The 72,089-nt window shown below is 46.1% G+C and overlaps 1 protein-coding gene and 1 non-coding gene across 5 annotated transcripts; both read left to right on the top strand.

Moving 5' to 3' along the window:
* The first annotated feature begins 361 nt into the window (after positions 1–361).
* LOC144155958 (uncharacterized) lies at positions 362–53,500 on the top strand. Of its 4 annotated transcripts, none has more exons than XM_077687687.1 (10): positions 362–517; positions 15,324–16,936; positions 19,120–19,368; positions 21,769–21,952; positions 28,134–28,391; positions 30,491–30,646; positions 43,598–43,744; positions 44,905–45,029; positions 47,542–48,879; positions 52,571–53,500. In XM_077687687.1, the coding sequence occupies exons 2-10, from the start codon at positions 15,347–15,349 to the stop codon at positions 52,814–52,816; spliced, it is 4,293 nt and encodes a 1,430-aa protein (XP_077543813.1). In that variant the 5' UTR covers positions 362–517; positions 15,324–15,346; the 3' UTR covers positions 52,817–53,500. The 4 variants fall into 4 exon arrangements, with proteins under 4 accessions (XP_077543813.1, XP_077543814.1, XP_077543812.1 ...); XM_077687688.1 differs by having other exon boundaries at positions 376–571; XM_077687686.1 differs by lacking the exon at positions 362–517 and adding an exon at positions 11,897–12,080.
* On the top strand, positions 3,574–3,789 carry LOC144156398 (small nucleolar RNA U3). The gene has a single exon (XR_013319774.1). It is a non-coding gene; the product is annotated as a small nucleolar RNA U3 (small nucleolar RNA).
* Positions 53,501–72,089: the final 18,589 nt, after the last annotated feature.

Raw genomic sequence — 72,089 nt, forward strand, 5'->3', positions numbered from 1 at the left:
ACTTTCGTTCACTTGGCCATGATAAGAGCGACTAGGAAGTGCCGGTTTTTTTTTTTGTTTTTTTTGTGTGTGTGTGTGTGTGATAAGTGACCCAAGCTGCGACGAAAACGAAAACGGTTTGAAAGCAACCCCAGTAATGACGCTCTCCCATACCAACTCGTGTCTCTTCTTCCTCCGTATTTGAGCCAGAAAGATAAACACTGTGGAGGCCGGACTCATCGCCCTTCTGTGTCAGCGTCCGGGACGGATGGAGACAAAGCCACCACAGTTTATAAATTCGGCAACATCAGGCCACAGACGACATCCTTTAGTAGCGGTGTCTCCCGCCCGGCGTCCCGGCCACGAGACTCGTTCAGCTTATCTGGAGCCGTTTATCTCGTGCACCGCTTCCCGCCGCTTGCCGAAGAGCTTTCGAGTCGACTGCGTGTGCATGGCCTGTGCAGTGTTGATTGATATGTGTGGTGACTCGAGCCATCGGCATGGGGTACTGCACACCGCGTCGTAACGACAGTGCATGGTAGGAGCCCATTGTACGTTACGCAAAACTCGCGAAAAACTGCGACGGGCACTGGTAAGGTCGCTCTACGAAATGTCTTTTTAATCTGACGACACAGCACGGCACGCTTTTTGGGCACTAAAAGTTTGTCGCAAAGTGCTGTTACAGGTCTTCGTCAGTGGAGCCTCCGTTGCCTGAAAATCACCATGCCTCAAAAATTGTTTCCGTTATGAGAAGAAGAAAAAAAAATCATTTGGCTCGAGCATTAGCATGTACTCTATTATTAGTAGTCTGGTACCTGCGGAAAGGCTCTACTTGCATGCAAGTCCCATGACTTCAAATTCCGATCAATCAAAAAGTTTTGTCTTGTCCTTTCGTATGCAAAACAATGAGAGTTTTCTGTTTGAGGAAGTGCTCCAAGAGTATTGTACCTATGCATAGTACCTTACATGGGCACTGTAGAACTTACGATTACTTCGGTTACTTATACAGTGCCAACATTTCCGGGTGCGCGAACTTCACTTCGTGGAACACGCCTTTTCAAGTGTCTTTTGTGCGAACGTTTTCTTTGAAAAACTGTTTTGATTCAAATTTTTATGTTTTACTCCCCGAATCTACGCCTGAACTCTGAGGCACGCCGTAGTGGAGGGCTAAGAATTACCAAAATCTCGACTCACAGGGGTTTTCATTTTTCGGATCATTCAGAAAAAACAGCATCCGCGGCCTGTATCAATCCCCACGTCCTCGGTTAAAAAAAAATCAATGCATTGCTGCTGTTACAGTTGCCTTGACACTGGGTGGGACAATCACAAAGTTGTCGGACCCGTCGCGGTGGCTCAGTGGCTAGGGCGTTGCGCTGCTGAGCACGAGGTCGCGGGCTCGATTCCCGGCCGCGGCGGCCGCTTTTCTGATGGAGGCGAAAAGCAAAAACGCCCGTGTGTGCGAGATTTCGGCGCACGTTAAAGATCCCCAGGTGGTCAAAATTAATCCGGAGCCCTCCACTACGGCGCGCCTCATCGCCTGCGTTGCGTCGGCGCGTTAAACCATACAATCATTCAATCATTCACAAAGTTGTCGGCCAAGCAGCGCCGCAATTTGCTGAACAAAACTATAACCGTGGGGAAATGTTCGCCGTGGAGGTGTCAGAGAGCCAAGGAAAGCGATCGCGAGCCCACCCTGAACCTGTCAATTGAGGCTTCCGATCGGTGACGCGTGTTCGGACTTCAGCACCCGCGAGTACGTACATAAACAAGAGGGAGGCCGTTGAGGCACCATAGTAATAAAAACTGCGGAAAGCCCTTTAATGGAAACACACATTTTGGTGCGGTATAAATTCTTGCTTAAAAAATATTTGCTGCCAGGTGGTGACCGATGCTTGAACGTTTGCCGATGGTTTCCGTTTCGGGGCCCAAGCTCTCTTGCAATCGGCAACTCTACAGAATGACACCGGTATATACCGACAAGGTTTCGGCGTCATGCGCTATCCCCGAGGTCTAGCGGGAGAAAAGGAAACATATTTTTACGTGTTAATAAACAACCCAGTGTAAGGCAAAAACCGGCGTAGACACCAAAGCACTCACCATCGACATCTCAGTTTCCTTTGTCACCAAGAGCTCTTATCGTTCTGATAATCTTTCCGCCTATGCGTGGCGCTTATGCATCGTGACAAGGGCGCGCATAGAGAACTATTGCAAAGAATGAAGTTACCCGAGAAAGGAAAACGAAAAAATGACGACCGATCATTGCGATTGATACAATGAGGTCTGCGCTACCAATGCGATTGATGTTGCGTGGCACATTTGTGTTGACGAACTGAATCCGTTTTCCCCGCGCGCCCCTCCCTCCACTCTCCTCACTGTTCAAAATATTAGAAGGTGAAAAAAAAAAGGTGATGGGTTACTGACAGCTGCCTCCTAATATCATTACCATTGTAAAATACCAGTTTCATACCCCCATCATTGACGAGAGTGCTTAGGCCTCGGAACCCCGGCGCTTCGGCGTCTTCAAAAAAATTCACAACGGTGACAGTGTCTGTAAAAAAGGGGGAGAGGGTTTCTTTTCCGCTTCTCAAGCAAAATATCGGTTCGTGACACTTCAAGTGTTTTTGTTTTTGTATTCGACACTGTCCGCTCCAAAGAGAGAAAGAAATGGCTGATGAATAGTTGATACAAAAGACGCAAGAAGAAGCTTCCGGGATAGACAAACTTTTGAAGTTGCAACGATTCGATCCATATCGCGACGAAAAGGGAGTGCTCCGAGTGGAAGGAAGAGTTCATTTCAGCAATCTCCGAGAGAGGTCAGAGCACCCGCTCTTACTTCCTGCTACTGGGCCTTTCACCAGGCTATTAATTTGTGTAGAGCGCCGGAGGCCCTTACATGCTGGAGTTCGTGACGCCCTCTGCGAATTGGAAAAAAAAAAATGATATAGCAAGAAGTGGCATACACGAATGCACAGTTTGTCGGCGCTTATCTCCTAATCCCTACTTCGAACTTCGTTCCACTGCCGGTAGGTAGAATACACCCCGCTCCATCCTCTGCGGGGCCACTTCTCTATAAAAAAATATGGAGTCCTTCGTACGTCACACATCCTGGTATTCACCTGCGCAGTTTTACGAGTGGTTCCTTTAGAAACTATCGCATATGTTACGGGTGGCACGTAAGTAGAACACGTGTCAACCAGCCACGCAGAACACTGATGCCAGGGAAGCTGTTACGCGGGCCAGTCGGCTTGCTAAGGTAATTCGCGCCATAAGACGAAGAAACAAAAGCGAAAAAAGAGACGCAAACACGGTGTAGCAGTAAAGTGGCCTGTCGAGAGAGAGAGAGAGAGAGAGAGAGAGAGAGAGAGAGAGAGAGAGAGAGAGAGAGAGAGAGAGAGAGAGAGAGAGAGAGAGAGAGAGAGAGAGAGAGAGAGAGATGGGGCGAGGGAGGGAGGGAGGGAGGGAGGGAGAGAGATGGAGAGAGGGACAGACAGACGGTCAGACAGACAGAGCGAGGGAGACAGGGAGGCAGAGAGGGAGAGACAGACAGACAGACAGACAGAGAGGGAGAGAGGGAGAGTACAGCTTTTATTTTTTAAGATCATGCTTCATAGGATCATTTCTATAGGCATGCTCGCCGAGATCGTCCCGCGATCTTGGAACGTCTTCGACCACGATGAGGAGTCGAGGGTCTCCGCCTGAGCGCGAAGCCGGCGACGGTGCTTTGGGCTCCGGCCCGGGTTCCAGCCATTGATGACCGTTCCCCCGCGCTTGAACAGCGCGGTGGGATGGCGGAGACCCAGTCTGAGAAAGTCCAGCATAGACTACAGTTTAGTATCCGAGACAGCATACGGAAGGCTCCGGGAAATGAGGATAGATGAAAATGGAACAGACAGCTTAGGAAGCGACCACAAGCGGTTTAGCTTGCACTTTGGAGGCGCAACCCGGACAAATGCAGAAATAGGTACAATAGGAGGAAATAATTTGAATAATGAGCAGTTAAATATCATCGCTGATAGATTGGAAGATGAAATAAATAAATACCCAGGCAAAAATTGGGATTACGACGAAATGATTGCGTTCATAAAGGGTAAGATGAAGGAAGCAAAGGAACGAAACCGATGGAAAGGGAAGAGAAAGCCGAGAAGCTGGTGGAATAAGGAAATAAAAGAGGCTATTGACCAGCGAAGAAAGGCGTCGAGAGAACATAGAGAAGCAAAAAGAACTGGTATGGAATCGGAGGTAGTGAAGGAGAAGTGGGATGTCTACCGTGGGAAAAAACTAGAAGTGCAGAAAATGGTGCAAGCAAAGATCAAGCAGAAAAGCGAACAATGGATGGCAGAAATACGGAAGAAGGACAAAAGCGCATCCAAGAAGTTTTGGAACCATGTAAAATCACTAAGCTCAAAAAACGATAACCATCAAAAATTCCTGATTGATGAGGAGGGGGAACATTTAGAAGGAGAGTACGCGTTGGCGCATATTCATCGAGTGATTAGTGAGAAGCTTAGGACAATAGTGGTAGGGAAACCTGCACCGATAACATCAGCACCACAAAAGACTGCGGAAAGGGAAATAAGTTTGAGCAACCTTGATTGGAAAAAAGCAGAGCAAAAGGTTTCCCCCCAGACATCAGTGGGCCCGGACGGAATACCAATGCAACTGATAAACCTACTTGTACCTAAAAGTAAGGAATCGTTTATGAGGGCAATAGATAAGGTGATAGAAACCAAACAAATACCAGAGGACTGGTTAGAAAGTAGGATGAATTTAATATATAAAGGCAGAGGAGACAAAGCCAGTATTGATTCATACAGACCACTCACAGTAACGTCAGTGGTGTATAGATTCGTAATGCAGGCGATAAAATCAGAAATTCAAGCATGGATGGAAGAAAATGAAATACTTGGGGAACTGCAGAATGGATTTAGACAAGACAGGCGACTGGATCTGTTCGTGATAACGCAATGCATTGAAATTGCGAAAGCACAGAATAGACCACTATGGATTACGTTCTTGGACATTAAAGGGGCATATGACAACGTAAACAGAGAACGGCTGTGGAGAATGCTGAAACTCCAGGGATTAGATGACGAGTTAGTACAGTTCCTTATAGCAATCTATAAAGACAATAGAGTGCACCTTACTTGGGAAGGACAGAAATGCGCCCAGGAGGTCAACATCCATCGGGGACTTTCATGAAACAGGGATGCCCTTTGAGCCCAATACTGTTCATGCTTTACATGGCAGGGTTAGAAAAGAAACTGGAAGAAAGTCAACTAGGGTTTAGCCTAACCCATATGCTGCAAGGCGAAGTGGTACAACAGCATATTGCGGGAATGTTATACGCAGACGACATTGTTCTTTTAGCTGATAACCAAACCGATATGCAGCGGCTAATAAATATTTGCGGCCAGGAAGCCTTGACCTCGGATTAAATTTCAGTGCAGAAAAATCAGGAATAATGGTTTTCAATGACGCTACCACCGACGTAGTGTCTATCCAGCAAGGCGAATTACCTAGAGTGAAGGAATATAAATATTTGGGAGTGTGGATAAACGAAGGGGATAACTGCTTAAGTACTCACGAGGAGCAACTTAAGGTTAAGCGAAAGCGAAACGCAGCTATAATGAAGCATAGAGCTCTGTGGGGGTATAACAAATATGAAGTAAGTAGTAAGAGGAATGTGGAAAGGAGTAATGGTTCCGGGTCTCACGTTTGCGAATGCTGTACTCTGCTTAAAATCAGACGTTCTATCAGGCCTTGAAGTAAACCAGAGAACGGTAGGACGTTTGGCCTTAGGCGCGCATAGAAAAACAACTAACGAAGCAGTTCAGGGAGATATGGGCTGGGCGTCGTTTGAAGTTAGAGAAGCTCAGAGTAAAATATGCTTTGAGATGAGGTTGAGGGCAATGGATCAACGAAAGTGAGCAGCTAAGGTTTTTAGGTACCTATACTTGAAAAGCGTGGACATGCAGTGGTTAAGAAAGACTAGAAGGCTAACGATGAAATACGGAAAGAACAGTTGGGAATCCAAAACAGCCAAGGTAACCAAAAAAGAGGCAAGGCAGATTGAAACGAATAAATGGAGGGAAAAAATGGAAGCTAAAACGTCGTGAGAGATGTACAGGGCTGAGAAAATGTACATCAGAAAGGAAAATTTCTACGATAATTCCCAGGGCAGTGCTTTGCTTTTTGAGGCTAGAGCAGGTTGCCTGCGAACTAAGAGTTTTGTGGGGAAGTATTCACAAAATGATGGGGTATGCGGGGTCTGCGGAAAAGAAACAGAAACTATGCGGCACATCGTGTTAGAATGTGAGGGTATCCATCCAAATCTACATGAAGGGAATATTGGGCTTTCAGAAGCCCTAGGATTTAAGGGTATCACAGAGGAAGTTAACTTCAAGGCTGTCGAGGGGACGAAAAAAAGATTAGAATGCTGGTGGACGAAAAGCAGAGGGGAATATTGCCTAGGACAGTCACCACCTGTAACAGAAAAAAAAAAGTATTTTGTGCCTAATAAGCTTTTTGTGCCTGCCCTAAGCAGCGCTAGTATTGAACCAAAAGTGTAAAACATATTATTAGTCCTTTTTGGTAAGATGACATGTCATCACCCCGATACAAAGGGGAAACCAATAGAAATCATCATCATCATCATTGGAGATAAGGCGGGCTCTAGATCCGTTAGGGGAAGCGGGTTAAAGGATAGGGTAAGGCGAAGTGAGCTCTAGAATTTAGTAGCTGGGCTTCAGTGTACTCACATCCTCACCAACTACCACCTGAGCGGAAAAATATTCCACGTCCCACATGGTCCCGTGGTATCCAGAGATCAAGCTACCCTCTGAAGATTGCTCTCTAACTTCTATTCTAATGGCCGACACCGAACCTACGCAGCATCCCAACCACCTGCAATTTTCCCTTGCCCGCGGCACCCGGCTAGCACCATCGTGTACGGGAGGGCCAACAAAACCGGGACCCCCCCGCCAAATCCAACCGGCTGGTGCCCGAACAACCACTAACACCGCCAGAGCTCGTTCATTAAAGATTTATTCCTCCATCAAGAATTTAAAAAAGCGGTGACTCACACATATTTCTGTGCCTTCTATCAAAATGTTTAGTTGTCTTGAACAAAACGGTACTGTCCACCAAACATCAGTCCTCAACGGGGCCAAAAAGAAAAAAAAAGAAACCGTGTGGTCACGATGTCTTTTTCTTATGTATGGTGATGGCGGCAGGTTTAAAAATCAAATTCGTTTAAATACGTGGCTTAACGAAAAAGGTGGATTTAATTAAACATACGTTATCAAAGAACACTCAGCCAGGTCTTTTTTTTAATTTTGGGTGATTCCCGCTTTGACGTCAGAGAACGAGCTTGCGATTACGGCCTATTGGTCATTAATCCTCCTGATTCCTCAGAGTGACGCATATATACACGCAGTCGACCTGAAAATGTCGAATTGAAGGGCATTGACAAATAGTTCGGTCTATATGCGAAATGCGCAATTTATAAAAGAAATTGAAGTAATTTGAAACTCTGTTGTCTCTATTATCCGGATCATAGCCATCGGCACTGCAAAATCAGCTAAACGAGCATTTTCCAGAGAAGATAGCGGTCGATGTCGTACTCATGAATGGTGATTGCTTGATTGATTGATCGTAGGGTTTAACGCGCCGACGCAACGCAGGCGATGAGGCGCGCCGTAGTGGAGGGCTCCGGATTAATTCTGACCACCTGGGGATCTTTAACGTGCGCCGAAATCTCGTACACACGGGCGTTCTTGCTTTTCGCCTCCATCGGAAAAGTGGCCACCGCGACCGGGAATCGAACCCGCGACCTCGTGCTCAGCAGCACAACGCCTTAGCCACTGAGTCACCACGGCTTCACATCAACCTGAAACCAAAGGAAATGACAACAAAAATTGATAAAGGCTGTCTTGATACCAGTTCTGAACACATTACTTTTTGCCTCTTGTTCTGACTGGGCTGTCATTACATGAATAATTATCTAAGCTAATCGATTAACCGACTTGTTCGTTCCTCATGAACGTAATGCAACTTTGCCTGTGGCATGCAGTAATTCGTTGTTAAATTTCTGAATAGCATAGAGTCGGGAGTGGTCTTTGATTTGGCTGGACGATCATTCAGACAGTGCAGCACTCACCTCTCCGATTTTCGAGTGCGGCGCGGCCTCTGCACTTTTCGCTTTGCCGGCGGTGTAGAGAGCGCAGAATGAGCACACGGCTGTCCCTGCTCTCCCTGAAGCAGACGAAGCAGCAGCAGTGCCATTCCACTCTGTGATGGGGGATGACCAGCGGACCATCTGTTTGGGGGTTATTTGTCGGCCACAAGCACGTGCACTCAAACAGCGCCGGGAAAGGGTTCCCACGCCGACGCCGACGCTTTGCGTTTTCCGCCTTGCGGTATTCGGGCTCCCAACGGACATCGCGCCTCCGCCGTGTTCACGCCGATTACCGCCTACTTTTTTCGTAAATAGGCTTCACTAGGCAGCACGCAATGTGGGAAAGCCAGCTTATAAAATCCAAGCATACACCGATCTGGCTTCACTTCTAAACACAAACGCATTGCTGGGAAGACATTCTTCCGGGGGTGAGTAAGTGAACCAGAGAACGGTAGCCCGTTTGGCCTTAGGCGCGAATGGAAAAACTAACGAAGCACTGCAGGGAGAGGGCTGGGCGTCGTTTGAAGTTCGAGAAGCGCAGAGTAAAATATCTTCTGAGAGGAGGCTAAGAACTATATATCAACGTGGGTGGGCAGCTAAGGTGTTCAGGTACCTATACTTGGAAAGCGTGGACACGCAGTGGTTAAGTAAGGCTAGAAGGCTAACGATGAAATACGGAAAGAACAGTGGAGAACCCAAAGCTGCCAAGGTAACCAAAAAAGAGGCAAGTCAGATAGAAACGGATAAATGGGGAGAAAAAATGGAAGCTGAAACGTCGTTAGAGATGTACAGGGCTGAGAAAATGTACATCAGAAAGGAAAATTTCTACGATAATTCCCAGGGCAGTGCTTTGCTTTTTGAGGCTAGAGCAGGTTGCTTGCGAACTAAGAGCTTTGTCGGGAAGTATTCACAAAATGATGGTGGGGTATGCGTGGTCTGCGTAAAAGAAACAGAAACTATGCGGCACATAGTGTTAGAATGTGAGGGGATCCATCCAAATTTACATGAAGGAAATATTCGGCTTCCAGAAGCGCTAGGATTTAAGGGTATCACAGAGGAAGTTAACTACAATGCTGTCGAGGGGACGAAAAGAAGATTATAATGCTGGTGGACGAAAAGCAGAGAGGGGAATATTGCCTAAGACAGTTACCACCTGTAACAGAAAAAAAAGTATTTTGTGCCTAATAAGCTTTTTGTGCTTGCCCTAAGCAGCGCTAGTATTAAACCAAGAGTAACGTAGGTACATTAGTCCTTTTTGGTAAGATGACATGTCATCACCCCGATACAAAGGGGAAACCAAAAGCAATCATCATCATCATCATCATCATCCTATACGCCATATCAAGATATGAAGCACCGGAGGCGAACAGGTCGCCGATGAGAGAGAGTGAGGCGCAGTGAGGAGGATGGTAGCGGCTTTTCTGGGTCTGGGGGGAGTTGATGTAAAAAAGTACAAGACTTGTGTCAGTAGAGTAGCTCGCGGCGGCTGACTACGCCGTTTGATTTACCGGCGGTGAAGACGAGGACAGGACGAGTTGGTTTGTCTGCCCTCCTTCTTTGTAAGGAGGTGCCAAAGAAGACGAAAAAATTTAGAGCCCTTCCCCTCCTACTGTGAAGAAGGGAGACCAGCGAAGCCAAATAGTGAGAAAGTTATCGTTTTCCGTGGGGGGGAACGGTCTGCCCCCCCCATGCATGTATATATATATATATATATATATATATATATATACATACATATATATATATATATATATATATATATATATATATATATATATATATATATATATATATATATATATATATATATATATATATATATATATATATATATATATATATATATATATATATATATATATATATATAGCGAATCAGAAAATGGGAAATGAGGGGCTCCGTGAAATAAGACAGAAAATAAGGGTTGGCAGTCAAGAAAACCTCGGAAAGCAAAGGGGAGGTTGTGGTGGGTCATAGAAAGAGATAAAGAATTTTTTGAGTCGAAAAGAAAGTGGTGAAAAAATGCCCGCCGGGTGGGATATATATATATATATATATATATATATATATATATATATATATATATATATATATATATATATATATATATATATGTATATAAATATAGTTAAAACTGGTTGCAACGAAGTTGACAAAAGTTCGCAATTTTTCGTTAAATACAGGTTTCGAATTAAGGCTCGCGGGAATGAATCAGAAACGATGGATTTATGTATTTATTTCACAGCGAATAACTGCCTGAGTGGCGCCTCTTCGTTTCGCGCGCCCTAAGGCACTACACGACGCTCCAAAGAAGCAAGGTCACTTACACCCGTATTAACAAACGCAACTCAAGTATCAAGTATCACTTTTGATTTTTGACACTTTTCGGCGCCTTAACGTGTTACAAGAACCAAACGTATGCTGAAAGGGTGCCTGTTTGCGAACTTGTTGCTTTTTACCGCACTCAAGGTTGTTCGGGGGGATACAATATACCAGGCAGCAACATTTTTCTTTCTCGCCAGCGGTGACGGCATTTAAAATTGTGAGCTTTTCTTGAAAAGACACAACTTTTCGTTTTCTTGCAGCAGCACTAATCATCGACGAACCGATGCCACAGATAGAAGTGGAGACACACAACACGCCGACAGGACGACCTGGCACCTGAAAATTTGAGGCTGGAACCGAAACCGCACTCGCACGTGGAAGCCCATATGGTAGTTTACGGTGCGCGCGGGAAAAAAGAAGTGAAGGGTGGTTATTCGTATGGTGTCACGCCACACAAGAAAAACCAAAAGTGACGTTAGCCATGGTTGGTTGGTTGGTTGGTTCCTTAAGACGTTAACAACGAGCAACGAGATGGTGATAGCCAGGCCTAGGCCTTCGTTCATCATCATCATCATATCATGACGGGTTTATTCGTGCATGGTTTCGTGTTTAGGCGATTCCAGACGTTTTCATTGCTGCTGACTCCTTACGGTAGGGCTAATATTCGCTGAATTAGTTCATTTCTCCAGTTTATTTTTGAGTAAAAGTGCAAACAAACAATGACTTATAAGCTCGCCGACTTTGTTACATCAAGGTTAACCGCTTTCATTACATAGAGGTCGCAAATACATGTGCTTCAACGGGGGTAGCATTGGGGAATCGAAAAACTTCGTTAAATCCAGAAATTCGTTACCCAGGAGTTCGTCACATCCAGGTTTATCTGTGGTGCAGAACAGAAACATATGGGACGAGGGATTCCGTAAGAACACACATCAGAGATGCAGTCCTTATTGCCACTGCCATTCGGCTACTTGAAGGTGCTTTATAGCGCTGAATGAGGTGATTGTCATTTTAGTATGATACAGGAATAAAGAAATCGAAGCAGAAAAAAAATCCGCCGTGATCGATTTTTTTCTCGCCGCACGTTCAATCAGCGCACGTTGAACTGGTTTCACGTTTGAACTTCACCGCAATTTTGCAATCCAAATGCGGTGTAGCTCCCAACTACAAAAAGCGAGCGAACACACCCTACTGAGCGAACAGCGAGTGAACGCGTAGTCGTGCTTGCTTTGCTTCTTTCCTCTATGCCTGCGTCTACAAACATTTTTGGATGGGGCCAGCCAGACCCAGATAGAGATAGATAGATACTTGACGGTCGTTCCCTTTGAAGCGGGCGCGTGCCTCAGAATAGGGTCACCATGAATGGGGCAGTGGCGCCATCCTTCGTACTTTCGCCGAAGCGTACCATCAACAGGAAGCGCGCTAAGTGGACAGACGGACAAACAACAAAACAGGGAGAACTGACAACCGAACTGAGCTCGTAATATGCAGCCGTGCTTGCATAGAACGTCTGAAACATGGAGATTGTTTTCCTGTATTGTTAGGTATCCTCCAAATACCGTGCCTCTATTTAAATATGTGTGAGCAGCAATACAGTTGGGTAAGTCATTTTATGCACGTATGACCATCGCCTCCTGGTATGACTCATGTGGAACAGAGTGCTTATTCCATCCAGGCCACAATATATATGGCCAGCTTTATTCCGTGGACCAGACATACCGAAAAAAAAATGTTATTGCACACAAAGTACGTCGTGGTTACTGAACGCGGCCGAGTAGGGACCACAGGTCAACAACACAAAAACTTCTCACAAATACCAAAGCATAGGCCAGTGAAACGAAAACTTGTCACACATAACAAAGACAAAAAAAAAAATGCGCCCATTCACTCCGTACCGAGGATTAATCAACAAAGCTGTAACGTGCGGTGCCGGTGTTTACCTTGTGTTACACAGTTCATCAAAGCCTATGCCCGGTCTGCAGCAAAAGCCGCAAGCAGGAACGATCCCGTTTCTGCTTGCGGCGTCGGTGATCGTAAGCTGCCTGCTACTGTGGAGTACGTATGACGCGTGGTGCGGCACTGCCACGTTTACGCTGCCCAGCCCGCACTGCCACAGCTCCCCTACCGCCGTTATCGCTTATCTTCAGCTGCGCTTCACGCAGTAGCTCGCTGCGCGCTCGGGCACTCGGCTGCGAGAGGGACTCTTTATCGCCCTCACCCCCGTACTTCTAACTCCTCTCCAACCTGGTCTTATCGTGCATGCGCAGGGGGTTGTGCCGGATGAATTTTCTGCGTACACAGGACCGCCAGATTGCCCTACAGCCGAGCCATATAAAGTTGTGCTTTAAAAAGTATTGAACAATTCATTGTGCATAGAAACAAGGACAGAGCAGACAAGGAACACCACATCACTGGTAACGTCCAACTAGTTTTTATTTGGAAGAAAAGTGCATATAAACAGTCACGCCAATATCACCCTTCCGCATTCAGTGCCGGCACATGGAGGCCACGCGAAGAAACTCAAGACTCCTTATCTGGCAGATTCAGCGACGGCACGCTCGCGCAAGATGAACCTGATTTTATAATCAAATCGGCTTCAATTATTTCTTACATTCTGCTTACTATGTCTCTCTCGGAAAACATGACTAAAACAATATCGCAAAGTTACAGTCATGGCAATGAATAGACAAATGATCATCGCGGTGGTTGCCAACACTTAGTTTGTAAGACATTGGCCGGTTGGGCTGATGCATTGCTTCCCACACGACAGTGGAACTTTGTACACCACCCCGACTGCGTGTGCTACAAAAGGAGCCCTGCGTTTTAGTGATGTCTACAGGCAGAAACTGGACCACTACAGTATCCCAGACATTTTTTTTTCTTTTTTTTTCAGGCATGGTGTTTATTACACCACAGTACAATTTACGTAATGATATTTACAAGAGCTATTTACAACTGTATGCCCAAATAGATGGTTTGAATATAAGATGATAGGACAAAAACTAAGCTGCATAATGGGCAGTTAGTAAACGTGGCTAGTACACAGGGTGTACAACCATGAACATCTATAAGCAAGGGATACCAGTCTGGGCGGAAGTAATTTTGGTCATACACATCTTTGAGATTAAATATCATTTGACAGAAGTGTGCCAAACGCTGCCACACAAGAGCGCTACCTACTATGGCATTCACTTTGCAGGCTTTGAGCCACAGCCAACTGGTAATTGCTCGTAAGTCTACGTGGATACCAATGAACGGAACAGCCATTCTCGTCGCATAACCAACGTCAATGCAGCACACCCTCCATTATGGAATCACTCGAACACACCTTGTACAAGGAAAACACAAACTACGTCACGGGCAGCCCAGCAGATATGGAGGAGCCGCGGCCAGCTGTAGCGTGCACGGCCTGTGCATACGACATCGCCTTAGCAACAAGGACCCGCAGGCTCTGGCATGGCAACGCCATGTCAGTGAATACAACCTCTACTCACAAAAGAAACAAACCAATAAAAAGCATATTGAGGTGTACATTTCACATGAAACCCCACAAAGCCACAGCAAGCATGGAGGTGATACAACAAGATTACACAAGGTATCAACGAGGTTCACTTCATTGATTGATTACACAAGGCATCAACAAAGAAGGTTCGAGTAACAGGGTGAGTTGAGTCACGAAAAAAAAAACCACAGTACTCTTTGCCGCAGGAAGAGATGGGTTAAGCCCAGTCTGTCCGTACAGACAGGTCTAGATAGGTTATCGTATCTCATTGGTATACATGACTGCACGACCTTGCTAGAACCCATTGGAACCACTGTGTGTGACTCTGAGTGCAATGAGGAATTTGCATCATGTACACTGATTTCATGCCATATATTGACAGTTTGTGCAGCACAAAAGCCTGATAATGATGACAAGAATACTCACTGTGCTACTGGGCAGGAATCCAGTAAGACATCAAGACATTTGGGGGTACATATTAAAGGTCGGCATAGTCAGTTGGTGTCAGTGCCCACGAACTGAAGCAAAAGCCAAAGCCTTCAAAACGTTGACCTTTGCTCCAGAGTTGGCTTTATGAACAGTGTTTATGTGGACCAGGCAGCAAATTTTTCTGTGAAGCAGACCAGATAATCTGGGGGACCACACAGTTTTTTTTTTTCTGTTTTGCTAAATGCTTATTAGGGGAGGCATCTGTAGATGCCAATCACTTGCAAATTTTGAGACTCTATGTAGGTGTTTTCTGGATTCCTTGTGGATGTGTTAGCAGCACCATCCACACCAAAGAAGGCTCGCTGGGCCAGTTCGGTGTTACTTATTGGGCTGTGATCGGAGCATTATTTTGTGGTCTGATCCACAGAATAGTAGTCACTCTAAATAAAACATAATGGGATGCTGCTGTGGCATACACTCAACTCTGATCTGGGAAAGGTGTTTAAGGCAACAACTATGGAGGTTCGTACTGACTAGCTGCAGATACGTTTTGCCACTTGTTTTGATGTTCCATTACGTCCTATTTTTTTACTCTATTTTCTGTTATTAAGTGGCCTACCCACTATCAAGAGAAAAGTCTGGGCACAGTTTTAGACTTCAAATTATTTTTCCACTGCTCAGTGGTCGAAAGTGTTCACAAATTATGTGCGTGATGCATCGCAGATTGCAGCATCACCTTCAGCAGCATAACAGATGCATTCCAGCCAACAGATGCTTAAAGCCAATGCTTTAGCTGGAACTGCATCCCACCTACTTTTGTCCCTTATAGTACTTGCTTTGTTTCTTTTTTGTGTGTTTGGTGCGACCTATATGCATATTGCTGTTTCGGGTTCTTTTTCTTTCTTTTCGCAGGTTGCCTCGGTGATGACAAGCGCATGATGTCCAACACAACCGTCCTCAACTTCACGGCATTTTGGACCCATGTCTCGTTGCAAGATACCAAAAGTCACGTGAAGCATTACGTAGAGTACTTTCAGGCTGCGGAACCTGGCGCCCATGTGGACGTTTCAAGTCCCATGGAACTATGGAATGGCTCGTATGGTGACTGCATATATCAGGCTGTGGTGACCGTGCGCCTTCATAGGAAGATTTCACCCTTAAAGCTGGAGGCACCGTACTTTAGTCTAGTTCGGCGGTGGTGTTCGGATGGAAAGAAGGAACAAAGCCCTCGTCTTCTGCAGTGGCTTGCCCCTGATCGCAAGGATGGCTTCCTTCGGGGTTCGGTCACTTTAGAAAGGAATGTCCAGTTGGCCTCGGTGGAATTTGGTGCCTTTTCCGGCCTCACTACGTTTGCACGATGCTTTGCCGTGAACTCTGGCATCAAAGGTGTCGGATACATGCTCTCGTGTGTCTTCAAGCATGACGTGCGGGAACTTTCAGTTTTTCTGATGCTGCAGCACTCCTACCACTGCGGCAAGGCTGACGACACCTACAAACTGGAGATTTCCTATCAGAACATAGTGCGAGTGGTTATCGATGACAATGAAGGGGATGTGACCTCAACTGGTATCTATCTGCACTTGTCAACTTTCCCACTTTTGTATAAGAAAGCAGAAGTGCGGGAGTCTGATGGCCAGGGTGAGACGGTAAACAAAAGTTCAAATAACTTCCCTCGATTTCAAAGCCCAGAGTTTTTTCTGTACGAGAGAGCACTCGAACTTGGCTGCTTCTGCACTGGTGTGACTGAGAGCTCCAAGCTTGGAGGAAACTTTGTTGTTTTGTTGAATTTCCGCAACAAGTTCAAGGCACGCCAGATTTTAGGCCGCCTCAGTCGAAGGTGTGATGTGGGAACAGCCTTTGTTTATACCTCTATGACTGTGCGGGACGTCAGTTCGAAACTGGAGGCCATGCGAGTGTGGTTTGAGTCGAAACTGATACCACAGGTGGCTTACGAGTGCTGTTACGCCCTGTGTGCCCTTATCCTGCAGAGCAGCGATCTTGCAGCACAGCTAGTCCTCCTGTCGGAGGAAGGTTCACTGGAAAGCTTCGCCACGGCCGTGCTTGACCTGGCCCTCCAAGATGAAGCCACGCTCGAACGAGCCCTGTTTGCCGTCAGCACTGACCTCGAGGGTCGTAGCATCCTCAGTGTGCCACAAGCCATTGAAGCAGCCTTCCACAAATTGTCTCGAAATTTTGTTCCCCATAAATTGCCTCCCGGATCGTGCCTTGTCCGACGTGTTTTCTTGCTTCCGTCTCGGCTGCTCCTCCTGCCCCCTTGTGTCCACACTGAAAATAGGGTGCTGCGAACTTTTAACCCAGACCTTGCACTTAGGTTAACAATTCGCGATGACAACCTTCAGCCACTCTCGCACTCGCTGGCATTCCACACGAACCAGGATGACGTAATGGACACTGTTGTGGGCAAGCGCCTTCGCGAAGGCATCTGGATTGGCAAGCGCCAGTTCAAGCTCTTGGCCGCATCGAGCAGCCAACTTCGGGATCATGGTGCCTGGCTGTATGCTTTGGTAAGCTGGAACAGAGAGGAAAGCTTGAGCTGAGTGGGTAGTGGGTGGTACAAGTGCCCGGTGGCTTTTAACACACAACAAATTGACATGTGTGTTTCCATAAGAACACTGAAGAATCGGTTCACCATGTTCGAAAATTTGTCAAACAGTCCCCTTAATTCAGGTGGGCTTCTGCACCCCCAGCAATCAGGGAGAGAAGGCACTAAAGCAACTGGCGTCTCCTCTTTGCAGTCAGAAGAGGCGCAGCCTATGGGCCAGCATCTTTGTCATTGCTCGTGTTTGTCTGGTTTTTGCCCGATCAAAAGCACATTGCAGGTCCCAGCTAGGTGCTAACCTTGCTAACGGTTTGATAAGACCCTTTTCTGAGTCACCAACTTATCTTGTGATGCTGGTATGCTTCAGCTGAGGGTTTTGCGTCTTTTTTTTACGGCCTCTAAAATTCGGGGAAGTTTATGAAACTTAGAAGTAAATGGGTGTAAAGATATGCACACGAACCTTTCACTACAGCCAGATAAATTTTAAGCGGGTTTCATTATGGTGACGGGGTGCACGCAGAACCTTACTGGCAGATGGTTGAATGCTCTCCCCTGTGCATAATTTCAACACATGAGTACTACCTGCATTCATTAGCATTTAAAACCCCATATGTCCTTCTTTGTCATGGTCAGCATTATAAAGCTGCCCATTTTTAACAACTCCTTTTTTGGCTCTTTTGGATACACGTAGAGGGCTGGTGCATTGTTTAAGAAATAGGAAGGTAGTTTTTGCTGTGGAATTTTATCAAGAGTAACTTCTCACTCGACCGAATTCTTGTCAACTTATCCAAGCATGACTTCGTGTAGCGCCAACAAAACGACAAGGACAAAGGGGGGCGACGGGCACAAGCGCTAACTTCCAACTGAGTTTATTGAAGAAATGCGTGAATTTAAAAACACTTATCGAAAGAAACAAAGATAGGAAAGAACAGAAAAAACAGCTAATGACAAAATTTGCACACAAAAATTTGCAAATTTCTTCAATAAACTCAGTTGGAAGTTAGCGCTTGTGCCCGTCGCCCCCCTTTGTCCTTGTCGTTTTGTTGGCACTACACGAAGTCATGAATTACCGCTACCAACTAGCCCAAACCCAAACTCTAATAAGTTATCCAAGCAGTTTTATGCAAAACTGCTTTGAAACATTCTTAGTTTAAAATATAATCAGTTGAAAATATAACGTGCTGCAGCAGAAGCTGGCATTTCGTCCCCAGTTAATGTCAAAGAGTGCCAAGGTTTTTTGGGTGCCAGTTTTTCTACAACTAACGTGGCAGATCCCATTGATTTTTTGAGGATTTTATGTGTTGGAACACCAACATAGGGAATGCTGAGACAACGATATATGTTGTACTGACATTTTCTTCGACTCTGATGTATGCCGAGCCTGTGTTAGCATAACGAGGTTTAAGTAAAAACTACTACCCTGGTTGAAGATTTTTTGGAGTGTCATACATGAAAAGGGTGAAGAAAAAAGTATGATTATGGGCTTTCTTTCACTTCATTATTACGCTGTTCTTATGTATGACACTGCACTTTTGTGAAGTAACCAGCAAAGTAGGCATACACCTGTTAAACCTGTGTACAACCTGTGTATGCCCAGGGGCTCAGTGAGCATTGGGGAAACAGTGCTGAAATGATGCTTCACTGCACAGAAGGGACAGGGCAAACTTTGGGTCTGTGTGCCCAGTATGTAAGCTGTAATGGTATCTATTCAAATTTCAAATTGGTTTTTACCTGGCACAAAAGTTCACATCTTTTGCTCTCCTGCTTTGTTTAATACATTTATGTTAACATCTGATTGCACTTCAAGCAGACAAAACAGCCTGCCAGAACAGATAGATAGCTTACATCCACTAGAAAGAAAAATGTAGGACAAAACTTGCACTTTGTTTTATTTTATCTCAGTTAACTAAATCTGTTGCAGAAAATATTTGTACAGAGAGAGCCAATTCTTAAATGAAATCCAGTTTGAGCTTTTTGAATGGTTTTTCAACACTGGGTTTTGAAGTATATGCTTTCTTCATCTGAAACTTCAGTCAAAGAGGTGGTTATTCCAGCAGTTTCCCTGTATAGTAATATTCACTGCTATGCACCTTATTGTTAGGAAGTTTGCTTTGCCTGCCGGTTTCTACCTTCACCCGCCCACAACAGGCGACCCGTGGCTTGAGCCCCGAAGGCATTCGCAAGTGGATGGGGGACTTCAGTGAGATCAGCAACATTGCCAAGAGGATGGCGCGCATGGGCCTCTGCTTCTCCTCAACCGAGGCAACCGTGAAGGTGCCTCTCGGAGTCGCTGCGGTCACGGAGCCGGACATAGTCGGCGGCCGCCACCCCAAGTCGGGCAAGCCGTACGTCTTCTCAGACGGCATTGGCATGGTTTCAAGCTCCGTCTTACACAAGGTGTGGGCAACAAACTCAAACTAATCTACTTGTCCTTACGGTATCAAGCTTGTCACGAGTAAGCAATGTGTAAACCCTTGTAAGAAGAAAAAAGAAAAAAAATCTGCTCTGTATATCTTGGTGAAACTTCACAATTCACTAATAATGCTATTTTCAATGTGCCTTTCAAATTTCGTTACTTTACGGGGAAAAAAAAAAAGTGTAAGAGCACGAGAGCTTGTGGCAAAAGTTATGGTCCCCTCGTCATGCATGAGACCATGCAGACAACAGATATCCTCGTTTTATTCGAAAAAAAAAACTTCCCTTTGATAACTCCCTTAAAGGGGCCATGCAGACAAAACACAAGTTTAATTCATTCGAAAGATTGCCTCGTTAGAATCATACGGACACCACTTTTAACGTAAACTTCGCCCAAATAAGCTATATAATTAGGAAAAAAAAGGAATGGCCATGCGACTCACTAGCTCATTTCCCACAACAGGACCTCTGATGTCATATGCAGCTGCTATGCGATTGGCTGAGGCCACCAAAACCAAACACAAATTAGACAGGGCTTACAAGCTTGCCGAATGAGCTATTTGTGCTTAAATTAAGGGCATATTCTTTTTATAACAGTGAGAATGGTGGGGTAAACAGTGGAAGTTACAAAAGTTCAGGTAAACATAGAAGTACCGATGCCTACTGCTGTTGTTACTGTGCACACAATGCTTGTTTTAGCCTCACAGCACTGTGGCGCTTTGGGGTTCTCTTAGACGACACTGGCCGATTGGCGTAAGCGCTGACCATATTTGTCGAACGAACACCATGTTTCACGAAATGATTATTTTTCTACCTTAACAAAAACAAGCGAGGTACAAATACGGTCAAAAACAAAGCAAAGGCAGAAAACAGCCCTTCGCGGTATGGTGGCGCCATCGAGGTTGACTAACAGTAAACGAGGCTCCGCAATCGTCTGGAGAAGGTTTCTTGTGAGGTCATTGCAGACGTCGCGAAAACACACAATTTGGTGGGAGAATCAAAATTTTAACTTAAATTGATTAATTTCTCAGTGAATAAAGCGTCGTTTGCTTCCGGACAAGCGCTGGGGGCACTATAAAACACGAAATCTTTCGAATAAAACAAACTTGTGTTTTGTCTGCATGGCCCCTTCAACAATCCAGCCATGCAGGGCATTGTTTTCACCAAAACGAGCTCACAACCATCACCAAACTTTTATTAAAATTCTTGCCACACAGTGACCAGGGACATCATTGGTCAGTACAAAAAACCATGCACCGCTCTGTCTAACGACGACGATGGTTGAACGCAAAGCATTCTCAAGATGGATTCTTTGGTTGGCCAATCTTACACTGCGAGTACGTGCTATTTTTGAGGTACGCAGAACTTTTCCAGAGTACCCACAGCAACTCTCGGGTGTTCACTCCGCCGGCCTAATGTTTGCGTTTGGGGGGTACGGCGCGAATTGGTGCCTTCTGCTTGGCGTTCGCTTCGACCATGTTGAAATGGAGCAATCGGATAAACGCCGGCTTCATAACGTAAGGGACGCAGGTTCCGGCCATGGGCAGCATTTTTTTTTTTCTTCACTTCACCCACGATCATCGTCGGAGAAAGTTGGCTTTCCTGCAGGGCAAATTGGCGTACAACGGCATCAGTGTGGAAACTACAGCCTTGCTTTAAAACAAAGTCAGTGCATCAACTCCATGGTAGCATTGAAGTCACGCAATGGAATGTAGCTAAACGTACCAATACAATTGCACTATTGGTGGCCACCAATCACACAAACTGATAGTTCATGAGATGACATAGGGGCATTGCAATGTAGTGCCTTGTGAGGCACCAATCGTTCATCTACTTTTCATGTTATATAGTATAATTGTGTGAAATTTGTGTTAAAATTAGTATGGTTGTTCTTCTAATGGGGCAGTTTTTCCAGCAAACAAAACTTGTATGTTGACTTAATAGCTTTCGGATTGCGATGCTGTCTAGCCTTTATTGACACTTTGGGTTGTGCCACACAATGCATGGAACTTTGCATTACATATAGGTGTGTTCAATTTAACAGGCAAGTAACAGTTTTCATGCATGCTCTTGCACCAAAGGTGCTCTCAAAAACTGACATTTGAACACAAGCTCATAAAAAAGAAAATGTAATGCAGAGATATGCACTTTAGGGCATACCTCTATGTTACTTCTTTGCATATTGCAAACTGCAGACAACAGCAGCTGTACAAACTGCACTGACAGCTGGCTCGCGTTATTGACAATAAATTTGCCGAGGCTTTTAGTGGTCTTTACATAGGCACCTTGTTGACATTTTGTGGACTGCCGTGTACTCGGCATTCAACACTGAATGAGCCTCTGTGGCTGACCTTTTAAAGCACACCCTTTTCCTCCCGTCAGGTGTGTGATGTGCTGGAGATCAAGGACAAGCCGTCTGCCATCCAGGTGCGCTACGCCGGCTACAAGGGCGTACTGTGCCTCAACCCAGAGCTGCTCGGTGACAAACTGGTGCTGCGCGAGAGTATGCGCAAGTTCCCGTGCCACACCTCTGACATGCTCGAGGTCATCAAGGTGTCTGCACCACGTAAGCTACCTGCTCGTTCATGAACCAGCTTGTTCCAGTGGAGCACTGTAGCTGGGACAGCTGATTCTTTTAGCAGAACTTGTTGCTGAGCCAAACTTCTGCAAAATTGAGCCAAGGCGTTTGTGGACCATCCGCCCTTCCCAAGTGTCTCGGAAGGTTCGTTGTGTAAGTAGTGCACAGGACAATAAGGGAGAAAACATGGGATGAGCACTGTCTCGTGTTTTCTTCCTTCTGGTCCTATTTATTGCGCTCTACCAACGCCTCCTTTAAAAAGATGCCTAGCAGTTTGCCCGGCCACTCATTGGAGTCAGATGCCCACAATGGTTCGCCCTTCTGCCACACTGTGGCGCTGGCATCTGGCACTATTTTTGGCTGCTTTTCCAAGCGTGTAGCATGAACCATCACTGTAGGTCAGTTTCTCTTGGGCTAGGTGAACATGAAAATTTTGGTCTGTCCATCAACCACCCAAGCAGCCAGTAACATTATTGCTGCATCTGCAGGTGAGTGCACACCTAGTCTCCCATTTAGGGCATCCGGAGAGTCAGCTGGCTGCCAGGAAAGCAACTTGAGGGAGAGCTTATGCGGTGCCAGAGGTTCCCACCCCGAGAAAATCAGAGGCGATCTGTCACCTGCCCTGAAGTGACGTGTAGCTACGTGGGAAAAACAAACTGCAGGCTCTCGCTTGTCCGCAGCAGCTGAAGGGGAGAATGAATGGGAAAATTAAAGGCCGCTGTGCAATTCGTGGTGAATGCAACATGGGATAACCTGAAAATAGAGAGAGAGGGCACGGGTAGCGCACGAAGGTTGGAGAGAGGATGGAGAAGGCAAGGAGTGAGTATGAAAGACGGGGAAGAATAGCACGTCGGTGCTATGTCTGGGAGTCGCCACAGAAATTTTGTTATTTTCGCCAATTTATTTCAAGAACAGCACATCAGTGCCATTCTGGCAGAACTAGTAACAATACAAATTTTTTCATGATTCAAATAAAAAAGAGGCTTTAGCAATCACTTCGACCACACAGAAATGTGTGCATCACTTCGACCATACAGAAATTGCTTATAACTTGAGCACCTTCCGGGACAATGGTTTTTGCTCCAGTAGCTTCGCCACGTTGTCTGTAACTCCAGCTATAGTTGGTGTAAAGGGGCTTCATGAATTCTTTTGCAATGAGCTGCAGAAGCATCTTTCAATGCTCTCTGTCCTTGTTGTTGCAAAGGAGAATGGGGAGGCCATGAGGGTTTCTACACTTTTTTCTGCACTTCTTTGCAGCAGCTTGACAATTGACTTCCAGTTATGAAGCACAATGTCTGCAAACTTTCGCAGCCCAAGCTCTACCTTGACCTGCTCTTAACTGGAATAACAGATTTCACCCCGGTTCTGGTGAGCAATGAGTCCAAGAATGGGAGCATCGGTCTTTGGTCCCTGAAGAAGGGTAGTGCAACTCTCGCATGGAATGCGCTCATCTGCAGCTCGAGCTAAGTAGCCTCCAATCAGCGCTATGCTGGCCACTTCTGGATTGGAGGGGCCGGGCTTCGGTGTGGTGCAGTGCTTGGCTAGCTCTTTTTGCGCAATTTTCATGAATGTAGCAGCCATCTTATAGTCTAGATGGCAACTTTGAGGGGCTGACACAAGTTTCTTGGAGGAGAAAGATGACGAGCTTTGTACACTGCTGTTCAAAGAAGCAGCAGCAGTTCCTGTCTTGAGCATCTTCTCCAGGCCGTGTACGACACTTTTGACATCAAGTGCATCATTGCAACCTGCGCTGCGACACACAAACCAAAACATAGATTTGATCAGGTCACTTGACATTTTGTGTGTCAGAACAAACCTGAACATTTTCTTGGTGAGCAAAAAACGGATGCACGCAACATTTGAATGTCTTGTGAATACTAAGGCTAGTTAAGTTTCCTTGCTGAAGAAATTCTTTGCCCGGCTCTCATGTTGAATTCCTTACGTATGTAAGGAACGCAAGTTCAAGCCATTCCAGTATCCCATCGTCTACTGGCGTGTGCTGGCGAGCGTCAACATTGTTCAGGTGGATGTGCTTTTGGAAGTGGCTGACATCCATGAGAGTACACCACCTGTGAATCATTTTCATGAAACGAATTGTCGGCCCCACAGTGGCAAACTCCGCATCACGTGTGGCCTGCTTAGTCCTTGGGGTAGCTCAGTGCTGCTGTAACTGCAGTGCAGAATAGCTGTACAGCTAATCTTACGTGCGTCTTCTCAATGTGGGAGGGATACAGATGTTTGTAGGTGAGAAACCGTACCAGTTTTACAATCGAGTGTTGTTGCATCTTGTACACTCTTCTAGTATTTTGATTATATACTATCCCTTTTGATCACCACCAAGGTCCTTAGCTAGGAACTGTGACGTGGTGTTTTTCATAGCATGGCTCTGGTCAAAGGCTAGGCTAGGGTGGTTCTGAAGAATCTGCACGGTGTGGGGCCTGTATACGTGCTTCAATCTCTCATAAAATACTCATAGCAACAGCTTGATTTCATGGTTGTCGGTGACAAGATAGACTACATCAAAAATCGCATCTCCCGTTTTAAGAACCACATGACGAATACAGGCAACAGGCTGCTCACCAGTGGATCCCTCCATGAAAAAAATGGGTCACAGGTATCCGGAACCTTTTGTGGAGGCCGCGAAGAAGAAAACACAAAAGATACTTTCCCAGGCTCCACTTTCCGATGTGGGAATCAGGTGCGACCACGACTGCCACACTCCCCTCCCCGAAACGTATGGAGAACGTCTCTTCTTTTTACACTTAGGAACACGATTGTTCGTGTGCCACAAGGGCTGACAAGGCTGAAGAATTAGAAACTGTCCGTAGGATACAAACCAATCTCTATATTCTGTCTACTCACAAATTCAGATGGGTGGAAATGTTTGCTGGAAAAATTCGACGTAAACTGAAAACTGTGCGAAATGCAGAAAACATGCCTCTTCCATGAAACCTAGCCCTGTCCAAGGGTATATGCTCAGGGGAGCACAACTCAAGCATTACATATTTCGCTTCTGTAAAGAAATGGGAGGCAGCTTTGACCAGCTTGTCCCCTCAAGATCAGTGTGAGCTGATGAGAGGGCAGAGGATGAGCTGTTGTATTTGGGGCTCTGGACTTCAGGCCCCCCTCTTCCCAAACTGCCACTATTTCTTAGTGAACAAAGGTTATCCCCTTCCTATCTCTCTTTAAAGGAGTACTGACACGAAAATTTTATGTTACACTTTTATTGCCTTTATCGATGCTTAATGGTCAGGCGAACCCGAAACAGCACTTCAAATACTTCAGCGCGCGATAGTTAATTACATTGAACGGCCTGAAAATCATTTGTTTCAAATTCCTGCGCTTTCATCCCGAAAGGCGCATATGACAGAATCCCGGCATGACCTCACCGCTTTGTGCGGACGTCACTGGCGCCCTCTTGAGATGGTGTTGCGCCCGCTCGCCACTCGTGGGGCCGCCTGCGTGAAGTGATGTCACAAGTTTTTGACGAGCGCTGTCGCGTCACTTCTTTTGGCTTCACCGGATGATGTCACGCTGATGTCCATTTGCTGAGTGCCGCTCCGCACGCTGCTCCGTCGGCGCGATAAATGAGATCCAATTGAACTATGTTGTTCGTGTCGCAGGCCGCTCATATTTCAGCCAAGGTATTCTGTTGAGTGAAGGAAGCGAACTGTGCTACTATAATATTAACGCCGAAAATTGGTGTCAGTACTCCTTTAAGCAAAAACCAAAATGTTCAGACCGGCCACGACATTAGGCAGTAAGCACTTTGAACTACTGATAGTGTTGTCTTTTCACTGAAAATGACCAACACCCAGCACACAACCTTTCATGCCCACCTCTTAAGCCTCGAAAGTGCAAATGACGTCTGCCTTTCCTGTGCCACGGCGATTTAAAACCTTTGAGGCTAGTCTTGCTTTCTTGGATGACCTTCAGTGCTTGGAAAGCAGGAACCTTGAATGCAACAACTCCGCTCCAAAACTCTCCTTCGGCGTCAACGTACCACTCTCGTGTCGTACATCTTAAGACCTAACCGTAGACGTCACTGCAACATTTTGCATTACTTCGTGCCTTTTTTTTCTTTTTTTTTTTTTCAGTTAAAGAACATTTTTTGTGGTTGGAATGGAGCTGAGTGAGGTACTGAAGGCCTGTTCTTTCAAATTAAACAAAGTTGTGTTTTGTCTTCATGGTTGAAGTTCTTCCTTGTGAGAGGCAACAGTTTTGGCCAGCCTCTTGTTCTTAAGTTTCAATGCACATTCTTTTTCACGCCACCGCTTTCGGGCAATAAAAAAAATTGGTAATACAGGTTTCGCCGTTTGCGTACTGCAGTAACAAACGCTCTAGGGCCCAGAGTTTTTTAGTTGACTGGCTCAGGCAAGCAGACTCCTGCTGGGTCGTTGCAATCGCCCTTTTTTGCAAGTTGATCAGGAGAAATCCCCGGATCCGATGCATCAGTAATATCAGGTTCTTTCTCACATTGGCTTGACATGACAGCCTTCCTGTTGTCCAACATATACATTTTCTTAGCGGAACAGCGTTTGATGGGGCATTGAATGAAGGCTCTCATGTTTTTGTACGCTGGCATCACTTCACATAGCTGCGAAAAATACCTACATTGTTTAACGCCTGGCTTCAGCTGTCGGTTCTTGCAGTTTTGTTTGAAGTCAGAGGTTTGAAAGTGCAAACTTCACACAACGGAGCAGTTCGAACTGCCGTTGGGCACCCAGTCCTTCCTGGAAATGGATTTGGGGCATCGTCCATGTGCCTCAATGTTGGCACGTATCTCGTGAAAGGAAACACTTGGCTCCTTTTTTTTTTCTTTGGTTTTGCTAGCGAAGTGGCACGCAACAGTACGGAATGGCTTGACAACTTATTACGCTACGACCGTAAACTGAACACAATGTAAGTTTTAAACAAACTAAAACAAGGCAAACTTCTTATTAAGCGATAAACAACAACACGGCTGCTATGGCCGGGCGGTAGGCTGGCATGGTATAGTGCAAGTTGAGGCCTTTGCTTGCATTTTCACAGGAGAAGGTGGAGGCCTCACACAAGGCTACTGTTATAAGTGGCTAGAAGTTGTTTGTTTCCAAATTCTTGTAATTTTTCCTTGAAATAGCAGAAAAGGAATTTTTTCAGCACTAACATTTTACGGAAATTTTTTCCTGTAGTCTCAGAAATGCTCTAAAAGTGATGATGATGATGGTTTGTGTTTAATGGCGCAAGGCCGACTAAAAGTATCTCTAAAAGTATCTCTAAAAGTATCTCTAAAAGTATCTGGCGTTCGGAAATCTTTTATGATTCCTTTGTGGGAACACCTGGGAAATTAGTATTAAGTATTGCAGCTACAGCAAGCTGCATTATCACAGGGGATACGTAAGTTATTGTCGCTCTGCACTACCATCCATATCTTACTAATAGCTTCCTGAAAGAGTGCACAAGATTATGGGAGAAGAGGAGAATGTGTGATAATGTGTTTTATGAGAAGGAAGTGTAGGAAAAACATCTATGATGCCAGCAGCCGTGTTAAATTAAAGAACAAGAACAGCATCGCAAAATGGAGGCAAGGAGGTGAGACACAATATGCTGCACATTCCTGACTGAACTTCAGAGGAATCCCTTCTGAGTTTTTTGGCAAGGCAACCATGTGTCTGACAAAAAAAAAGAGGAAGCAAGTGGGGGTGGGTATTTAGCAGGTCGACCAATAATTCTTTCTTTTCTCCTGTAAAAACTTAGTACAGGTCTTGGGAACCGTTGTATTTGTTTTGAAACCGCATTAGTTCATCGGCTATTAAACTCAATGCATGTGAAACTCAGTGGAAACACCTCATCAGATCAACCTAACCCAAAAGTGTACCCCAGCTTTAGCTTCAGCTTTTCACTCCAGGACTAACTTTTCATGAAAACTCAAGGTGAGGGGTTTGGGTGTTGCCGAGGGGTGCGTGTCATATAAAAGGCACGTTACCCGTGTGGTTACTGCAGAATTAAAAGAGCGCTACACACGTGATAACAGTGCAACAGCTGCCTGGTTGCATTGGTGCAACCTGCCTGGTGCAACACTGCCTGGTGCAAGCAGGCAGGTGGTGCAAGCTGCCTGGTGCAACACTGGTTTACCAGTGTTGAGTGGTAAATGCCTGACACAGTGGCCTTCTCCTGTCTGCTCTTTTAGGGACGGTCTGCCTAAACCGGCCCCTGATCACCATCCTGGAGCAACTTGGTGTTCCTGGGCACGTGTTTGTGAATCTCCAGCAGAGCATGGTACTAGAGCTTGTTGGTGCCTTGGTGTGCGAGCGCACGGCACTGCGAGTGCTGACCAGCTACGTGGAGGCGCCGTTCTTCTTTGCGGAGCTCCAGCGGCAGGGTCTCTACCTCACGCAGCATCCCTTTGTCCGCCTCTTGCTCTGCACCATCTACAAGAACGCCATGGGTGAGCACGGGAGAAAAGTAGATCCCAAACAGTGATCAGGGCGTTGGGTAACTCAAGCTATCGTAGCTTTGCCACTGCTATTTGTTCATTCTTTGTCTGAAGTGGTTGTTACTTTTTATTTCTGCGCGGATGCGAGTATGTAGAGTAGCTGACCGACCGATCTGCAGACTCGCCCGTAGCTATGTTTTCTTGCGTCTGGTATCCACTGGCTGCACATTTAGCGTCAAGGTCTTCTGACGAGGACGTTTTACTTTTTTCGCATTTGCTACTAACGCTGTTGCCCATGCAATTCTCGCTTGCGTGCACGCATCACGGGGGGCACGAAGCAGAGTTCTGCGCTCCTTGGAACGAGATGGCAGCACGTAGGTTGGTTAGGATGGTAACTGAGTTGGCACGGCTGTTGGAAGCACCAACTCGCGTTTCATTCCTATCCTGTAATCATCGGCGCTGAAGTGAAGTGAACACACAATGGTCCTGGAGCTTGGGTGACACTGGCTGCCCTTGTCACTCCCTTGTCAGGAAATGTTCTGCGTCCAGGCATTCAAGAGGTTTTCTTTGGATGGCAGCTCATGGTAGCACAGTTCTGGGTTTCGTGAGGCATTCGACTTAAAAAGGGGCATGCAACAATTTTTAGGCATTGAATGAAGTGCAATTCACCCACAGATTAGTAAACCTAACAACAGTCCCGAAAAAAAAAAAAAAAAATCATGCCCCGTCTGTTGATGACTGGGGTTGAACGCGAAGCTTTCTCACACCGCCCAGGCACAGGGCTCCATCCTAGGAGACCCCCAGATCTTAAAGAAACCCTGCAACACTCTCTGAGCAGTGCAAATAAACCTGCACAATGTTTAGATTACACTGCCAGGAATACCTGAGCCAAATATTACACGTGCACGTGAAACGGTGAGCATGCAAATCGCTGTGAAAGACGCGGAAAAACCAACCGCGCTTTCTTCTATTTTCCTCATTGTGCACCACTGGCTCTGCCTAAATTACGTCATTTGTGCGGTGGCTGTCCTGTTGGCTGTCGCTGGTCAACTCCACGGCTTATTTCTCGCATTTCCTGTGACGATCTGCTGTCGCCGGCGCTGCGCACCAACCTCTCCTATGCCTGAACCTGTATGATCATCATCAGAGAAAGTTGGCTTTCCTGCAGTGCGTTTTCATTTATGGACATCATCAGTGAGAAGCTGAAAGCTTCGCTTTAAAAATCGGTGTTTCATGCTGACCAGACGATGTTGGGGTATAAGTGTCGCAGTGTAGAAAAGATACCACCTTTGCACAAGGTGGTTAAAGCAGGCCCGAGGCACTTTCTTTGCCGATAAGAAGCGCCCCCACCTCCCATTGCGGCTGGTGAGCCAACTTCCCATTTCACACGAGTTCTTTTATTTGCGGGACAACTGCTGGGGTGTTACTATGGCCTTTAGATGCTAGCATTAGGATGAGCTTGCTCCGTTTTTGTTCTTCCTGTGCGCTTCTTGGCAGAAATGCTTGTTGAGTGTTTTGTTTGGTCTCCATTGATGTGCTGTCTGTCGACTTCTCTTTCGGTTACTGGCACGAGTGTTGGGCTAATCGCTTATTCCTTCTGTTGCTGTGGTCGTGGGGCCATGCGGTGAGTTTGGGGCTGTTGCTTGCCCATAGAGTTACGGAGTAGCTTTGTGACCAGTAAAGCATTGAAGGACTCTGCCAACATATTAGATTCCATGCTTGATAGTGTAACAAGCTTCAGAAGCCTTGCTAGTGAGTTAGTCATGGTGTCTGGGTAAAATTTCAGAAGAATTAAATAAAGGGTTGGGGCGGTGTGTTTCACTCTGTGCTGCTAAATACTTTCATGTAGCCTTGGCTGTTATGTTGTGATTTGTCTCCCCTCGACCGTATTTTAATGGATCTGCTTGTTTGCTGCTCTTCCTAATGAGTAACTGTTTGTTTGCATGGCACAAAAAATTGGTGGGTAGAGGTACATTCTTGTTGTTTGCTGTGGGGGAAATATGTGTTCAACTTCCAGCAGCTGATAAGTTGCCAATAACTCTGCTGTACAGGTGGTGCAGCACAGCGCAAAGCCTTTCCATTGGTTGCACAGAGCGAGCGTTTCTTTGCAGATGGTCTGCGAACCAAGAGCCGCATTGCAGTGCCTGCCTCCGCTGGCCGCAACATGTTGGGTGTCTTGGATGAGACTGGGAAGCTTCGCTATACGGAGGTCTTTGTTCAGTACACCGAACTTGGTACCGAGGATCGACGAACTCATATCTACACAGGTAAGGGACTTGTGGGGCACATCGCGATTCAGCTTTGTTTTCAAAAAGCCTGTGCAGCCTTTAGCTTTGCCTCGACCAGTAGAGTACAGTCGAACCTAGTTATAACCAAGTACAGTCGAACCCCGCTACAACGAACGCCGCTTCAACGAAATTTCCGCTTCAACGAAATATTTCCAATTCCCCGTCAGCCAGCCATAGAAGTCCATGCAACACAGTCCTCGCCACAACGAACCATTTGTCAGGCTTGCTTTCGCTTCAACGAAATTTTCAATGATTTGGGTTGGGTTTGAACAATTATTTTACAATAAAATAAGCATAGCGCCAGCTTTATGTAACTTTTTATACATTCAGGACGCTTAGTTTCACCGAAAACATGCGCGGTGCGGCCACACCGCCACAAAAAAAAAAAAAAAAAAAAACTCATAGGCGGACGCCATTGTTTGATGGTGATAACGATGTGGCTGGCCGTCTTTACATGAGGCGCAGGCCCGGTTCACCAAGCCGGAGCTACAGCCAATCCGTATCCAGTTGAAATCGCACAAATGTGCTCCGCTGCTGGCGCGGCGCCGTCATGTATGCGTTGTGAGCAGCTGTCCTTGCCGTTTTCCGTCTACCATTCTTCATAGCCAAGAGCAAAAAATCATGTTTGCGTGCTTGGTCTTGAAGCCAAGTCATCCTATCCAGAGGTCGGCAAACTCACTCATGAGTCCACTCACTCAGACTCATTTGGACTCAAACTCACGCGTGAGTTTGAGTTTGAGTGAGCGCGAGGCTAGTGTGGCATGGTGAGTTTGAGCTTGAGTGAGTTTGAGCCGAGTGATCACGACTGAGTTTGAGTCCGATTGAGTTTGAGTCCATTTTGAGTTCTGAGTACATTTTGAGTTTGAGTCCATTTTGAGTTCTGAGTACATTTTGAGTTTGAGTCCATTATGAGTTCTGAGTACATTTTGAGTTTGAGTCCATTTTGAGTTCTGAGTACATTTTGAGTTTGAGTCCATTTTGAGTTCTGAGTACATTTTGAGTTTGAGTCCATTTTGAGTTCTGAGTACAATTTGAGTTTGAGTCCATTTTGAGTTCTGAGTACATTTTGAGTTTGAGTCCATTTTGAGTTCTGAGTACACTTTGAGTTTGAGTCCACTTTGAGTTCTGAGTACATTTTGAGTTTGAGTCCATTTTGAGTTTGAGTTCATTTTGAGTTCTGAGTACAATTTGAGTTTGAGCTCATTTTGAGTTCTGAGTACATTTTGAGTTTGAGTCCATTTTGAGTTTGAGTCCATTTTGAGTTCTGAGTACATTTTGAGTTTGAGTCCATTTTGAGTTCTGAGTACATTTTGAGTTTGAGCACATTTTGAGTTTGATTACATATTGAGTTTTGAGTACATTTTGAGTTCTGAGTAAATAGGAGTTTTAAGTCCATTTGGAGTTTGAGTACATATGAGTAGCCTAGCAGGCAGCTATGGTTGGCTGTTAAGTTTCATGCGTCACTGTGGGCTCGGAATTCAAGTTACCTGCGGGTATGGCACCAATCGCGATCTGCATGATCGGTTGGGAGGGAGGTGGTGTCTGATTTTTTTTAGTTTCTTGTTGAATTTTTATGGCCATAAGCACTTGCTGTATACCTAATTTTCGCGGCTGGGCGCGTGAGTGATAATTGACTGGTGAGGTCATAAAAAAGGGTTGTCTTAACTTTTCCTCCTGACGGATCCACTAAGAGCGTGGGAAAGGGTGGTGGGAAAGCACACGGCGGCGCTGGCGTGCTGGTTGTTCGCCTGCTACTGTTAACGGCTTGATATACTAGGGGTCACACAGGAAGAGGTGAGAGCCGGGGGAAAATCGGGGCGGGGGCTGTCCTTTCTACTGTTTCAAATGAATTAGCTGAATTGACTGGGCAGCGCCCCTTAAGACAGAATAATGACCACATTAGATTGGGTGAAAAGTGAAACTGATGAGGCTAAGGCGTGTAAGGTATCAAATGAAAGGTCCGTATTAACGGAATCACGCGGGGTAAATAAAAAAAATGCTTCCTGATTGTAGTCATCAGGCAGTCATAATGAGTCATAGATTGGGTTAAAATTCAAAATGACGCTGCGAGGGCATGTGGGGAATCAAATTCAAGGTCTCGGTGTGGGGAATCATTCGGGACGAACATGAGATATGGATATATCATGACGTAGTCATGGTAAATCAAAGATTCGGTTATAATTCAGGTTCATGACGCTAGGGCGTATCAAATTAAAGGTCTCGATGAGGGTAATCACGTGCTTCCTAATTATTATCATGACATAGTCAAAATAGGTCATAAATTAGGTTAAAATTCACAATGATGCCACTGGGTGTCCGGGGTATCAAATTGAAGGTTCCGATAAGGAAAATCACGTGGGACAAAAATGTGGTAGGGCTATATCATGAGATAGTCATGGTTAGTCATTGATTGGTTTAACGTTCAAATTGATTCCGCTAGGATGTGATGGGTATCAAATCAATGGTCTTGATGAGCCGAATCACGTGGGAGAAATACAAAAATGCTTCCTGGTTATAACCCTTAGATTGTCATGGCGAGTCTTATATTGGGGTAAAATTCGAAGTGACCCCGCTAGGGAGTGTAGGGTATCAAATTTACGGTCTTGAAGAGGGGAATCACGTGGTACAAATAAAAAAAAGGCTTCGTAGTTCGAATCATGAGATGGTCATTATGAGTCATAGATGGGGATTAAATTCAAGGTGAGGCCGCTGAAGCATGTGGGGCGTCAAATTGAAGGTTCCAGTTAGGGGAATCATGTCGGACACCTAAATAATGCGTCCTGGTTACAGTCATGAGTCATGGTTAGTTTGACTGGTATGAATTCCATATGACCCTGCTAGGGTGTGTGGGGTATCAAATTAAAGGTCTCGTCGAGGGGGTCACGTGGGACAAATATGAAAATGCTTTCTGGTTATAATTATGAGGATATCGCAAAAGGTACACACACTCTCACTCTCACTCACACTCACACTCACACTCACACTCTCACTCTCACTCACACTCACACTCTCACTCACACTCTCACTCTCACTCACACTCACACTCTCACTCACACTCACACTCTCTCACACTCTCACTCTCACACTCACTCTCTCACTCTCTCACACTCACACTCTCACTCACACTCACACTCTCACTCTCACACTCACACTCACTCTCACACTCACACTCACACTCACACTCTCACTCACACTCACACTCTCACTCTCACTCACACTCACACTCACACTCTCACTCTCACTCACACTCACACTCTCACTCACACTCACACTCTCACTCACACTCTCACTCACACTCACACTCTCACACTCACACTCTCACTCACACTCACTCACACTCACACTCACACTCTCACTCTCACACTCACTCTCACACTCACACTCATACTCACTCCCACTCCCACTCCCACTCTCACACTCTCAATCTCACACTCTCAAACTCTCACTCTCACTCTCTGACTGTCTCAATCTCTGTGAGGCCATGTGAGTTCTGAATTCATTTTGGGTTCTCAGCCCATTTTGAGTTCTGAGTTCATTTTGAGTTTTGAGTACATTTTGAGTTTTGAGTCCATTTTGAGTTTGAGTACATTTTGAGTTTTGAGTACATTTTGAGTTTTGAGTACATTTTGAGTTTGAGTACATTTTGAGGTTTGAGTACATTTTGAGTATTGAGTTCACTTTGAGTTTGAGTGCATTTTGAGTTTTGAGTCCATTTTGAGTTTTGAGTTCATTTTGAGTTTGAGTACATTTTGAGTTTTGAGTCCATTTTGAGTTTGAGTTCACTTTGAGTTTGAGTACATTTTGAGTTTTGAGTCCATTTTGAGTTTTGAGTTCATTTTGAGTTTGAGTACATTTTGAGTTTTGAGTCCATTTTGAGTTTGAGTACACTTTGAGTTTGAGTACATTTTGAGTTTTGAGTACATTTTGAGTTTTGAGTCCAAATTGAGTTTGAGTACATTTTGAGTTTGAGTACATTTTGAGTTTTGATTACATTTTGAGTTTGAGTACATTTTGAGTTCTGAGTACATTTTGAGTTTTGAGTCCAAGTGAGTTCTGAGTTTTGAGCTCAATGTGAGTTTGAGTTTGAGTGAGCGCAGATGTGCTGCTCAGAATTGAGTCTGAGTTTGAGTGAGTGGTGATTCGAAAAAAAAATTGTGAGTGAGTTTGAGTGAGCCGCGCCAACTGTGCCGAGGTATGATCCTATCTTAGTCATGAGCGCGCAGTTTTGTTAAATGCAAGCGCGCGCGTCTAACCTGTCAAGGTCAGCAGCTGCCGCGCTGTGTCAGATGATAAGATAACGGCACTGCTCCTGCTACAAGTGAGAGAGGGGCTTCCAACGGCCTAGCAGCTATCTACAAGTAATCAGCTCGGTGGACACGCCTTGTTGTACAGCAATACGTTTTGCGCCTGCATTTCTTCACCCCACTCCGCAACGCGTTCTTCGCGTGCAGTGAAAGAACAGATAACCATTGGTATCTTTGTTATCCGAATAAACATGACGTTATTGCGCGTCACTCCTTTTTCTAAACATTGTATTATGCTGCCAATGATGCGGAAGCATACGGGGCTATTTTTCTGGCCTTTCCGTGGTGTGTTGCGGCAGATTTCGCCTCAACGAATTTTCGCTTCAACGAAATTTTTCGCACGTCCCGTCAATTTCGTTGTAGCGGGATTCGACTGTAGTATCGGAACAGTAGTTTGCTTCGTTATATCCGATATTCGTTGTAACAGGTAAAGCTAAAAATCGGTTCAAACCAGTCGGTAATCTGGCTCCCGCAAAAATTCTTAATACAAAAATGCATTATTTTAATCTTCGCACCTACTATAAACAAGGTAACCCTTATCTTTCTCCTTGTGGCATCTCAAGCTCAATGTACCAGAATATGAAACGGGAAATTACAACAGAACAAAGTTTGTTTGACCAAACAGGCCTGAGTTCCTATTTTTTCGAGGAAGCATGTGATCTTTGCCTGGTGGCTATTCACAGCACTGAGCATGATGAAGTTTTCCGCTATGTTTAAGAACAAAGGGGCCTTGTCTACTTCTGTAGTTTCGGAAGCCGGGAGTTTTTCCCAGTAGCTTCTCATCCTACAGGTCAAAAATTTCTTCGTTATATCCGATAGTGCGCGAGGCTCTCACAGTTTCACTTTCGTCATAAAAGAATAAGTGTCATTAAAATGCATGACCAACCAAAGTTCGTATTTAGTTCGCTATACCTGATAATTCGCTATATCAGTGTTTGTTATAACGAGCTTCAACTGTATTAGGTTGCATCCAGGCAGGGTGCTCTCCAGTGCCAGATCAGGCAGGAAGCATGAATTTATGGTGTGTAGTGATTTGCAGCATCATCTTACCCCCCCCTCCCCCCCATAAAAAAAACTTCAGTAATGGCTGTTTTTAAAAACGCCTGCTGCTTTTTTTGGTCATTTGTATGCGTAGAAGGTGCAGTAGTAGTAGTAGAAGAACATAACTTTAATGAGCCATAAAGTAGGAGTAGTACCCTAGTCCGGGAATCCAAGTGGTGACTGAGCAACAGATGCCCTAGATACCAGTAGTTGCTGGATGTACAGGTAGTCATTGGTAATCAGGTTCTTCCACAGCTCAGGGAGGGGTAGTGGGAAAGGAAAGGGTGGGTGGTCGGGGTTATGTGCACACTCTAATAAAAGGTGGGCTATTGTGCCAGGCTTACAGCAAAAAGTGCATTAGGTGGGAGATGAGTGGGAAACATGGTGTAAGCGAATTGGATGAACGAAGGTATTCGTTTGGATTTGACAAAGAGTTGTTTCTTCTCATTTGGACAGCTTGGAGTGAGGTTGAGGGAAATATTGTCTGTCGAGTTGATAATACTGTGTAATGTCCTGAAATGGGACCAATAGCGTGGACTCCGCTTGTTCTTCTGGGGCCTGGGAGGAGAGTGCGCAGGCTTGCTGATGGGCAAAATTATTGCCTGGCAAAATTATTGCCCGTCAATGTACAGTGGGCGGGTGTCCAGACGAGGGTGACATTTCTTTGTGGCTGATGTTTCGAGAGGAGGTGGAAAGTTGGTGGGGACACCCTTCCTGCCAAGAAGCTCCGACAGGCTGCTTGGGAGCAAGTTAAGATGACTGATATCTTGGTGTGAATGAGTGTGAGTGCAATAGCCAGTTCCTCAGCAATCTGCAGGGATATTGCATTTTGAAGCACAGGTTATAAGGGCTGATTTGGGTGTGGCGGTTGCAACTTTGCTGCCCGCCTAAATACGAGCTAGCATTTGTATATGCGGCGTCCGGACATGTCCGGACATGTTCTTTGGTATTGGGTGAGCCTTGGGGAGGACAAGAAGAGCAGCAGGAGATGCTGGGTGTGCGAGTCATAGCTGCTTGAGTAAACCAAGGCCTGTAGAAGTATAGAGCAACATAGGTAACTCTAGAGATAAGAAGTGCTCGAAACAGTCTTATTATATCTTGTTCTTTCAGGCCCTGATGGCGGTTACAGATGCGTTGGAGCATATGCGTGACTTGAATGAATGTCTTGGATAGTTTGGATAAGGTCAGATCTTTCCGTATATTTGCTTGTACGGTGAGACAAAGAATTTTGATTAAAGTCTTCTGGGCTTGATGTTCTGGCCGTCCAAATGTAAGCAGATGGGCTCAATGTTTAGAGCTGGTGGGTGCTTTCACACAATTGTTAGTTCTGATTTCTGAGGTGTGCTATAAAGACCCACTGATGATGCATAAGACTTCGCAATGTCTGTGGCTTCTTGGAGAGCATCTTGTATGTTTCCTAGAGAGTCAGTATCTATCCATATGGTGATGTGGTCTGCATATAGAGCATGGTGGACCTTGGAGTTGTTTGGGCAAGTCGAGTAAGGCCAGATTGAAGAGAAGGGGACACAATACGGAACCTTTAGGCGTGCCTGCCTCGATCACAAGGAATAGATCCGATGTAAGATCGCCAACTTTGAGGATAGCCTGGCGTTGGGTTAGAAAATCTGAAATGTAGGAGTAGACATAATGACCACATCCAGTCTAATTGAGCCAGAAGAGAATAGCTGAATGTAAAATTTTATCAAAGGTGCTTTTTAGGTAAAATGCTACGATGGCCCTCGGAGAGTGACGGGTAGCCAGCGCTAAGACTTCTTCCTTCAAACGGAGGATGGGTACTGATGTGTTTCCAGAACCCGTACATGGTATCGAGGAATACCTAGGCCCCTGTCCTCAAAAAATGGTTGAAGACGTCTCAGTATAAGTCATTCTACCAGCTTACTCACACAAGATATGAGGGCTATCAGGCCCAAGTTGTCCAGATGAGGTGACGTCTTAGGCTTAGGTATGAAATGTATCTCCGTGGTTTTCCCTTGGAGAGGAAGGCGACCAGAGGCCCAGTTGTTATTAATGCGGTGAAGTAGATGATCCAGAGAGTTGCCGTCCAGGTTTGCCAGAAGCCTGTAAGTTACTTGGTCTGGTCCGGGAGCGCTATTCTTATTGCATTCTGATAGAACTGATTCCAATTTGTAAATGTGAAAGTCCCTGTCAAGTAAATCATTCGGTAGGCCTGGGTATGGGAGTGGAGAAAAGTGCTTGCTGGTGTTGAGGTATTGATCTGTTAAAGTTTGTGGAAGGGCCTTTGAGATACCTTGAAACAAATATATGGTTCGAATAATGCTGTGTTGGGATTCACTCTTGCTAGATAGGGGGTGGATCAGATGTCTGGGTAAGTGTCAAGTTTTACGTGTGGTTAGTGTCCCATGGAGACTCGCATGGCTGAAGCCAATTCTCTTTCGATAGTTGCTTGGCAATTCAGTGGCGGTTTGATTTAGTGTGTAAATTTTATGACGAAGTCGTCTATTGTGGCATTGGCATTTCCATTGCTTGTTAAGGCTCCGTAGGGCTTTCCAAATGTGGAGGAGTTTGGGGCTGACGAGGGGTGTTTGATAGGACGTGGCGATATTTTTGGTGTGCACTCGTACTGTTTGGATGAGGTCGTCAATCCAGGTGCTAAGGGGTTGAGTGGTATCAATGGAGCCGGAGAAGTAGCCTTTCGGAAGACGTCCTAATTAGTGTTTCGGCCCACACCTGTTTTGACGTAACGCTTATTCTGGATGGTGAGTTGAATAATGTCGTGATCAGAGCCCAAATTTTCATCAGTTGAAGTCCAGATGACATTCATATTCCCGGCTAAAAAAGAAAAGTCGAGAGTTGTGTTCCTGGCAGTACTTGTGCCTGTACAGGTGGGTGATTCCAGGTGGTAGAGCAAGATAGGTTGGAAATCCTCTGGAGCCTGGGCCAGCAGGGTGCCTCTTTTTGTTTTGTACGTATAACCCCACTGTGGGAAGGCAGCGTTGAAGTCACCCACTATGATCAACAGTCTGCCATTCACAAGGAGATTTGCATCTCTTATGGTGGCTGAGATATCAACTGTCTTTTGAGAAGGGCGACAATAAACAAAAGGCTAGATTTTGATTTAGTCGAAGGAGAGAGGAGCTCTATGAGAACGTGATTGCACCCCCTTTGCAGAGTGATGTGATGAATTGCTGAGGTGGTTTTATGCACCAGAATAAGTGTAGGGAATGTGTCGATGGAGTCGTAAGGGATGTAGCCTGGTAGTTTGACAGATGAGTTAGCCTCCTGCAAAGTGACAACCGCATATTTTGGGTCGAGTGTTAATTAATTGAATTAAAGGGACACTGAAGTGATTTCTAAACATTGCGGGATTACTAGCGCAAATTGTAGTCTGGAGTCTCTAGGCCATGTTTTGACCACTCTCGCTGCGCTTATGCGACTTTATTCAGTAGAGAAATCAATTAAAAAATGCTGTTATCCTCTCTGCATCCTTCCTTGCTGATTTCCTATGATGTTTCTTATGTCGTAAGAACAAGATGGTTTGGCTTGACTGCGCTACTGCGCGGCTCGCCGACCATCCGACAGAATCAGTTGGCCCAGCATTTAGTCAGCCGGCCGCTGGCGGGTCGTCGCAATTCGTTCTCTCAGTTGAAACTAAGTCATGACACGCTTGTACCTGAAAAAAATGGGTCTTTAGTTTGTTAGTTTGTATACTGTATCAGGCTTTAAGAGCAGGTCGCTCCACACAAGCACACATGCGACGCTTCGCTGACTGGTACGCTAGTATGTAGAAAAATCTAAGGCCAATTGAAGGCGGGAATCAGCAAAGTTAATATAGGTACTACGGAATTAAAATCAACCGAAACTTTTATCGTACAGTGTAAAACCAAGGTGCGGGAAGCATTTTGTGCGCTGGGTGAACTAGCACAGCTGTCAGCAGCACAACCACACATCTGCAAACGCTTTTCTGCCTAAGGAATGCAGTCGGTAGAGATGAGATATTTGTAAAAATTTGGGGTACGCTTTCTGCACGAGCACTATTCAAGAAAAGTCATGTACGCTACTTGGAATGCTAAAAATAAATAAAAATGTAAACAGGCTATACAACATCTACTTTATATTTCTCTTCCCGGCACCACTGGCTCATGGCCGAGTAGTGTGGAGCGCCAGGTAATCGTTTCGCAATGCGCAAGTTCAAATCCCTGATAATGCATGTTTCTTTTTTTTTTTTTTTTTTTTTAAGTTGATTTATTTGTTTTTGGGCAATGCTTTTTATACTTAATTCACCATTTTTGCACTGTACGTTCATTGCTCCACCAGTGAGTTCGCAGAACACGTGCAGACTGACGCTGAAGTGCTGGCGAGTAATCGCTGGCATGGTGTTGCCATAAGCCCCAACTGCTTGCGGGCACAGTCCCGAATTGGCCAACCCTTGGCCTGGTGCGAACACGCCTCTTACAATACAGGCACAAGCCAGGCAAGCTCGTATATCATTCAAACAGGACAATGTTTGAATATCCATTTGCGCGAACATTGATTGGCTGCATTGATTCCCGAGCTTGATCTTGATTGCTGCCTCCTCCGGCTTCTACCTGCCATCGTGGCATGTCTGAAACTTCTTCTCCCACCCCTGCCTGGCATTGCTGACGGGTCCCTCTGCCACAGCTTGTTGTCTGGTCTCGAATGGACTCCGCCCGTCGCTGTTGCTGCTGCTGCCTCTGCCTGATGATGTAAGGTGTCAGGTATCGTTCTGGGCAACCTTTGGCACCTGTGATGTGATCTCCCCCCACGCAGAGTGCGCTTGGCCATGCAGGGGTGGTCTGGGGCCGGGTCTTGTAAGCCGCACCCATGGTAAGCTCGTATTCCCGGCTCTGGAAACGCAGTGCTACGGTGACCAACTTCGTAGCATATCTCGCAGACGGCCACGGTCTTCTTGTACAAGGTGCACGGATACGCTGCTCCATACAGCCAGACGTAGTGCAGCACTTTGGGCCCCGAGAATGTTAAAAGGATGGTTGTCGAGTCATTTCCAATTTGTCTCGCTGTGTAGATTTCAAATCCATCCTCAAGTATATTCTCCTTGATATCATGGATAGTCAGATGCTTTGGCATGCCTTGATTCACTCCGTTCACAGCATGGTCGGGTGCTAGCCCGTTCAATTCCACAGGATGTTCTGTTCCTTCAATTGTGATTTTGGTCACTTGGAACAACTTCTCCGCCCTCTTCTTTGGCTGGAGTACTGACGGTTGCTGTGTTTTGGTTCTGGTCAATCCCTAGTCTGAAGTTTGCCTGCCACCGCGTTGTGTTGGTGGCCTGTAGCAGAGCCAGCGACAATTCCACAGTGCGAGCTTGCCCACGTTGAGTCCTTTTCGTGGCTGCTGAACTATTTTGTCCAGCGCATGTGAATGTCCATTTAGGCCCAAGTTTATTCATTAAAGTTGGCCAACTACTATCAAAGTGAAGAATTAACAGGTTTCTAGTACGAGATTTTAGGGGGAACAGGCCCGTGCAATGTGCATCGAGGCCGATTCAGTTGTGTCGAATATTGGTTGAGGGAATGACTGCAAAGACACTCCATCATTAAGCCTTCAAAGTATGTAAGCATGAAGGTGGAACAAGCCAACGCAGGCATGTTATACACGCTGTGGGTCAGCCGACTTGATCGTGCATTGTAAGAGTGCATGTGTTATTACCTCCTTTCTCTGGCGAGTGCTTCTTTCATTCTGTTGTTGAAAAATGTTCATGTGGGCAATACTGGTAGATGTCCTAGTGGCGATTGGTAAAGTTGGCTAGTGCAAGTGGTTGGTTTGTCATACAGGGCAGCCAACTCTCACAGGATCTAAAAATAATTTTCTGCTCTTGTATAAAGGGTCAGACCTGTAAAAAAAGATACTGTTGAACGTCGTCATAAGGGGCATGGATGTAAGAGACAATTGGGTATAAGAGACGCTATTCACCCACATGGATGTCCGCCGTATCTTTCTCATTAAATTGACCCCTTTTATAACAGACATGGGATGTAGAAGATAGTTGGTTATAAAGGACACGTTATCCTTAAAGTTTGGTCAACAAGCTCGCTTCTAACAGACATGTTAACTTTAGATGTGGTGCCACCAATCACTAACCACAGTTGTGTCCATTGTGGAATCAAAGGGGAAGACAGATGCCCGCAGTCGCTATTTATTATAACTTCAGCTAACACGCAGTGGTTCAGTCAGCTATGAAATGACGACAAGAAACCCTGCTAATGGAAATTCAACGTACAGAAGTGGTTAAAGCTTACCACCATGCGTAGAGTGTGACTGTGCATGCGGGCTTCTGAGCAAGCCAAGAATACCGGGAGTGCGCAGTAGGCTCTCCCAATCGCATAGCTCCCAATCAAGATGCATCGCAGATGTTGAGTCCTGCAAGCATGATGAATAGCCTGAGCACACAGTGATAAAAGCAGTTCGCTCTGGCTATTCATCAGGCTTGTGAACTCGACATCTATGATTCATCTTCCGCAAACAGTGAAAGAAGAGAAAGCTTGTAGAAGCTGCTATAAAAAACAGTGTGAATACAGTCATGAAGCAAACTAAGATTCAGAACTATTTCATAAATTATGGCGGCAAAACATAGACTTGAATAAACCTTTTGGGACATGCTGTAGCGTTCTTTTAAGTTTATTTTAGTCATACTGTGCCCGCATTGAACTAGGGGCTGATCGGTTGGTGAAAACATGGTTCCGTGCTTATAAGAGACCTCTCATATAAGAGACAGAGACTGCTCCTCTGTACATGTCTTTTATAAGGGGGTTCAACTGTAATATCATGGAAGAAGCTTCGACCCAAACTGACCAAACCCCACAACAATTGGGTCTTGTGCTGGCTGTTATACCACACCGCTGCCTCATTTGCTTCTGGTTTATCATGATGCAATAAGCAGCAAGCCATGTAGCAAATTGGGCATATGTGTTCACTTTTACATGATGTGAAAGGTGGGATAACAAAGCCAAGAATTACACAGGTAAAATGCCCGTCCTGTGTAATTCTTTGTTGCGTTGGCCCACTGCACCGTAATATGAATGAGCAGCCTGCTGTTTGTGTCATCGAAATGGTTAGAGGGAAGTGAGGGAGGGAGCTGGGGTCTCTTGTTGGCTTCTGAGCTGTTAAGGGGTATTTGTAGTCCAAATAAATGCTTGGATAGCTCGAGAGGGGTCAGGCTTCCAGCTCCGGTCAGCTAACTAGCTGTCGTCAGTGTCCCTTTAGGCAGGCGACAGCAGCGTCGCCACAACATGCGAGCTGTGGGGCAATGTTGCACGGTATCCTTGCCGTTCCCTTAGAACTCTGTGATGCATGCCACTGACTTGCTAATTGATAATGTAGCGGCACTACATAACACCTGACATGGTGCAGTTCGTAGCACACTGCCACAGAGTGCACTCTGGCAGCGTTCACTTTCATGCACCATTTAGTGGTCGCATTTAGTCAGTTGCCCGTCTTGGTTTGTTTAATTCAGCACCTGTGCGGCTTAATAAGCACAAAATAAAAATAATGCGAAGTACAGTACTTCCCACATTCTGTGAAAGGGTTAGAGATTAATGCTCCTGCCAATTGCCCTTTCGGACAGGCACGGTGGTCGTGACGAAATGCCCTTGCCTTCACCCCGGCGATGTGCGGCTGTTTCAAGCTGTTGACGTGCCCGAGCTGCGCCACATCAAGGACTGCATTGTCTTTCCAGCAACAGGACCGAGGCCACACCCTGATGAGATGGCTGGTATGTGGAAAAAATTAAGCTTACTACGCTTGGTTCGTTCATCTGGAGGTAATGAAGTCGACATTCGTTTTGTGTCTGTTTTCCTGTATCCATTTTTTTAATTCTTTCTTGGTTTTTTTTCCCTCTCTCATTCATTGATTGCACTTAAGTGGGACATAGTGGGACAAGGTGTTGCAACTTCCAGAAATCTTTTTAGAGCAGACCAAGACCAAGACAACTAACTGGTGTTCCCTTCGACTTTGCGTATTTAAAAATAAAATGCTTAAGGGCACACCCGTTGTTGATGAGAAACAAAACAGGCATGCACCTTATGAGCAAACTATGCAAGCAAACCGTGTGAGCCACGCCTGAATAAAAACCAAATTCTGAGAAGAAGCTGAGAACCGGTGGCAAGAAAACTGATTGAAGCCTTCTACATTTGAAAAAATGGCACACAATGTGTCGCTGAATTGTCCATATCTTTGTATGGAAGTTAATATGAATTTTTAAACGAGTCAATGATGTGATGATAAAGATGGCTACATTTGTGTGCATTTGCTAGAAAAAGTATATAGTGATGTACGTTTTTTCAATGAACTAGTTGTGAGTCTGCACTCGTCCTTGGGCATGGTTTGACATTTAATAAGATAGCTGGGCTCTGGCGAAGCAGCTGCCTGGCAGCCACTTTTGTAGCGGCAACTACCGCATCTACAAACGCACCACCGCCGGCGCGAATTCGCAGTGAACTGTATGGTGAATGCACTGAGGGCAGAGTGCAAAAGTTTGTCAAGCAGTAGCTCGTTTATCGTGCCGAGAGCGCACAGTGACTGCACACATTTTCTGATGGCATTAACCCATACTCTTTGCGACTGTCCCTCTCACCACACCCCGCCACCCACCTCCCTGAAGACGAATGAGCGACTGGAGGCTTTCACTTTCTCTTTGTCAACCAGGGGTCGGCAACCTGCGGCCTGCGGGGCAGTATTATGTGGCCCCTGGCACGACATCAACTCCCCCACCTCAAATGGGGTTAGAAACAAAGGAAGAGCGTTTCCAGTTGGCATTGCCCTCCATCTTCCAGTTTTGTACATTATTGTCAAATGGAAATGGCTGCAGTGTTTAAATAGGCAATAGGATGACAAGAAAGCACTGATTTTTCATTTTGCCTACTGCACTGATAGGTTCTGACTTGGATGGCGATGAATATGTGGTGATATGGCTCAAGGACCTTTTCTTCCCTGGGCCTAACCGTCCGCCAATGACGTTCATGGACCATACTGCAACAAGCTATTTGGATGACAACCTGGTATGTCGACAAAATTTTAGCTTGGAAGAAGGCTGAAAGCATGTATTTGTGCAGCAGTGTCGTGGTGTGCCCAAGTAATATGGTGCACCATATTGACTGCGACGTGGTGCTGAAGGTTACTGTAGTGCCTTGAGAAGGTGCAGGTCTTGCCTCCGATACCTCATTTAGAGAGGCACACCATGCATCACCAGATGATGTGACAAACACAACTCTAATTTTCAGTGTAAGGCTGTCAGGTTTGCAGACTACTCTATGTGTCGTGCAGTACATGCGGTGTTCAGGTTTGAGGTTAAACTTTGCAGGAACTCGTTCCGCAAATCTTTGCTGGAAGTACTGATGTACTATTGCCTTATCATACTTAGTTATCATCCGTTCGTCTTTCAATAGCTTCTTAGTGAGCTTGACCAAACGCTTCTTTGCTTCAGCTTCATTGGCAGCTAATTGGAGGTTTTCCCACTTTCAGGGAAGTTCTGTTTTGTATCATTTTCTTTGTTTTGTTGGGTGACTAGTTTAATAGTGCTCGTACGTGAGCTCCCAGAACGATCCGAATTCTGCAGACAGGCTGTGCATCTCTCAAAACACGTGGGTCCAAAGAACAGTAGCATTTGAACAGCAAACAGATGAGCTGCCAAGGGGTAGAGGTTCGCACCTGCCACGCGTTGGTATAGACCGCCTTTAGTTATTCAAACCAGATGGCCCTCCAAACCTGTCATGTTCCGCATAGCGAATCGCCTGCATGGCCTCATGCCATGGCCACTGCTGAAAGGGGCAACTTCCTTCGCTTGGGGTGGCATGTTTCCCCGCAGGGCATTTTCAGTGACCACCAGCTTGAAAACGAGGGGATGGAGATTTTGGCACGCTGGCTTCATCTCTATGGCCTTGGGCCAACACGAGCCTTGTGCTCCTGTAATGCCGTCGCTCGCAAGGGGTCAGCACCTTCTAGATTATAAAGTCTGCTGTAGCCTGCATCAGCTCCCCATTTCTTCTCTTCAAATGGAGGGGAACAGTAGTCCCATTTTAGTAATGTTCCTGTTTTTATATCTAAGACAGCAAGAACAGTAAACCTGTTAAAGGTCATACTTGGATAGTTCCATGAAGCGCCTAATTCTTCATAAGAAGACGCAGACATTGCAGGTCACATGCATTGTTTATTATTACATGCTGGTAGGGTTGCCACTTGCCTGGTTTTTTGACTGGCCCGACCGTTTTTCTGACAGTGGCCCGGTTGCCAATCTGTACCTAAAACCGGCCATCGTGCCGCAATTATTTTTTTGTGTGTTTATTATAAGCGTCAATTAAGCAACAACGACGAGAAATATGTGTCGACAAGCTGCGCAAAAACATGCAAGCAGAGAAATTTCGTGGGCGAGCGCGCTGCCTAAAATGGAGGGGCACCAAGGAAAGGAACAACACAACGAAATGCCGCCGGAGTTCACATGCAAAGAGCTTTTAATGGACCAAGTATGTGTGCCTACTTTTTAGTGCAGCACATTCAAAGCAATGACTAAAACCTCAGTTGCTTTCAGTCCAAACATTACGTTGATTGGTCTCTTGGAAAATGCTACGATAAACAGCATTGCATGTTCGAAAAACTTGGCACTTTTTTCAACGCAAATTCAACATTCCGTATACCACGCCCCCCTCCCCTTCCCCGAAGGACCTTTTTCTCTTTTTTGCTCTTTTTTTTCTTTTCTTTTCTTTTTTTCTTTTTCTTGGGGAAAGTGGCATCCCAACGTGCTGGTGCAAATCATAGTAAATTGCTACATTACAAATGGTAGTCTCCATTCATTTATTTTGTAAATATGAAAAGTTTAAAAAAAAAACAATTTTCTAATCATTCTGCTTTAGGCATAGACATTTGCAGTGCAAATGTTAAAATTCATGCATCACTCAAACCTAGTAGGGGAATACATATTGTGAAAAGGAACGATGCCAAAATGCCAGAGGATCATTATCAATTTTAGATCGTGCCTGTGAGGTTCTGTAAGTGAGGTTCGATTTGCCTTCTCCACAGTGACCCACATGCTGATAGTCCTTCCTAAAACTAAGCATAGAGTATAAATGTTGACGGTGCTGGCACACAGCAGAAGAGTGATGGATATTGCTTGTACTAAAAGTAAATACATGCACTTAATTACATTATGCTCAGCCGCCAAATTAGAGAAAAGTTTCCCCACATAAAGCTTAACAGAGTGGGAGCATGTTTACACCTCTACTTGTTGCATACCTTTAGTACAAAAATAGTACAAAGTTTATGCAGGATTTTAGCCAACCCTAGTACCAATCAGGGAATCACGTAAAAGAAATTTTAAGTCTCAATATTTGTGCTGGCTATTCCAGCAATATCGATATTCTAATGTGCCCACCGAATTGTATAATCCAGGCTGTCTATCATTGAGTAGGCGGTCAGGGCACTCTACTGCAGCAATGTCTTGTTGCCGTTGGCTGCTTGTCTTGCGACTTGTTGGACCTGGTACAGCAACAGTGCCTTCTTTCACCCTGTGTGCTCTAGGAGGAGGCCATGATCCAGTTCATCTGCAACTACATCAAAAACGACGCCATTGGAGTCATGTCCAGTGCCCATTTGGCGTGGGCCGACCAGCTTCCGGACGGCATCTTCTCCCAGTGCTGCCTCGGGCTTGCGGACAAGATCTCAATGTGCCTTGACTTCGCCAAAACCGGAGCACCCTCCCGCCTCGAAAAGAAAGAGAGGCCCCGAGTCTTCCCTGACTTCATGGAGAAGGGCAGCCACAAGAACACGTACCAGTCCAAACGGATCTTGGGCCAACTGTACCGCCTTCTCCGGTCGCTGGAAGCTGTGGTCAGTACAGACTTTCGCAGCCACCTTGCTGACAGTGACTGCCAGTCTGCACTGTTTGAGTTTGCTGGCTGGGAAGAGCACAGAGATGCTGCGGAACAGTCACTGAATTACTACGCATCCGAAGTGGGGCGAATCTTGAACCAGTACGGAATCAAGAGCGAGGGGGAAGTTGTCACTGGCCTCGTGAACAAGGTCTCGGACGTCAATAAAAGCAGAAAGGACAAGACCAATGTCGAGACGTTGGTGACAAAGCAGTATCAGCATCTAGTCAAAATGATTCGCCAGCGATTCTTCGACAATGTAAGCGCAGCTTGCGAGGCAAGGGGCATCTCCACAGAAGATGGTCGAAAGATGGTTCTCTTGCAAATGATGTCTGCATGGTACATGGTAGCCTACAATAGTGGCATGTGTGGACAACAGCACAGCTTCAGCTTTCCTTGGGCTATGGCTGACATCTTGCTAGTGCTTGTCAGAGCCCTCTCTCAGGGACTGGAAGTTTCACAGTCACTACAAAATTTCTTGGTTGTCAAGATCAATGATGCGCTCGCCAAAGAGATGGAAGATATGCCTGTCGAAAACAAAGCGCATGAGGTGATCACCAAGTGGGCTATCAAGGATGAGCTGGTTAAAGACTCAAAATCCAAGTCCTGCTCTATTTGCAAGACCTGCTTGACACAAATCTTTCAGCTCTTTGTTGAAAACAGCCGAAATGGGGAACGGTTGTTTATGAAGAATGGAGGCTTGGAATTGGCGGGAAGCGACCAAGACAGGAACGGAGAGTTGTCAACCACGGCTGGTGACCTGGTGGTGGGATTTCTGAAGCACGTGTGCAGCGCAGCAGTGCAGTTCCCCCCTTGCGGCCGGTGTAAGTGGTCTGCCTCCATGACTCGCACCATCACCATGGCCGCGGTGAGGACGTACAGCTTGCTTGCCATCACCAGGGACCTCTGCCACATTGGATTGCCTTGCGAGCCCAGACTCCACGAGCCTGTGCAGCTGGTGCAAGAAGGAAACCCTGTCCGCATTGAGGTGTGTGTTGTTTTCGAACTCTGTCTGGAAATAGGGGGGGGGGGGGGGGATTTTTTAAAGGTAGCTTCTCTAGCCTGACTAAAGGCAGGTACTCAGCTGTGGGTGTTTTGGCTACCCTTGCAGATTCTGGTGAAAGGGCATTAACATAGCTGAGTACTAGGTGGATGGAGCACTTCTTTCACAACTGTTGGCTCTGACAAAAAAAGACGGGGGAAATCGATTTCTGGCATATTGGTTTCTTCACAGGTTGGAGGGCACGCATGCACATGTGTTTAATGCATGTGCTCCGTTTTTGTTGACGTTATCTCTTTGCACAGCCTCTGCAGGTTGTTGAAGAACCAACGTATGGGTGCGTGCTGTGGGAACAAATCAGAATAACTGTGGGTACTTGTCGGCACTGTACTCTGGTTAAGAACGGCGGCTAGCTCGTGTATGGTATCACTCCGCCTAAGCGATGGACCCAGATGTCAACAGGCGCACGCATCTTGAAAGGAGATTGCTGTGAATGCGTAATCTCGTCTGCCTTTTCTCGCATAGTTTGTTTGTCGTCGCTGCAGTAATTTATAAGTATTTAAAGTCCGAAAAATCACGGAAACAGCTCGTGTTATGTTCAAAATATTCCCAGTAATGCACTGCTTGTGCCGCATGGAGTAACATCCAGCTGCGGTGATGAAGCACAGCGGCATCTTCCGTTGCCGTTCTTAAATTATAGCCCCTGTATAGCCCTTGTACAAGTATAGCCCTTGTCCTACACAAAGAAAAAGAATGTGCGGGAACATCCTGATTACGACTTTGCTGGCTCAAGAATGTCGTCATGGACTCAGAATAATATTGACACGAGACACCGACAAGGTCGACTAACAAACTGTGTGGTTATGAAAGGATTTGCCGCAGTTCACACAAAAGGGAATTCTGCGACGTGTTCGAGCAGAAGAAGGGGATGAGGGGTGCTAGCAGCACCCAGCCTCTTGTCTTGCAAATACGGCAAATACATTTTTCTACATCGTCCTCACCTCATAACAATTGTTGAGCTCCCATGTGAATAGCACTGCATTTGAGCAAAGGTTGCAAACTTGAGTTCTGTGAAGCATGAGGGTTCTTTGGACTGAATTTCGCACATTCGTAACATTGCAAATGCGTGCACTAAGTTATCAGCGTAATATTGTGCTCAGGATGCCTTGGTCCCAGCGACTGAATCCCAGATACTTGGTATGCCACGGTATTCAATGGTGAGAAATGACATAACTTCCAATATTTGACTACCTCGACATCATCTGCACCTGCAGCCAGTACCTGCATACACCAAAATGCTGTTTTAAATGCAGAGCATTTCTTAGCCTCGCCTCTTCCTGCATCGGACGGTGTCCACAGCTCCGCGTCCGCAGCAGGTGCGCCTCTCCTCCTTCCCTCCTCTCTCTCAACAGCAGCTGGCGCGCGCATGTGGTCGTAGTCAGCCCGTTCGCTCCGTCGCGGTCTCGGCGTAACAGGTGCGTGATAGCAGCGCGGTGGGGCGTGGAAGGGCGCGCGCTGCTTGCGCATGCGCGTTCTCCCCCCCGTACTGCTCTCCCTCTACTGCGCGCGCGGCAAATATAAAGCGGCTAGCGGTCGCTCGTGCTTCAGTCACTGCGTTGCTCCTTCCTTCCTTGGTTGACGCTCGCTCCCACGTTTACTCGTGTCTGCTACTCCAGCATCACGGAAGAAGCGATGGAAGCAACACTGCCTTCAACCAGTACTGAGGCCCCAATGCTCTGCATTTACTCGTGTTCCCCTCGCGGGAAGGCGCGGGAATTTTTTTTGTTTGTTTGCTTGTTTGTTTGTTTTGTTGTTCATTATGGTGAACATAGCTCTTTGTTGAAAACAGCCGAAATGGGGAACGGTTGTTTATGAAGAATGGAGGCTTGGAATTGGTGGGAAGTGACCAAGACAGGAACGGAGAGTTGTCAACCACGGCTGGTGACCTGGTGGTGGGATTTCTGAAGCACGTGTGCAGCGCAGCACTGGAGTTCCCACCTTGTGGCCGGTGCAAGTGGTCTGCCTCCATGACATGAAGAGCTCAGGCTGCGAACAAGATGTCGCTGTGCCTTGACTTCGCCAAAACCGGAGCACCTTCCCGCCTCGAAAAGAAAGAGAAGCCCCAAGTCTTCCCTGACTTCATGGAGAAGGGCAGCCACAAGAACATGTACCAGTCCAAACGGATCTTGGGACAACTGTACCGCCTTCTCCGGTCACTGGAAGCTGTGGTCAGTACAGACTTTCGCAGCCACCTTGCTGACAGTGACTGCCAGTCTGCACTGTTTGAGTTTGCTGGCTGGGAAGAGCACAGAGATGCTTTGGAATGGCCACTTGAAGTATTGTTCTTGGATCCAGTGGAATCTCATTGATACAATTCCGCATGATACGTTTTTCGGCCTAATACGTTTGTCTTTTCATTCCCGTCTAACATTCCTTAGAAGTAATGCATTTTTGTGTGTTTGATATGATAACATTTTTGCTGAAAATCGGATAATACAACCACGAAGATGGATCTTGACCGACATTTCTGGAAATCTTACGTTTATTCTTCGGTACACTAGCTCAAACTGCATTCCAACAAGCTAAGATATGCACGTTGCATAAACGCCGAGGCTGCGGCAGTGCAATTTTTCGGCACAAACATCGCTGCCAGGCGTGGCCACTCTATCCAATTATGATAATATGTCAGGTGATGCACCGTGCCATCTAGCAAAACTAATCGTAATCAAGAGTAAAGGTGCGCAATGCTCTTGGTAGGCATGACTTCCCTTTCCAACTTCTCATCATGCTCCGTACCGTACTTCCTGCGCTGTTTTTTGCTCTCTTTCTGCCTTGTTGCTGTGTTCGGTGGTGCTGCTGTGGTTCTGAGGCTATTTTTTTATTCTGCTCTGGCTTCCTTGTTGGTGTGCGTGTTGGTGCTGCTAGGCTTGTGATAACGTCAAGGAAATGCAAGGTGTTCAGTTTGAAAGAAAAAGTGGAAAGTGTACGCAATTTCGATGAAAAACCAAAGAGGAAGCATGTGGACTTGGCATGTGAACGCAGTTTGCCAGTGTCAATGCTTAACGCTATTGTCGGTTAGCAAGGGAAACTTCGAAAGAAGCTGCAAGTTTCCGGCCCCGGTGTGAAACAAGCATGAGGTGCAAAGCATGAGCAAATGGAAAACATCCTGCCTACATGGCTCAAAAAAGTTAGAACGGCAGGAGTGAATGTCGACGAGTCAGTCCTGCGTGAAAATGGTGACAACATCGTGCTCTCGCATTGGAAACCTCCGAGCGTCCGGCAACAGTCTTCGCCAATTTAAGGCACGACATGGATTGTCGTATGAAACAGTGTCCGGCAAAGCAAAAAATACCGGCAGCTTCTTTTTTTTACGTTTCAGAAGAATTTACTGCTGAACGTTGAAAAGAAATAAGTGCAGCACAAATTGACCAGCTATGTCAGTGTTGCTCAATAACAGTGAGTTGCTGACAGAGTATCATATTTTCCTCCTTTTTTTTAGCCTATTTGGATAATACAATTTTCGCATAATACATTTTATTTTCCGGTTCCCGTGAAAACGTATCAGTGAGATTTCACTGTAATTGCATAGCCACATGTCAGCAGTTGCTGCAGATTGTGCCATGTTGGGTTGTTGTCCGTGATTTTTTTGTTTTGTTTTGTTTTGTTTTTTGTGGCACAGGTGGAGCACAAAGAATTCATAGCGCTGCTGCAGCACAGCCCAGAAGAAGTGGAGCAGCTCCTGTGCGACTGGACAGGACTGCAGGAGGTTCACATCCGAGGTGATGCTACTCCCCGGAGCCGCTACTTGATGGTGTCTGCCGTTGGACGGGATTGGCAGCGCTGGTTCCTGGAGGAGCTGGTGCTTCAGCCCTGGCTGGCAGACGCTGTGCTCCAGAGGGACCTGGGGCCCTTTCTGGGGAAATGACTGCACCCCCCCCCCCCCTTTCCCCCCGTGGGTGGCACATCAAGGATGGCTGATCTGGGCTACCAAGTTCGCGCTGATCACAATCACCTACTAGTACAGACCGAGCTGGCGTGACTGACTGTCAGAGTTCACAGCGAAGTCCATTTTTTGCGGACATATTCCAGTCGGGCTTCAAGTGCACTCGACTGTAGTTGCGTCAGAGAATGATGACTTTGCAGGATGTTGGAACCGGGAAACAAGACCTAATGCCATTTGGCAGTGGTAGTAGTATTGTGATACTGCGTGGCATTTTCGTTGAAACACGTAGGATTTTCCTTGTGCAATACGTTTTCACCGCTAGACAATAGCATGTTCCTGGTGTGATCTGATCTACCTGGAGAATTCATTCAACACAGGACAGCAGTGAATGCTGGCCATTTTTATTCAGGGCATTTTTGTGCCGGCTCGTTACATAGGGTATGAAGCCAGGACCATTTTGAGCCTGGGGCATCTGGTACCAGCCGTTCACTGGCAGTATTACCTGGGTGAACCCTGTTGCACCTGACCTTGTTTCAGTCCAAGGCTTGCTTGACCTACCTGTCACAGCCTTGTTAAATGGCAGCACATGATCGCATTTTTTGCCAAAACTTGTGATTGACAGCTCTTATATGACTTGTTTCTGACAATAAACAAATGGATTCCTTCTGTCGGGGTAATACCTAAAGACTGACTTGTTTTTCTGCAAGAGCATAAAAACAAGCGGAAATACCCGGTGTCACCAGTTTTGACCCTGTTAAAGTGAGCAATACCCCTGCTACACCGGCGTCTCAAATGCCATTCAGAGTCCGCGGTGCTGCACTACGATTTTGGTGGCAGTTGAAAGCTTTAAGAATCATTCGTCGTGCTGCAGGGGCGCTGCTGCCATCGAGTTCTGTTTTCATACAATAATGCAACAATCAAATTTAGGTGCAGTCTTTGCGAGTAAAATGATATCAGATTATGAATAACGCAGGGCTTGACACACTTTTTGCTTAATTCTGAATTGCAATCAAGGTTGTTTTATACTTCTGGGTGCATGTTTTGTGTTGTCTGGCCACACTGGTTTGTTGCTTGCTCGCATTGGTACTGAAAGTATGGAATTATTACATCTTGATATTAGGACTTAAGTGAATGAAAAGTAAACAAAGTCCCACAATTAAAATTTTCTTTTTCGTTTTAAGTACGCCAACAATATATTTGTTAGTGCTGACTTGAAATGCTGTGCGTGAGAGTGCAAGAAATGGCATTCGAGGTCCCAAATGTCTCTCGGGCTGCCCATTTGGCTCGAATGTCATTTTGGCTGAATGCCATTCCAAAAGCACTGGAGCAGCACAACATTTGTGCTTCAGTCAAATGGCATTCGGTTCGAAGGCATTCGAGGCGCCAGTGTAGCAGGGGTATAAGTTGCAATCAGCGGCCAAGCGTTTGCTCCAGACCACAGGGCAGAAATACATGTAGGAGGGGAAACGGCCTATGGCAGCTGGCGTAGGTGGGCAACCAGATAATGTCACAATGAAACAATGAAAACCAACGCGGCCTACAAAACTTCGCAGCTGTGATGGCAAAGGAGAGGATAGCGACAACGGATGGATGAAATGATAGCAGCCACAGTTCATCCCGTAGCTGCACAGTGAAATGCCAATCACAGCGGCCATAGAGTTTCTTGTCCTGCGAGAGATGCTGCTAGCCTAACCAAGACGAAGCGCTTGTGACGTTATCTGGCTGCACTAGGAAGCGTTGTTTCCCCTCCTGTTTTGTTCTTGCTGCTGGCTCCCAACACGTTCCCCAACCCTGTAGCCTACGGCAGATGTTACCCAGGACTGTATACAGCAGAGTGCAATACTCGTAGAGGCGGAGCGGACGTCGAGCACATGGTTTGGTCGTGCCTTCTGGAAAGCAGGCAGGTTAAGCAGAAAGGATGCCCTTTATTAGACGTCAGATCCGCGGAGCAGTGGGAGACCATGCTGCTTAGCTCCGATCCAAAAGCGCAAGCCCAAGTCATCGGCATGGCTGAAGACACCACCGGGGTCTGAGGGTTCCTGGCTGCCACCTAAAGGGGAGAGGAAGACCAAAGAGGATCTACAACCTCTTCCTTTCCCTTTGTCCTATCCCAGGCACCCAGTAATTTTCTTCTCTCTCTCTTATCTAAGTCATGGCCCATCTCTGATGGAGCACAGCACAGGATTTACCAGCAAGCTGAATGTTTTCTGTGTTTGTTTTGTTTGAACTAAAGTCAAATTCTTTGAACTGTAATTGTGCATACGTCGCAAATATATTATTTGTATTTTTAATGTGACTTTCATCATTACCACTGCCTCTGCAATGCAGTGCAGGGCTCAAGACAATCAGTCAGTCATTAGTCATCAAGATTATCAATACACTACTGCTGCTGTCAAGAATGAAAAAAAAAACTTTAAACACTATAGTACAGAGTGATCAAATGTAATCTTTGCACCTCTCCGAAGAAAAGACACTGAAGGGTACGCAACATTAGTTCTTATCTAGCTAATGAGCTAACAGGGGGTCACTAAGTGCTAGGATAATCGTTTCCCCCATTTTAGTGATTACGACTTATTGATTATATTTTTTTTTATTAACCACTCTCTAGCATGCCGTTGATGGCAGTATTACTGTGCGTCAGTGCGAAAACCAAAACTTTTCCTAGCTTATGCAAAGATAATGCCTGAGCAGCCGGTCATGGTAAAATGAGGCCAAACGTGCTTTGTTTGGTTAGGTTATGTACTTCTAATGCATAGCAAATGGCCCATAATGTTACCACCATAATGGCCTACAGAAGTGGTGCACTTATCCTTATAAATGCTAGGGGTACGTGTTGGTATGACTCCTACTCATTTTTTCTTCCTTTACAATGATCACAATCTGAAGAGGCTTTCCAAACTCTGTGCATGGCCATCACTGCCCATCCACAAGAAACAAGAAATGAACTGCAGCAAAGCCACCTTTATAGGGAAAGCTAACTTTAATGCAAAGTTGGCAGTGTTCACTGATGCTAATGATATGGTAACCTGCATGACTAACCTTGGCTGTTCTGTGGGTCTGTCATGTTTCAATGTGGAGTTGTGCAATACGTCATACCAAGGCTGCTGCAAGGTCGCTGGCTTGCAAAGGGGCCGTCGTGTGCAAGGGCAGAGCCATGTATACGGGCAAGAGGGCTGACACGGAGGTTAAGACGACATGCAACTTCTCTCAGATTGAACGATTGCCTCAGTAGAATAACACTCGTGTCAGTTTTACCAAGGACTTCAGTGAAATTACTTTATTGAGCAAAAAAAAATGGTTGCAGCTCACTGGTTACTTTACCACACTTATCTTGTGATGCAATATGTCTAGCTTGCGTGACTGCTGATGTTGGCCAAATTAAAACTGATTATTGGAATATTTTTGTGTTATTACAGGTGGAGCTTTAAGTATTTCAAATAAAGAATAACATTTTGTGGTTATAAATCAATAAACAAAAGCTACAGTTAAATGCAATAAGGTAAGTCAACTTGAGTCGGACACATCGGAGGTGAAAGCCACAAGTTGCTTTACAAGCTGTGGTGATGCTGTGCCATCTGTTGAGCGGCTCTTGCAATAGTAGCATGATAGCTTTTTAAGTTGAAAGAATTGTGAACAAATCATGTCTGCTGTTTTTTTATGAGGCGCTGAGGGTTCAGCTAATGAACCGTCAGTGAGCTCAAATCTTGCGATTCTAGTAGGTCATTCCATGCCAAACGTCCCAGCTGTAAAGTCAACCGTCATGGATTTCTTCAGTAAAAATTGTGGCTCATCCTTGCTTGCATGGCCCACAGTGCTCCCTCAAAATATCTTTGTCCAAAAAAATTTTTCTTTTTTTTTTAGGCATCCTTTTAAAAAGGATGCCTAAATAAGTCGAGAAATGAAGAACAGACACTTATGGACGAACCTCAAGAATCTTTTCAGCTCAAAGATCGAAGATTACGTTGGGATAAACGCACCGAACTAGACCACGTTGTCGCCACGTATACACGGTTTGCGCTGCAAGGAACGACTTACGCACAAAAGTCACACTCTGTCTAGATGGGGTAATGAACGAAACTATACGCAGCCTAGACAACATATCCACCAAGGCACTAACTAAATACACAAACGAATGTTCAAAGACTGGCCACATACCACCCAGATAAAACACTGCTAGAATAGTCATGATACCAAAGCCAGAGAAGAACTTTGACAACGTAAAAAGCTCAATAAACTGGCGAAGCTTGTACTAAGTCGTGCAAGGCTTAAACCATGGTGAAGCTGCAGGATTTCTTTCTACATGAGCACTGAAGGACACAGCACCACGCATTTTTATAAGTTTGAAATTGTTTATTTACACAATTTTTATTTTATTTGTTTGTTTAATTATTAAAACAACATTATTTACAAATATCAGCACGGCTTTCGCAGGGGTTACTCATGTGACACACAGCTCGCCGGTTTTACTCACGACTTACACTCATCTCTTGACGCTAGTAATCAGGTCGACGCCATTTATGTGGATTTTTCTATAGCCTTCTACCGTGTTCCTCACCACCGACTTCTACTCAAACTAAGACGTCTTAATATTCATACTAATGTTCTTGCATGGATAACAGATTTTCTATCCTCCCGAACCCTAGTTTACATCCATTAACAGCTCAAATTCGTCTTTCGTACAGGTAACGTCTGGGGTGCCCCAGGGCAGTGTTCTTGGCCCTTTGCTCTTTCTAGTTTATATTAATGACTTACCTAATGGCCTAACATCTAGAGTAAGGCTCTTTGCCAATGACTGCGTAATATATCCTAACATTTCAAGTGACACTGACCGCCAGGCTCTTCAGGCTGATCTTGACACATTAAACGCATGGTGTTCTGATTGGCTAATGACTCTTAACCTTTCTAAAACAAAGTGCATGTCATTCACCCGTTCCTCAACTAGAATTTCAACTACATATTTCCTGAACAACAATACACTTGAACTGGTTTCTACTTACAAATACCTTGGAGTGCATTTTCAGTCAAATTTAACATGGCATAACCATATTAATCAAACGCTCGCATCTGCCAATCGTACACTAGGCGTAATAAAACATAACCGAAAGCAGGCACATCACACATTAGAAAACTTGCATACCTCACTCTCATTCGCCCTAAAATTGAATACGCATCTGCCATCTGAGATCCAAGTCAAGAATACATTATGCGTGATATTGAATCCCTGCAAAACCGTGCTGTTCGTTTTATTTTTTCTGATTATTCCCCATACGCAAGCGTCAGCGCTGAAAAATCGTGCCGAGTTGGCTTCATTATCACTTTGCCGCCGGCATGCTCGCCTAACACTTTTTCATAAACTGTATCATGATGAGCGCCTTCGTGACGACTTTTTTCACTCACCCACTGTTACATTTCCACGGCGCGATCATTCTTGTAAAGTTAAGCGCATATTTGCCATTCATTTACGTTCGCAAACTCATTCATTCCACGCACAATAATAGACTGGAATAACCTACCACAGCACATTGCCACAGAAGCAAACCTAACAAAATTTCAAGACTTTTTAAAAAATGAAGTGACCTAATTCTGTTCTTGCTTGCGTATATTGACCTTTTTATTTATTTTTTTTTTGTTGTGATGTGCTTGCCTTGTAGTTATATGTTTTTGTAGTTATGTGTTTTAAAAATTCTTATTGCTTGTATTTTTTTGCTACGTTTGTAATTTATCATTCTGTTAGCACCCATTCATGTTATGTTCGATGTATGCGCATGCTCCCCCCTATGTAATACCCTCCTACGGAGGGCCTTTAGGGGTACCTGAATAAATAAATAAATAAACATGTTCCGTCGTCGCTTTGCACTGTGTTAGTAGTAATCATTGTCATATGCATCAATATCATCATGTTCCTCATGCCAAGCATTAAACTGCGGTAGCGCTTTACAACAGCTGGGGCGCAGCGGGGGCGCGTACGTGCATGAGGCATGCGCGGCGTTCCTGGAGTCGCGTCTAGGTTCCACGGAGCAGGTGTTGTGCCAGCTGTGGCGTTGTTGGTTGCTAGGCAATGCGACGCGCTGCTTGGGGTTTTCGGTAGTTTTTTTTCTTCTTCTTTTGCTAAAGCCACTGCGCGTGCTGCGGACACTCAGCGGTCGCCGCTAGACACGCACTCACGGGCGCTCGGCATTTTCTTGGTATTTCAACGCGTTACGCGCCACACATTACGGGCCACACATTGTATACAACAGCTCCGCTGTTAAAAAGAGCGGGCCCTCGGAGGTGAAAATTCTGGGCTTTCGCTTACCCTTCTGATCCCTCTTCCAGTAATTGCATAGAGTTAATACTACTGACTTGGCAGTAATTGGCACGCAGTTCTCACTAAGTTCCAAAAGAAGGCCCGGTTCCATGAAACTCTGAACTGCCCAGTGACTGGTGGCGCCACGACCGCGCAGTATTTGCTCTTCATGCCGCTGATCCGCAACGTACCTTCTATATCTGGACCGTGCCTGCGTGAACCAAACCTTGTGTTCCGTTTCCTCTGAGGTGGCAAGCCAGACGAGGTCAAGCGGCAGGTCGCACACAACTATAGGGGTAAGGGGGCCGTCAGCCTCGCAGACTCGGGCATGTTAGCGACACCACTGCGCGTGAAGTGGACGCGAGTGGCGCTGGACTGTGATACGACTCTGACCGGCGTTTCCACCTCGTGCTCACTCGGCACTCGCTTGCGAGTGTTCCTGCTTACTACACGTGCAGAGCTCCTTTAGTAACATCGTCCTCCAAACGGGCAGAGCATCGCCCTTTTATAACGGCATAGCTAACGCCCCAATTGATATCCAAGAGTTGTTCCATACATCGGTGTCGTCGCCCTGTCTGCTTCTGTCTCGTTCTCTGGCACGCTCAGAAACTCTACAGTCCAAATGATGCAGTCTTCCTACGAATTTCGACGTATTTGTAATTAGTAGGCACACTTTTTTAGTGCAAAATCATTGTTTTTCATGAGGCAATAACAAGATGTTATCCACATCGATCGAATGGCTGGAAAAATCCACGCGTCGTGCGCCGAAATCTTGTTAAGAAATAAAGAAAACAGAGCACTTCCACCCTGTGAAGAGGGAAGAACAGCGAAGTTGGAGCTATGGTTGGATTTGCTATGTTGGGGTTTAGCTATATTGGATGCTTGCTATGTTGAATTATAGGGACAGTGTCGCGATCACTGTCACAGAAAAAGGGCACACGTGATTCATAGGTAGAGACAAATGATGTTTTTAGTGCGGCGCAAAGGCGGCCGCCAAAGAGCGCGCGGCATTGCGCAATGTCCGAGGGAGAGAAACACCGCGCATGCGTGGCGAGGAGCTTACAAGACTCGGGAAAGAGGTGCAGTGGCAGAGAGGAGGCATAAAGTGCGCCTGGAACCGTACGCTCTCCGAGGTGGCTTTGCTTCACTGTGCAACACACAATGTGGGAAAGTCAGCTTACGACGACAAGGCTTACACCGATCCCCTTCGTGTCGGCTCCACCAGCAAAACGCAAATGCATTGCTGTAAGGCATTTTCCTAGCCATGATATAATCCCTCTTACACCAAAATATATATACGTCACCTGACCTTTTCTGATGATTTTTTCCCATGTGCTGAAAATTGTGGGTATACGCCTCGAGCGCGGCCTGTAGGGGCGCCACTGAAATCCCCCTAGCGGCCCGTTTCGAAAGCAGGCGCGGGAGTCCCCGGCCCGCTCCCCCTGTCGCCGTTGCTTTTGGGGCTCGTTCAAGACAGCAATTTAGCGCTTGTCCGCGTTCGAAATACCGAATAACGTGGAGCAGGCACTCTGTTTGCAAGCCTGGTGTGTTCACGAGAGTATAAACGTTTATGACGCGATCTTAGAAAGATCTATATGAGCGCCGGGCGTGTGTCACAGGCCGGCGTCCCGAAGCCAGTATTTGCATGCAGCTGATTGCAATTCCACTGCCCTGAAATTTAGTGGCAGTGTCTCCGTAAGCAGTGTTTCCTCCGATGGTCATGTTGCGGCCATACACACTATGATGTAAATCGACTTTGTGCACTACAAAATCCAGCGGAGCACTCATACCTGACAGCACGAAAGTTACGCCTGCCAATATCACATATCAGATATTGATCAGTACCCTGAACAAGCCAATGCGGCATAAATTTCGCAAACATTGTACCAAAGAAGTACGATGGATAATGCAAAATTACACTCCGGAGTCAGCACACGACGACAAATTTAATGCTGGGTCGTCTTGTTCCGAGGTGAGCGCTCGCAAGAAATTCATCTGTTACATTTATCCTCCACGAGAAGCGCGAAGATGGGCTTATAGAGTAATCCGCGTCCGCGACCAAACTCTTCTTCGAAACATCGTCGTATGACACTGGGAGACTGCAGAATCTAGCATAAACCGAAATCAGAGACCCTTATCAGATACGACACTCTTCCAACGAGTCCGTGTGTACGAGATTTCGGCGCACGTTAAGGATCTCCAGGTGGTCAAAATTAATCCGCGGCGCCATCCACTACGGCGTTCCTCATCGTCTCCGTTGCGTCGGCGCGTTAAACCCTGCAATCAATCAATCAACTCTTTCAACGACACCTCGTATTTCTTGTGAACTGTATACCTTGTATTCTTTAAAAAATGCGTCCGCCGAGTGATCAGCCGTTCGTTGAAGGCGAAAAACAAACGAAAAATGAACACGCAGCCTGTGTGTGTGATAACTAAAACGTTCATTCGTTGATTTCGCTCCGCATTTGTAAATAACGATAGTTGAGCGTCCTCCTCCTCACCCCCCCCCCCCCCCCCCCCATGCCTACCGAAATATCAGCGCATTTCGGATCTAGTTGGTCTGGTGATTACTACCTTGCTCAAACAAACCTCTTTAGCATTTCAGAAGCTGCACTCGGTTTTTTTTTCATTCCCGTACGACTATTCTATTTATTCCTGACTTGCAGACCATTCATTTTCCCGTGGTTTCATTAACATATACCTTGGTTCTTACTATAAGGCATGAGTGAACACATATCTGACAATGCACAGCCTTTGAGTGTACTTAACATTGTCGCGTGGCTTATATTCCCATGAAAGGCACAAGTTTTTGTCAGCTATTGGGTTATCACATCCCTGAAACATATTTTTCTACGACGTACGTACTCGAAGCAAAGCCGCATTTGTTGTCTGCGCTGCAAAACGAACCAACCTCTTACAGTGCCAAATATTAGGTCTAAACGAGGTAACAATAAATAGAATTCACTTGTGCTGACGTGTTCGAAGGTGACAGCGGTGATATGCTGCTGCCGTCGCCGACGCCCGCAAGAGCGGCCAAGAAGCGCGCAGAACAGCCTCCCCGGGTAGCTCTTGTTGGCGTTCGAGCGCTCTACCAAGACGCAGCTGTTTTTTTAAGCACCCTAAACGTGCAGTTAGCTTACAGACATCACCATAACAAGTAGTTTAGTGCGCGGAAAGGCAAAGAGAAGCGAAAGAGAACCAAAACACTGCATGACCACCTATCAGCCACGCAGCGCTAATCCCGCAAACGCCGCGGAGAAGCGGCGGCAGGCGGCGCAGCGATCGCGAATCTCGAGGCGTATACGCTTGCTCTGTCGCCGAAGATGATCTGCTTGATCCTAGCCACAGACAGCTTCGCTGTAAAAGCCTTGGCACGCATGAACAAAGCGAGCGCGCGCCCCTCGTGGCTTCATAGCGCATGCTTCACAACGCTGCTGTTTTCCTGTTTCTCTTTGCCTTTCTTACTTCGATCGTCTTGTCTTCTTAGTTGCCCACAGACCATTCGTAACTCCGCATTGAGTAGCTATGAATCTGTATTCTGGTGTATATATATTGTGGGATTCTACTTCACACACTAGTGATTTCCCACCCCGCAGCCATCCGCACTCGGCAAACATGCCTTGCGAGCGCCGGCTGCGGACGGGTTCGTTGTTTGCGGAGACAGACAAAGGCAGGAGGCGGCGAGGGCAAAACACCAATGCATGGAGGAAAAAAAAGCTTAGGAGAGGCCCCCAGCTATCCCCGCGCATTGGCAAAAGTGTGGAGGAAGTCACGTGTTTTCGGCGGCCATTGGAAGTCGCGTTAGCAACGGCGTCCTAGCAACAGCCCGCCCGCCGTTCGCCAGTCATGGAGGAAAGGCAGCGCCTGCCTTGTCGTCCGATTGCGAAGATTGCTGCTTCGCTTTGCTGCGCTGTGGTCTTGCGGAACTCGAAAAGGATGCTGCGAGTTGCGACAGCTGCGCCGATGTGAATATGTCATTTAATTTCTACTTGCAAGTGCACCTTGTACCGCGTCAAGCTTTTGCTCCGGTCGCGATCACGACGCGCCTATTGAAGTGCAGATATCGTGAACGCGCCGTCCCGTCGTACGCGCGGACACCCGTCTGGTAGATTTTCGGGAAGTGATACACGGTGTGCAGTACGTAGGCGACTTGCAACCGAACGATTCGAAACTCAATATTTTGGTTATCGCCGCTGCAATATTTAGTTTGCTAGGCCGGCAATGCGCGGCAGTGCCTTTGCAACTGTTACAAGGTAGATTCCCAGTTGATATAATTCCATCGTCCTATTACCTTAGTAGGTGAACGTCTGTTGACTGGAAGAGTGCTGGATCTGGAATCTGGATCTTTTTGTGGTCTCGCTCTGGATTTCGCTTTTCTATGCTTCATACTGCGAGGTTAGTGTATGAACGTTTTCAACTGATATCACCTTGAATTTATCGACACTGAGACAAGTTGAAACTTGGCGAAAAAAAGTTTATTGACGCCACCCACCCCCTCATTTTTTTTACTCAATAAAACGTTTTGCCTCCTCCTCCTCCTCCTCCTCCTCCTTCGCAAAAAATTCTATTGAAGGCACGCGAACAACGGTAAAAACATTCCACAATTTTTTAGCGTGAAATCTACATGAAGTACTGCTTACCTATATATATAGAACGGCCGTTTAATTGACTAGTCATCTCTGGGATTGCCAGTGAAACTGCAACGCAAACTTGGGCACTTTCCAGTCCGGTAGCCGCACGGCGTTCGCCCACTGTTTGCGGCGTTCTCCATCGCTTGGGAACCTATAAACGGCGGCGATTGCAAACAAAGGATGAATGCACACCAATGTACAGCAATACTTGTCAGCGGAATGATGCACTAACCGGTGGAAAGTGACGCCCAATTCCTTGGGTACCGATCGCGACTTGCAGCCTGGCACCGAGCATTGCGGCATTGTTAGAGCGAGCCGCTTCGCAAACCTGCTGCGGCCACACTGAAGACGTAACCGCGCGTTTAGGTTCACGGTCACGCGCTGCAAAACGGCCTTCTACCTGCCTATCAGCTGATTTCCACCGGCTCGGCGCTGGCAGATGCAGACGACAAGAGAGGCGATACAGGACGGAGGAGGCGGAGAAGGTGCACCGAGAGAGAGAGGCAAAAAGAGTCCGCCAATGGCATGGAGGGCCAATGGTCCGCCATTCGACTTACAGAAATGGCGTTTCCGGCTGCGCTGGGTGTGACGTCAGGGCCTCTCCTAAGCTTTTCTTTCCTCCATGCACCAATGCCAGCATTTATTGGGTCATTTCAGATTCGAACAAAGCATGGCTGGTCGACCTCTTCAATTCGCTTGAAATTTTTTTACCTCATTCCCGCATGTATGTAATGTGCGGATTCACAAATATTTTCGGCGGAAAAAATTTTGGCCGACTGAAAAAAAATTTGGAACCCACCTGCGTGGACCCCGGCCGCTACCTGGCCATGCGCCGCGGCCAAATTTAGCGACGTCTAGCAAAAAATATACTAATCAGGGGCGAATGGTAATTTTTATGCTTAATCTACGCCTGGTGTACAGCCGGTAAAACGCTTGTCTATAACAGCGATTTCAACTTCAACCAGCTACATCCGAAAACTGCCAAAACATACTCGTTCCAAACATGTCGGAGGCAAAAGCGAAGGGCTAAGACTTCAGAATTCCGCAGTAGTTTTATTCAAATCCCGCTCCGGCGGGGCAGGATAGGGCTGAGAGTACGAACGCTGTGTTATAGACAAGCCTTTTACCGGCTGTACATTTTGCGCCCAAAATATCGTTGGCTAGAAGAACATATATTTTTTGTAATAAATTTCCAAATCTTGCTCAGAGCGCATTTTGTTGTGTACTTTGCGGGCCAGTATTATCGTAAGTAATGGAGCTAGAGCGTTAAAATTTGAGTGAGGGCTGCTCCTGGCAAGCACAAATAAGGGCCGTAAATATCGTGTCTGTGCACACTACGGTTAAAAAGTAAATGGCGCACAATTGTGAAGAAAAACTAAAACACTAAGAGTTCAGAGGCTTATTAAAAAAAAACACTTCTTCGATTTTGCTGAAATTCTCCCCAGATGTTAACCTGTGAATGTAATTCAATGATCATTAAAAACATGTTGCATCATTTTGTTCCTGACGCGCCTACAGCGCGAGAAAAAAAGCCTGGTCGGCCAGGTCTTCACAAGATCCTGAGACACGAAACAGTGAGAGCAACTTCCAGTGAATGTGCAGACGTTTGATAATTTTTTTTGTACCAAAGGCAAACTGTTACTTATTGATAGTATTACAGAAAATTCAGAAGCAAAACTGAAATCTTTATGTGAATTTTGGAATGAAAATAAACAATCTGCGCACCGCTAAACGTGTACTCTTCGAAGGAAAAACGGATCGAACTCCAGATTCACGCGCATTTAAAAAAAAAAACGCTTCTTCGAGTTTTATGAAGCATTCCACAGATATTTTCCTCTAAACGTACTTGTGTGAGCCCTAGAAATATCGTGCGTCATTCTAAGCACAGCGCGGATACAGTCGTGCTATAGGCACTATAGTCGTGCGGTGGCGAAACCGCTGCAATGTATGGTGGTAAAACGCGCAATTTGAAGGTTTTCGGATCTATTTTCATAGCTTCCTCTAGATTTCCCCAACCGCGGTCACTCTTTGTCTTACATTATCAACGCTCTTTTTTTTTGTGCGCACTGCTGCCGTGATGCGCTGGTTCATAAGATCACCTATTTGACAAGGTGCACGCAGTCTTGTTTTTAACTCGCCTGGACGTAACTTTCGTTCGCCTGAAATCAAAGGTTCAACGGAAGCCCGTCCGGTCGGCAGCACACATGGCAAGTCTTAAAAACGGACATCGGCCACACACGACCCCGGCGCGGGTAACGTCTCCAGGTAGCACCCCCCTCTTCGGTCCTTCTCCGGACACACTGGTTGAATTACCGAATTAGCGGCCAAACAGGAAGGCAAACGCCCTTGAGCCCGGGGGGGTCCGGGACGACACATGTGGGATCTTCATTTTTTTGTTTGAGTCGAGTGTTTTTTGGGCTTTTTCAACCGTATGCGGCGGCGGGGACTTGGCTGACAGAAAGAGCGAAAGAGGGGACTGGAAGGGGTGTAGGAAAAAATGGTCCCGGAAAAAATGGTTCCGGAAAAAATGGTCCCGGAAGAAATGGTCCCGGAAAAATTGGTGCCGGAAAAAATGGCCCCAAAGCCAAGGTAGGAAAAAATGGTCCCGGAAAAAAAATTAGTCCTGGAAAAAAATGGTCCCAAAGCTAAGGTAGGAAGAGAGAGAGTGAGACAAACATTTATTGCACTAATGAGCAGGATGTTCTCAGGGGGTGTATCACGATTGTCCCGTGCGCAGAATCTCCGTCGCGAAAACTCCGCGACGTTAGCCCCGTGTCTCATTTGCCCCGCGTGCCATTTGCCCCAATGCCAGTTTCCCCGACCCATTCTCCCGGGATGATATTATGGCGCGTCATTTTCTTTTGAGTGGCTATAGTTTTTTTAAATTAGAGTAAAGTAAGGTTGGACGATCTTCTCAAGAAGATTGGGTCTGGCGCTTTCCCGAAGTAGCACTGGGGCGTTATTCCTTCTTCCCTTAGCTGTGATAATTTTTAGATGAGGGTTCAAAGTACGGTGGCGGTAAACGCTTTTCTCCACCCCTACCCCCCCCCCCCCCCCCCCCCGTTCGGGTCTAGGACATTTCGATGCACGGACAGTTCGGTGTACGGACATTTGGGCGCATGCACGTTTCGGTGCGCAAGCTTTCTGGGAAACGAACTATCTGGTACTTACTTGTTTTAAACAGTCATTCTATATACCCGCGTAACTTGCGTTATGGAACCCAATAAGCTACTGCAGTGCTTGCACATTTACGTTGATGCCATTTTTATTGGTGCCAGTTATTTGAATAAATTGAGCATTTCCATATTTCTGTTTATACCTTGTTCACCCGCCGCGGTGGCTCAGTGGCTAAGGCGTTGCGCTGCTGAGCACGAGGTCGCGGGTTCGATTCCCGGCCGCGGCGGCCGCTTTTCTGATGGAGGCGAAAAGCAAAAACGCCCGTGTGTGCGAGATTTCGGCGCACGTTAAAGATCCCCAGGTGGTCAAAATTAATCCGGAGCCCTCCACTACGGCGCGCCTCATTGCCTGCGTTGCGTCGGCGCGTTAAACCCTACAATCAATCAATCAATCAATCAATGTTTATACCTTGTTCAGGAAACATTTATTACGTCGACCCTTTTATTTAACACCACTTTATAATGTAGATTCGCTCTTTCTTGCCGCATGCACGTCAGCTAAGGAAATCAGGCGAAGTTCGATGTATTTTGCAAGTAATTCTCTCTAAATAAAACGCACACTCCCACTGTCGCAAGACAGCACCTTTACATACATTCTGTTGCTCCCAAAATGCAGGAAATATGAAGTGTTTCTCGCCGGCAGTGCTGTGACGCTAAAATAAACTTGCAAATACTGTTGTCGGCAGATTTTTTTACTGAGTTTATAATACCGTCGTGAAGGAAGAATGGGCCTTTTTGAAGACAGCTGCAGCTTCTATCTCTCTTAAATCTTGCTTAAGCGTGTATGGACGATTCCAGGCCTCGCAGTTGTTTGTTCGGTTTTAATCCAATGACTTGCATTAAAATTTTTAATCCATGCTCAGCCCTACCATCCATCCATCCATCCATCCATCCATCCATCCATCCATCCATCCATCCATCCATCCATCCATCCATCCATCCATCCATCCATCCATCCATCCATCCATCCGTCCATCCATCCATCCATCCATCCGTCTGTCCATCTGTCTGGATACCCAATTTTCTTTGTTAGATTTTAGCCTCCAAACGCGTTAATTTCGGTCCCTTGTAGGAATATTAAAGCATTACATCTTTCTCAACCCTTTAGCTAAAACGCCAATGGACAAAATAAAACCGCAAAAAAGTTCGCATCTGACTAACTTGAAGAGAAACATATTGACTGGGCCATGGGACCATTTTTTCCTAGATGGTCACTGGGACCATTTTTTCCGGGACCATTTTTTCCGGGGCCATTTTTTCCGTTTCCGGACTGGAAGAAAAGGGGCTGCATGCGTTCGAACGGTTACAAGTTTGCAGTTCTGTCACATTGGGAGAGTGCCTTGCGCTACCTCCCCACTATTTGACTACGGTCGCATTTTAATCTTCATTTCATCACTTATTATTCCTTTTAAGTATTCTGATTTTATTATTCTTTTTGTATATATTTAGCTTGTTACTCAGTCTCTTTTGTCATAGTTTTGTGGTTGCAAGCGATGACGTCTGCCATGACTCTGCGCATGCCTGCTTGGCTTTAGCAAAAAATCAGGCTGTGGGTAGACGACAATCTGCCACTGTACTCCACGGTGACTTATGTGAGTGACGGAGCTGTCAGTCACTTTAAAAACAGGCACCAGCTTCATGAGTTTCATTGCGTTTCACCAGCTTCATGAAACGCAATGGATATTCTCCGCAACAGGGCACGGAAAAAATGCTTGCGACGGAGTTGGGGGAATCGTCAAACACCAGGCGACACTTTACAACCTCAGAGAACCACTAAGAAATGCGATTCAGACGGCAAAAGACATGGTAACTGTGTTGTCTGAGAAGATCAAGGGCGTTCACTTCATATACCTCTAGGGGAACGAAGTTTCCAGCCATCGCGAAGCAGATATATGCAATTACTATGTGCAGCGCGGACTGTTTGTGCCCCTTTGAGGAAACTGTGAACATTGATGCAGCAAGCAACATGTAAATAAACAGCTAGTAGCTGCACGGTATTAACGGGGTGCCGATGGAACGCTGTCATTTCAAACGTTGACTTCGTTAATGTTTCTTGGCTATTCGATTCTCCTTATCTCAGAAGATATTCTGCCCTTTCTACAAAATAAATAAGGGAAATCTGCAGAAAGTCACAATCGTCGTTTTATGTCTCAGCTCCTTGTGACGAGCATGCTTGACAAGGCTCTTTTGCTTTTCAGTGATCAAAATGATGCGAGTTTTTTTAATGGCTCACGCAATTAAAGTAGGACGAAAATATCCGTGGAAAGCTTCATAAAACTCGAAGAAGGGTTTTTTTTTTTAAATGCGCGTGAATCTGGAGTTCCTCCGTTTTTTCTTCGAAGAGTACACGTTTAGCGGTGCGCAGATTGTTTATTTTCGTTCCAAAATTCACATAAAAATTTCAGTTTTGCTTCTGAATTCTCTGTAATACTATCAATAAGTAACAGTTTGCCTTTAGTACAAAAAAAATTATCAAACGTCTGCACATTCATTGGAAGTTGCTCTCACTGTTTCGTGTCTCAGGATCTTGTGAAGACCTGGCCGACCAGGCTTTTTTCTCGCGCTGTAGGCGCGTCAGGAACAAAATGATGCAACATGTTTTTAATGATCATTGAAGTACATTCACAGGTTAACATCTGGGGAGAATTTCAGCAAAATCGAAGAAGTGTTTTTTTTTTTAATAAGCCTCTGAACTCGGAGTGTTTTAGTTTTTTCTTCACAATTGTGCGCCATTTACTTTTTAACCGTAGTGTGCACAGACACGACATTTACGGCCCTTATTTGTGCTTGCCAGGAGCAGCCCTCACTCAAATTTTAACGCTCTAGCTCCATTACTTACGATAATACTGGCCCGCAAAGTACACAACAAAATGCGCTCTGAGCAAGATTTGGAAATTTATTACAAAAAATATATGTTCTTCTAGCCAACGATATTTTGGGCGCAAAATGTACACCAGGCGTAGATTAAGCATAAAAATTACCATTCGCCCCTGATTAGTATATTTTTTGCTAGACGTCGCTAAATTTGGCCGCGGCGCATGGGCAGGTAGCGGCCGGGGTCCACGCGGGTGGGTTCCAAATTTTTTTTCAGTCGGCCAAAATTTTTTCCGCCGAAAATATTTGTGAATCCGCACATTACATACATGCGGGAATGAGGTAAAAAAATTTCAAGCGAATTGAAGAGGTCGACCAGCCATGCTTTGTTCGATCTTATCTGAAATGACCCTATTGCAATGTGCAAATCAAGTACACTGCATACAGACTAATCGTAGGCCATAACGGTAACATTGGGAGCGAGGCATTAAACAACGCTAGAGATCGAGATGGTTCGACTCACCGATGGCATATCAGAGCAGCGGGCGCCGCGCGTGCGAGCGCGGGTGCAGTCTCCGAGCTAGCCGGGATGCGTCCCATTGTGGCACGTTCCCCAGGTCCGGACCGGCGCGCCGAAACGTCCGCTCGCTACCGGATCCCCAGGACAAGAGACCGTCCTCTCGTCATGCGACAACCCACCAGCCCTCGCCATTTGGTGGCCCTAGTATAGGAGGAAGAACTGGTTCTCGGGTAAGGCAGAGGGGAAATAAAGGGTCAACACCTCCACCTGGGCGACAACAAACCCTCCGGTCGCTGGCGCCCTCCCGTATGGCTCCCGTCGCGTAAGCAAGGCGCGTTGTCCGGCCGCAATGGGAAGCTGGCCAGAAAGGGGTTCGCGTGAAAGTCGCGATCCCCACAATATATATATAAAGCCAGAAAACAGACACGCGATGTAGCAGTAAAGAAGACTTTGACAAGAATCGCCTGGGGAAGTGATAACGCTTCCGCGTTCAAAACACGTAAGCAGTCTTAACTTAATTCTTGGAATTTTTATGTCTAGGGAAGACCAACCGTCCGAACGGACGGGGAAAGTCCGCACCCCAACCAGTAATCCCCTGGTGGGACCGCCAGGGCCCGCGGGTTCCTGATTGCCGTCTGAAGGGACGAGGACACTGCCACCCCCAAGCAGTGACTCCGTCAGAAAAGCGACGACAATGAAGTTTTTTATCGTCATCGTCATCCCCAGGTGGGAAGCAGATGGGGCCGCTGATCGGGTTGCAGTGCAGGTTTTTCAGCAGTAGACTTCAACAACAACGCGAAGACCGTAATTTCATGACCAGAGAAGCATTGAAGGACTTTGGTACGACGGTTCAAATACGCCCGCACCGCCATCACTAATGACCGGTGTGCTCCACAAGTTTCGTCTGTTACAGGCTGTATATGATTGCTTTTCTGCGGCTCACACTGAGTACGCAGCTTCCCCAAAGCGACGGCCCCAACCCCGAACACATGCATTTGCATGGCGCTACCCCGTCGTTTCAAAGCGACGCCCCGTCACTTTAGAGAACTGGGCCCCTGTTCGCCTTTTTCAAAGCTGAAGAAAAGACAGGCGGCTGAGGCTGCAATCCAATTGCATGGAGACAGGCCTCGATGGGGTTAACATGCTTCAGGCCCGACGGGGTGGAAAACAGGCCATAGAATTCAAGTTAGGCGATGGTCCGTCCGCGCAGTTGGTGCCCTCTGGGTGCGGTGACCTTCAGGAATCCAGCTGAATATCTTTCTATGGTTGTCGCATACAATTTCGGTCACAGAAATGGAAACTCGATGGAGCTCATATGGAAGCTTAGTTCCCTCGCGCTCGGCCTCCGGGTGGCATGGTCATTCGGAGTCTGCGGCGATGGGAAAAATTCCGAACGGACTAGCCATTTAACGTGTCCAGCTCTCTCAGCGTTGCATTCAGAGCACAAAACTAAAGTGTACTAGCTGCGCAAGTGGCTTAAGTTTGCGCAGCACCTCCGTGATGGTGTGAATAAATGCATAAAGAGGTTGATGTGTGCTTTGCCATTAGCCTGCCTGTGAACATGCTGAAAATAATAATTCGAGTGAGCCAGCAGAACGCGGTGATGGTACCTTGCAGCTAAGGGTGAGGTAGCTGGAAATAGTTCAGGCTTACCGTAAAGTTCCAAAAGGATACCCACCCAAAGTACATAGATATCAAGAAAATAATGCGGAATGGGCCAACGTTTGGGTAAGCTGCGGTAAACTACAAAAAAGTGGCCGCACCGCCAACCAAAACGGCCGGCATGCATATCAAGAAAAAATACGAGATGGGCCAACTTTCGGATCGA

Source organism: Haemaphysalis longicornis, unplaced genomic scaffold (assembly GCF_048455015.1).
Source record: "Haemaphysalis longicornis isolate Haplotype H1 unplaced genomic scaffold, Haemaphysalis longicornis Haplotype H1 scaffold_1, whole genome shotgun sequence".
NCBI lineage: Eukaryota > Metazoa > Arthropoda > Arachnida > Ixodida > Ixodidae > Haemaphysalis > Haemaphysalis longicornis.

Excerpts from the sequence above, each read along its gene's own strand:
- LOC144155958 (XM_077687687.1), top strand. The coding sequence starts at position 15,347 with ATGATGTCCAACACAACCGTCCTCAACTTCACGGCATTTTGGACCCAT. Across the intron at positions 16,937-19,119 it reads GTGCCTGGCTGTATGCTTTG|GCGACCCGTGGCTTGAGCCC; the intron begins GTAAGCTGGAAC and ends CGCCCACAACAG. Across the intron at positions 48,880-52,570 it reads GAAACCCTGTCCGCATTGAG|GTGGAGCACAAAGAATTCAT; the intron begins GTGTGTGTTGTT and ends TTTGTGGCACAG.